This window comes from Perna viridis, chromosome 5 (assembly GCF_037379345.1).
Source record: "Perna viridis isolate PV_CMFRI_1.1 ecotype Kerala chromosome 5, ASM3737934v1, whole genome shotgun sequence".
In the NCBI taxonomy this organism is placed as follows: Eukaryota; Metazoa; Mollusca; class Bivalvia; order Mytilida; family Mytilidae; genus Perna; species Perna viridis.
The window spans coordinates 20,703,857-20,775,945 of NC_142449.1; the positions used below are offsets into that span (position 1 = coordinate 20,703,857).

Consider the following 72,089-nt stretch of genomic DNA (forward strand, 5'->3'; position numbering starts at 1 on the left):
AAAGTTGGGCTTTGTCTTTTGTGGGGTAAAGACTTCACAGTGTTAGGTGTTAACGACTCGGATAGATTTTGATGTGACATGTTATCCAGGATGCTTTTAGATATTAATTAGTATCCAGGATGTTTTAGATATTAATTTTCATCCGGATAATATGTCTTACATATACACAATACCACTAGAATCTTTTAATGTTGTGAATGTGTTTTTAATTGAATTTTGTCTTTTCCATGATTTGTAACCAAGAATAATGAATGGAACCAAGGTTATAGCGGTAACCAAAAGAATGTAATCCAGGAACAAAGACCAGACATGGAAAACAGACAAACACAACAAAGAACATTAAGTAATTATAATCATACATACAAAGTAACAAAAGAATTTCCACCAGTACATCGAACCACAGTTCTTCTGACAATATAGATATATTGTTTCAAAAAGCAGAGCAAATAAATTCATTTCTACCAATACGTTGATTCAGTTTGTTCACTTATCTAATAGATTTTAACACATTAGTCTTGAAAAAAAGAAGGAAAGTGCCCATGAATTACCTTAACCTTGTGCTTCACTAGGCTGCAGAGTATTTTGTATAAATCACAGTAATTTAAAATAAACTTAACATGGAAACAAATTAATATGTTTTCCCTTGCTGTAAAAACTTGACAAACTTTGTCTTGCTTTCAAGCAAATTGCTCATACTGAACCAGAAAGATTTTTCTGATGTTTAGAAATTCAGACAAAATTCAAATATACTTGTGACACTACATTTACCACATTTCTACCAAGACAAACCTGTATATTACATGTAAGATTTAAATATATTTAAACACTTCATACCTGGTCACAGTTTGTACACAAGCTACTGGTAGATCCTTAAAAACAAAAGGATATGTACAAATTGTAATAAAGTGAGAACTGTGTAAACAGAACCCTAAGTTATCCAAAACCTGTCTAAATCAGTTATTTTTTTTCAAAGTCCTTTTATATCAATTTAAATGTATTTTTAACCTTGGTAAACACCTTTTACAACCATACAAATGATCAAGTCCAAAAGGGGTTTGATATAGTGATAATTGAAGATGAATATCAGTTTATCCTACAATGTAGAAAAATATTTAGACATCAGAAGGAAAAATTTAAAGAATGTTATTGAAGAAACCCATTCATATAATTAAACTTTTGAAGATGAATATCAGTTGTTTATCCTACAAAGTAAAAAAAAATATTAAGATATCAGAAGGAAAAAAATAAAGAACTTTATTGAAGAAACCCATTCATGATATAATTAATTGAACTTTTTAACACGAATATCAGTTTATCCTACAATGTGGAAAAAACATGAATATCAGTTTATCCTACAATGTGGAAAAATTAAGATATCAGAAGGAAAAAATTCAAGAACCTTGTTGAGGAAACCCATCCATGTTTGAATTAATAATAAAGCATTTTGAACAATTAGGTAAAAAATCTATTGTAAGCTGAAAGGATTTGTAGGTCATAAAAGTTTATATATCAATTATTCTCTGCTTTAGGCCATTTGTCTTTCTCTACTTATGGTGTACATGTATGTGTAAAAGTACAATATGATATGCAATTACATGTAAAATGTATTTTGTTAAGTGTTTTACTTCTTCTTTTTAAATGAGTGAACAAATGAAATCCTGATTATCTATGCTATGAAAATGACAAATCACACACACACATGCATACTCTGTTCATGTTTTACCCTTTAAGAATCAGGAAGTTTATTGTTCTTATTAAGCATACAAAATTCTGCCCAAAAAAAGGAAAAAAAAACAATCCAAGCAATTGGGAATAATGTAAAATCTACATACAAAAGTTCCTGTAAAAACAAGACAATAAAACAGATCAAGACACCACAACATGTATAAGTACAAACATAATAAGACATATACAAAACCAGTAAAAACGTGAAGTTGCACCTCTTGTCATGTTAGGCATACCACAAAACGTGAAGTTGCACCCCTTGTCATGTTAGGCATACCCCACTCACACAGGAAACCACAAACCAAATTTGGAATTAATCATTTGGAGCAAGGATTTAAAATAAATCCTTCCATTACAAGCCAACATTATTGTGACGAAATTAGGATGTACAGACAGACAAGGTGATTCCAATGTACCACCCATGCCTTGAGTGGAGGTATATGTCCTTTAAGTTATCTTTAGCAGCTTGCATAGCATATAAACATGTAAAATTAACAATGTACTAAACAACCTAAAAGCTCTACTTGTTTAAAGTGTTGTATAAAAATCTATACTACTTCTGAACACACAGTTAAAAAAATTTAAAAAAAAAACAAATAAGGCATTTGAGAGAATCGGTAAGTGTAAAAAGAAAACATACAAAAATACACTAAAAGTGTGGCAAAAAAAGAGCACCAAACACTTACCAAATACACATCATAAACAAAAAATAAGGTAATAAACAATTAAAAAAAACTATACAAAACTTGCTTTAAACAAGTTCCATATATGAGCTGCCAAAAAACTTACAAGTCATTGTGGTCAGTTAGTTTTCTTATACATTAACCATTTCAAAATACTTACATCAGATATACAAAGAAGTTATACTAGAATAAAAACTCAACACTTTATTTAAGTCCCATAACATTACATACTGAGATGTAAATACATTAGAATATTTCAATAATATACAATATAATGTTCAAAAGTTTTAAAATGCAAGTGCCATTCTTTGAAGTATTATGTGAGACTGTCTAGATATATAATGTACCAAAATAAAACATACAATGTAACTTGTAACTTACATAAAAATAAGAGTATTTAAGAATACCTATGCAAATAAAACAACTTGTATGAAATTAATCTACATTGTAAACACAAGGAGAGCAACAAAAAAGATAGCAAGATATTAAAGTATAAAAAAGGCACATGTCCTTAAAAAATACCATCTTCTACATTTCATAGAAATAAAAATACCAGGTATGAACTTATCATCATCTGTTGAAGTTAAAACATACACTTAAAAAGAATCTGCCTACTGCTTTTGGAGTTATTGCACAATTAATATTAATGGTTAAAGTCCTTATTTTGGCAACAAAAATGGCTGTCAAACAAAAACAAAAAGGATACTTGAAAAAATCAAACATGCACTAAAATTTGCTCCATGAAACAATATATCAAAAGTTGACAAGAACTTTCTGTATGCTTTTCAAGTGATTGCACAGACAAAGGTCTAATTTTGTATTTTTGCAGCAAAAATGGCTGCCACTCTGATTCTGTAACAATTACAGCAATATATGTAAATTTCGAACTTCACATTCATTTTGTAAAATGAAAGAACATATCCATACTTCAAAAGTATTTCCTTTCAAGTTATTGCACAGACAATTTTTGGCAGTCAATACTGAACACTCCCCTAAATTATAAATGATTTTTTTCTTTCAGAAAATCAAGTTAAAACAGATGTAACAACAGTGCCTAAATAACAAAAAATGGCTGTCACCTGCAAATGACAAAAGTGATATTTGTAAAAAAGAAAATAACCTTCCTTTGTCACATAAAACAGCAATCAATTTATATTTGAAAAGAACCTGCAAACCACATCAGTACTACTCTTTAGTTGATGGCAAATTAACTTTTAACATAAATCCTTGACAGGATGCACATCCAAATATGGTAATGTAACACCTCATTAAGTTTCATAACAATCCTGCAAGTTGTTGAGGAGGAGTTGCTGACAACAAATGAGACCAAGTTTTGCTAAAAAAAATGCAAACGTTCAAACAGCCGTCATTTCTACAATTTTTGCCCAAATTTAGTCATAAGTTATTTGAATCTCACATTCCAATTGGTCCAGACAACAGCAATATAATAACATAGCAGTGCATAATCAACAGAACCAAATGGCAAATAGTTCCATCAGCCCCTCATACCTGGTTTTAATCTGATTAGTGAAACAATTCAATTAAAAGTGTTTACACCAAACAAAATATTTTCATAGATATAGTTTGAATTGTGGCTATAAAAATTTTAGATTGGACTTTGGCAACCAAATTGTCCAACCAAGATCTTCTGCCAACAACTCTAGTCTATTTAATGATATATCTCTTTTTATACATTATAACAGTATAGTTTGTAAGGAGCTGGAAGATACTTGATGACATTAAACAATTTAGTATTTTAAGGTAGACCATTATACCTTTTACTTGGAGTATTCTTTTCTGTTGTCTTGCAAAAAAATACAGAAGTATGTATTTCCAATGAGCAAACAGTGCTTGAAATAATGTAAAAATAATGTTCATTAAATTCTTCAAAAATTTTTTGCATAAACCTTTAAAAGGAAAAATTAAAAACATTTCTTTTATAAACTCTCTTTCAAGTGGGAGATAATTGACTGGAAAATATTCTAGAGAAATGGAATGGGAAGTTTTGTTTTTTCAATTTTATAAGAAAAATTTTCAGTGACCTCCACTTTCCTTTTTGAAATATGAATTAATGCAAGACAAGTTTTCTTTACATAATTTTTCAAGAAATTCTATAGACCAGTTTTATAATAGTAAGCAAACCTGAAAATTCCCTACAGAATCTATTTTAAAATGTGGCCTATTTTTAGGCTCCATTATCTATATATAAAGTTCAGTTTTTATCTTTAAATTTTACAGAACTCATATGTTTATTCAAGGTCATCTTTGTGAAAAATTAGGTAAATCTATCTACAAAAAGTATTATATAAGCATATCTACCCTAATGTTATATGGAAGACGACACAAGACATTGAACAGTCTGGTATTTTAATGATATATGGAAGACGCAAGGTGGCATTTAAATAGTCTAGTATGGCAATCACAACTAAAAATGGTGTGGGGAAGCTGTTAAAAAAAAATTCATCTCCACATCTGGGACTCTGAGAAAGCAAATCCCTGAAAATTTATTATCTCTCCTTACATTAATATATACTCTCTATAATTCATATTCCATCTTGCACTTCTATACAGTATACTAAACCTTAATCAATATACATTTATCAAATCATCCTTAAGAAAAAATGAACAGAAAGATGAACAAACTAACAAGTTAATTCCTATACATAATTTGTAAAGTGAATATTCCCTATGTGGTCTTTCAATAAATCCTATCAGTCCCATTTAACATCTCTATTGCAAACTTCACAAATATCACTGACTCTGAACAACTAATGACTATTTTCACTTACTCTGTATATAGTAAAACTTCCTAAACTGTACCCTGGATATACTGTAAACACTGTGTAAACCACACATCTTCAAAAGTCCCTATACATAAGTTTCAATAGGTTTTGAACCTGTTTAAAATGAACAACTGCTTAAACTTAACAAATAACTCAGTCAAATAAAGGATCTACAAGACAAGTTTTTTGTATGGCACGATAAAACATTTAACAAGTACTATCTTAAAAAAAAAAAAGATTGTCAACACAGTACAATTTGGCTCCTTTTCTAAGTTTCTACATTTCTTTCAAGAAAATAACATATGGCAGGCAATGTCAAATTTTCGATTGTTTTTTGGAATGCAATTTCAAATTTTCAATACAGTTTTTTCAAATGCCACTAAGTTAGCAGTATTTGGCCAAGCAGGAAACATAATTGCGGTCAAGTGATTTGCACTCCCATAGAAGAGCGTCCTGAAGGTCAAACGGTAACAAGTGAAACTATACCAACTGCATCGGAAAAGTAATTTAGGAATACTGATCAATGGCTCGGACTGTTGTTTCTTGTTGTATTTTAAATACTACCTCAACCTCTGTAATCTACAAAGTTCTTTAATTACACATCTTTAATTTATCTGTTCAGAAATTTTCTCTCTCTGATCTACTGTTAATTCCCTAAAACATGTCATAACCCTGTCGTCTTTTTCCATTTCTTTTAATAAAAAATGTTCGGTTACAGCTGCTATTTGAGGGCTGTATAATAACCTTGGCATCAGAGTACCTGATCCTTGATCTCCGATGTAAATTACAAAAACATCAGCTGAAAAAAAAAACAATATGCAAAAATTATGCACTAACTTACAACAGTGATGACGATGATAAAAAAAAAAACCATTTGTACAATCAATTATAGAAACTAAAATAGATATCACAGTACTCTATAATGAGTTGCAATGCCTTTAATGAAGGTCTACCTTATAAGACCCATTCATGTCTATAACTGCTTCACCTCCAAATATTTGTAAACACATACGTATCTTCAGTATGTACATGTACTTTACTACTTTGCAAGTTAAAGAACTACAGTGTGTGTTACAAATTTCCTATAAAAGTAATATGTTAATCATTACCATAGCATATACACTATGCACACTGTTGGAAAAAATGTGCAACACACTATAAAATATGCTTATCATCCTTAATTATGTAACTATAAGGACTATAATATTTCAACTGATAAAGTCAGTTTCACCAAGTTGATTTTGTTGTTAAAACTAAGGTTTATTTCATTTTAAAATACATATAGCACCAATAAATTTAAGCAAATAGCATCTTAAATTGCAATTGACTAAAAGGCTAATTAGCAGTCAAATGGGTAATGGGGATATATAAGAATGAATTTAGTTGTTACATTAGAATAAATACTGCACAAACACAAATAAATATATTGAAAGAACAGTAGATAACCTACATAGAAAACCTGAAAGTTTCTACAAAGTATTTAAGAAAGTTCAGAATAAATAGAAAATACTTCACTGACACAGATGAAGGTAGTGTTAAAAAGTAGAAAACCGGCATGTAACATTTTTATATGTCATAATTACCATATTTTAAGTCAATTATCTATAAAAAAAAAGCTTCATGGAGCACAGCATGGTGAACTCTGGTCACATGGGGCACGTTTGGACACAATACTAGTTTTTGACACACTTATAATTATAATTTAGGGTTCATTATTGACATAACAACTGGTTTGGACACAATTATAGTAAAAAATTTGAAATTCAATTCAAAATTTTCATAATCAGACCAAAAATATATTAGGGGCTCTAAATAGCCTGAATTGCTCACCTGGCTTGATAAGCAACATTCTATTTTTTGTAAAAGCAACCATGTTTTTTCTCAGAAAAAATTCCTAACATGCATACCTACGGAACAATCATGTCAACTTCCAGTTGTTTCTGAGAACATTTTTGAAAGAAGTAATATAAAACAAAGCGAAATAACATTGTAAAACGGGAAATAACTCCAACATAGCTTCATAGCTTTGCAAAAAAGATCTCATCATGCTGAATACAATAAAACCATGTCAGAATTTTGCTTAACCTAATGGATTTTGAGATGTTAGCAAAAAATTTCATTTGACTACTTTGTACTAAGTGTAGTTCTACCTGTCTAGTAGTGTCAGAGAAGATTTTTGAAAGAAATAACATTCAAAATAGCAAAAAAAACGTCGAAAAGGGGCAATAACTCCAAAATGGCTTAACAAATTAAAATGAAAATTTGACCACAGATAGATCTCATCATGCTGAACACTTTTACCTAAGTCAAGATTTGGTTAAACATAACGGTTTTGGAGATATATGGGAAAAACTACAATCTGACCCCTATGTTCTATTTTTAGTAATGGCAGCCATATTTTCCTACAGATAAAAAATACCCACATCTGCTCTATGCAGGACACCCAGAGAAACATTCATACCAAGTTTGTTTCCAATTGGTTAAGTGGTGTCAGAGGAGGAGATTTGTTAAAGAAATAACATTCAAAATAACAAAAAAACGTTGAAAAAGGGCAATAACTCCAACATCACTTAACAGATTAAAATGAAAATTTGACCACATATATATCTCATCATGCTTAACACTGTAACCCATGTCAGAATTTGGCCAAAGCTAACATTTTTTGCGAAAAAAAACTACTGTCTGACCCCTAAGTTCTATTTTTAGTAATGACGACCATGTTTTTCAACGGATCAGGATACCCCAAGGAACATTCATACTAAGTTTGGTTCCAATTGGTCAAGTAGTGTCAGTGGAGAAAAGTTTTGAAAAATTGTTAACGAGGACAACGACAACGATGATGGATGCCAAGTGATGACAGTAGCTCACATGGCCTATGGCCAGGTGAGTTAAAAATAAAACAAATGTAAAATAAAAGTAATTATTTGATGTTTAAATTTATTACATTATGAAAATATGTGTAAAAACTGACAAACAAAACAATGGAATCCATAAAATATATTGACTGCTCTGTGTCCAAAAATTGGCTAAAAAAATCCTACATGGCTAAACAGATTTACAAGAACATTTGAATACAGAAAGATTTCACCATGTTGAACACTTATATGCCATGTCAGAATATGGCTAAACCTAACAACTTTGGAGATACATGTTAATGCAAATAAAATGCTTAAAATGACAACAGAGTTGAAACCCTGAAAAGTTGGAACAAGTATGGACACACCATTCAAACTTCAAAGTTGCATTAAGTTCAAGCCATTTTGAATTGTCTCATTGTTGATGCATTGGTATTCTACTGCCAATGCAAATGCATATTAAATAAATTTTTAAAAATTGTTCATATCACCTTCTCATATTCCAAAAAGGATAACTCAATTATAATCTAATTTTTTGGTTGTTGGAAAAAAGGGGGGTAGTAAAAACACTTTCCCTTTTTTTCAAGCCACAAACCCAAAAATGAATTTTAAAACTTTCTTTGAGGTGCAAGATCCATTAACTTCTATCCAAGTGATTGCTTGGACATTTAGAAAATGCTTATCTTTGCCATTTTTTGGCCCCTAAATCCATAACAGTTTAAATCACAACTCCCAAAATCAATCTTAGCCATCCCTTTGTGGTATGGAACAATGTGATACAATATGAAAGAAATCCATTCACTTTCACACGTTTTACTGTCCCAGCATGAAATATCTATGGAAGACAACAACAAAGACAGCATAATACTATTACATGTATATGACAGCAAAATGTATTCTTGTTTGAAGTAATACTGTTAAAAAAAATTGACTTTTGTTTACTAAATCTAACAGCATAACACCCATATGCATATATCTTACCATTCATTTTTTGACAAGCTTTGACAGTCAGCAGTCTGAGATCGCCTGTCTCCTTCCCTGGTCTTTCCAAAATTATGTCATCACAATTATTATCAACGAAAACCAACATCACTTTACACCTTGGCATTTTCAGAACATCCTTTGGATAATTCACAACAAAAGTTTCCTTCTCATATCCTAGAACCCTTGACCTACCTGCTAGACAGGGATCAATGTAGCGTTCATGGACAGCAACATTATTAGGGTTGAAGCTAACAATGCAGTATTTGTTTTTTAATGACTGCCAATTTCCACTTTTAAGGTTGTGAAGAATTCTCATTGATTCCTAAAATTAAACAAGAGCCATATATAATGATTTGTATGATTTTGCATTGTACATAGAAAATCTATCCACCACTTATGAAAATATTTGTAGTATACAACGGATGAACATTACACAAATGATGACCATAAAGGAAAAAATGAAAATAATAGTTGTAGAATCAGTCTTTTATTCAATAGTTCGAACTTGACCATGAGAAGAAGACTGCACATGCTAAATATGCACTTTCAAACAATTTGAACTAAATGTTGCAACAAATAGTTCAAGCACATCACTGACCAGTGTGTAAAATTCAATAATTTAAACTGGAGGCCTCAACAAAAATATGTTTCATGAATGTACAAAAATGCACAACCAAATGACTTATAGAACTGTTATAAGCATTCATATAAATCTTCTACATGTACAAGTATGACTTAGAGAGCCATTAGATCTGTTTTAAGGGTTGTGTTTGGTTAATGCCTCACCTTCCAACAGAATTGACCGACTGTCCAAATAACCATAGACAGTTTCCTTGTAGCTTATAACTTATGTTACATTATATAAACATTTACAGAACTGTCACAATATGAAGTGTTTTAAGTCTAAGAAAAAAATATAATAAAGGTCTTCACAGGATGCAGCTTCTTACAACTACAGAGGTTGAACACTAAACATTTTGGACTAATATGTACACCATATTCAAACTTGGTATAGCTTATTTCCAATCGTGATGTTGGCCAACTTTAAAATTTGTAGTTAGACATGACAAAAGAAATAAGCAATTCCAAATAAAATGGTAGAAAATGCATATTTGTGACCCCTTTTTTTTGCCCTTATGTCGTACTATATGAGGGCTATAAACCATCAATCACCCTATTAGTACAATGTCATACAGATTCTTACACTTTCCATCATGTCATTATCCAGTTGATTTTTTTTGCTTCTTATGGCTCCTTTTTTTTTCATGATCAGGTAAACACTTCTATATACTTTGTTGGTATGGCAACTTATGATGCAAATTTTTTTGGCAAAAATATCCATTCTCTTATTCATAATTCTTAGTAACAAAAAAAAATAGTATGTCTATTTCCTCTACCTACCCCAATTTGTTTTGTCCAAACACAAATATTTTATGGCAATTTTGCATAGTTAGTCTACTAAAAAATGTTTCCCCAGTGGCCAGATAAAAAAAGGGGAGGGTTGTGATCACACCAAAGTACTTTAATCCCACTACATTTTTTGTGCATGTCCTAAGCCAGAAATTATTGGCCTCTGTTTGAATTGTTTCATTTTCACTTTCAGTTTATTTTTATCTTGCTGGAGAACATATGGGCAACTATTTTGCTGAGCCTGTGTATAATGTTGTTTTAGGGACAGCTGTACACTTTCAACATTAGAGGTTTGAATTCTATTCCTCCACACCCCAACTATTAAGATGGCACCATGTCAGAAAATAACACTAGAAAAGCAGAGGACGCTTACCCTACCGGTGCACCTGGTCCATGCTTCCACTTTTTAGTGGAGTCCAAGTTGCTCATTTGATTTTGTTACTTTGTATGTATGATTTTAGTTACTTTATGTTCTTTGTTGCGTATGTCTGTTTTCCATGTCTGGTCTTTGTCCCTGGATTACATTTTTCTGATTACCGCGATAACCTTGGTTCCCTTGATTACTCTTGCCAGACAACCTCTAACATTACTGGTGTAGTCAGGACCTGTGCCACATTCATATGTTTATCAGTACTTATCTACAATACATATGTAAAGTTTGAAGAAAAACAATACATATATCAATCTTCTACCTTTGTGCATCATCTATATATGATTCCTGATCTTCCTTTAACACATCATCAAAATCCATTCTGCAGTTAAGGAGAAAATGTCCTTTTTAGGTTTTAACATATTTAACCCTTAAGTGAAATTATCTCCCTTTGAAGAATCAGACAAGGTTTCAATATATATAACCCTTAAGTCAAATTATGTCCCTTTGAAGAATCAGACAATCATTATTTTTCTTCATGCATATCCATGAATGATGCTAAACCTTTGAAAAATTTATAAACTGATGAATAGATGTATAGACAGAAAGTGAGAATCCTTTATAAACCACAAACTGTTTGCAGGGTAAAGATATATCTATGTACTCACAAATTTCATAAGAGGTTCGTCTTTGATGTGTATAACGCTGACTAGGATATTCACTTTTTCCTCCAGTTCATATATAGTTTTCCTATTACTTCGAGCTGACATACAACATATGGAGAAGACCGTTGAAGAGATAAATACCAGAAGTGTAACAAGAACACCAAGGAAACTCATATATTTATCTGAAAAAAAAAAACAAACAAACAAACAAAAATCAACTAATAATTAGCCATACAGTGATCAAAAGATTCTTGTTAGTCTGAAAGCAGAGATTTTGTAAGTACCCTCACATCATACCGTTTCACCACCAAAGCAACAGTTTTATAGTTTACCGCTAGAACGCCAAAATGACATTTTTGTCGTTTCTACAACTTTTTACTAAAACCAAAATATGCTTGATGAAGGAATTGGATACCAGTAAACGGTCAAGAAATGCTTGTATTTATAGGTTTGGTGCTCACTATTGTAAAAAAGCCAACATGAATTATATTGGGACAGACTTGGTCCATGGACACATCAAGCTTTTCTCAAGCGATGTTACGGAATCATTTCCAAGCTGTCCTTCACTTTATACACTGTAATGATAATTCCAATGCTTTACCACATGACCAACCAGAATAATATCCACTTCACAAAATAAGTCCTGTTCTAAAGAGACTTGGAAGTGCGATGGTTACGCTGATCTCTGATGATCAACGCTGAAGTACGTTGGATGTCTAATGCAAATGCGTGCAAGTGCCTTGGTATGCCCAATTCAATGTCGCCACAAAATTTTACCTTCATAAGCCCAAACAATTTTATAGAGAAAACTAACAAACTGAAAGGAAAGTAATGAAAGTAGCTAGGATATTTTTGCCTGTATAAACTAACGTAGCATGCATCACTACTAATTTTGAGTGTTAACAGTACATGTATTTAATGCAGTATCAAAACTTAAAAGATACGTTACGGTAATATGAGAAACATAAACTGTAGCTATGGTTACAAAAAATAGCCATACTGAAAGTCGTATTTCATGCATCATGAAAACTATAATAGATATTATTAAAAGATTTACCAGGACAACTTTGTTACATGTATAGTTGTATTACAAATCTGAAAAAAAATGTTAATCCTTTATAAATTTGATATCATGGATTTTTACGTTTTGAAAAAGCAAGACATGCTTTCACAAAGAATCATGGAGTGTATTCTATAGTTGAAAGAAAGGCGAAATAGAAACTGCAATATACAAGTTAAGAGTGTAATAGAATGTTCTGGTGGACCAGACTGGCACATTTCTCTTCATATTACATTTAGTCCATTAATCCATCAAATCTAGACATATGTAGCATCAATCATTCTTTGATAACCTTAAGCAGCAGTGTATAGGATGATACACATGCAGAAAAAAAGAACCGTCTTATACTACATTACATTTGAATTTGCAAATTCTACTCACCGTACTATTGATCAGTTTTTTTATGTAGTACATGTAGTTCATATGCTAATACAGAAGTCTTAAAGCTATCCACAACCATTCTATAGCTAAGCTAGTCAAGAAATATTTTCATATTACAGAGTCCTCGTCCTTCTAAGAGAATGCAAGTTTTATTCAATTTTCAACTGGGTGTAGGAAAAAAATGGAGAAAAATTATTAATTTTGTTTTTATAATTTCCTCGATAGTTAGAAGTATGAACGGAACGAAAGCAGTTTTTTTCCTGATTGCATGTATACTAATATAATATCGGTAGAATTTCAAGATAATTGTATATATACGGTATCAACGTAAAAAATCTACATAAAATTCAAAATATTTCAGTGACATACAAAGAAAACCACACCTCCTTGTATGGTGGCCAATGCCTTTATGCGTTGCTATTAGCGGTCAACAATCGTGTCTAACCATCGCAGTTCAGCATGATCATAAATGCACTTCAGCATACTACCATTGCACTTATGCATGACAATCTGGGTTCTAAGTCTTACACATATTTTTAAATTATTTATAATGTCTTTTTTCATGAGCTTTGTAATTTATTTGCAATGTATGCTATAAATATTGCAAGGTACAAATCAATTAAATTTAGCATATTACACTGTATTTGCTATTTTTAGTAGTTAAAAAACAGCACTTTTAAATTCATTTTGCCACAGACTTATGAAAAAAAATTATCTCATCATTAAATTAAATTTCTGATTTTGCATATGAAAATGTGGAAAAGAAATACCAACTTACATATAAGTTATTACAATAAATTACATTGACATTAAACCTATGGATAAACTACCAGTAGTAAACCTTTCGAAATTTCTGACATATATTGACAATGAAATAAATTTTAAGGTCATTGTGGATTTATTTTACACCCTGGCAGTGTCTGTAAACTTAAAGAGTAATCAAGGGAACCAAGGTTATAGCGGTAATCAAAAGAATGTAATCCAGGGACATGTTGAACAGATCAGTTTTCATGGTGCTGATGGATACACCATAACGATCCATGATATCATGATGAAGCCCATAAAACTTCTGTAGTGATGACTTCAATATTGTAGCAACACAACCATGTTCCAGAATCCTATTTGTTAGAATTCTAGCATGATACAAAAAGTCTGCGTAGTTTCGGCAAGCTCTGGCATAACGTATGAGTTATGATATGTTATATGATATGAACACTTCATATGCAGGTGCTGAAGGGATGTTGCCACAGACAAAAGGAAAGTTGACAATTCTGAAGGACAAGTCTTCACGTTTGTTGTAAAGTTTGGTAAATAGTTTTCTTTTACCATGGATTTCTAAGTGTAGGTCAAGATATGAGGCTCACGTAACAGTATCTGTAGTATCCTTAATCTCAAGTTCTTTCGGGCAGATGCGATGAATCAAATCCCTAAAATTAGGATTGTGTAAAGATAATACTTCATTAAACATTCTATTTTTTTTTTCACAGCAGATTGCATCAAAATGTGTATGTTGATGAACAGATGGTAGGATTTAAGGGGAGGCATCAACTGAAACAAGAAAGCTCATAAATAGTGTAGAGAGTGATAGGTACTGGCATATTCTACTAAGGGCTACACACACCACATAAATGTTTACAAATGAAGAGGGAATGAACATAGGAGTCCAAACAGACAGGTACTACCTTCAATACATAAATCAAATTTAATAATACTTTTTAATTTTAAAAATCTTAGCACTTTTAATGATGGCAATTTTATTTACTGGCATCAAAGATTTAAAACACTTTTGGTCGTATTCTGATACCAGAATTAAAAGATGCTAAAATTTATCCAATACCAACAAAGAATGAGGCATGTCTGTTGTTTGGAATTTTGTTTTTCTTCTGTCCTAGTGGATGTAGTGACTACTTGTGTGTGACTCAATTTCAGGAATACCAGTTGCCATGGACTTAATGACCCCCACACTTACATAAGGAGCACCATGTAACAATTGAAAGTTTCTTCACGAACTTATTCATGACCTGAAGGACAATATGTTTTGCACAGGCACTGTAATAAAAAGTAGGAAAGGAATGCCAGGTTACCAAAAGGAGAAATGATTGTGAAGTCACAAGGTCCAGTAATGGCAATTTTATAGTCAGATCATGGACTTGTCACTGTTCTGATATCAACGGGTAGTGCAAGGTAATATTCTTATACAATGATTGGTAACTTTATGTCTTGTCAAATCTGCCTTATTGCAACTGTCAAGTTGAAGATCTGAAAGACATGTTCATTTGATAATATGCAAGGTTCCATTTCACTCAAGTGAGATTTTGTTACGAACAGATAGTCCAAATTTCATTTATTTCTATTTAATAGTTATTGTCTTTTACACATAAACACATTTTTAACAACCGTAAGGAACTGAGAGGTGGGACTGAAATAATTTAATAAGAAATTGAAATTTCAAATACTGTGTGTTATACTACTACTTTTCATTTCTAATTCTGATCATAGTATGAGGAATTCAATTATTCTACATGTTATCAAATGCTTTCGGTAAAAGACAGTTAAAGATTTTGCATCTTATATGTTTTACCAGATTTGTATACCTGATCATTGTATGATCATATTGTACGATAAATTCAGCTGGTTCACATGCGTATTTGAATTTCAGTATGGTTGACACTAAAAACAGCCAAGGGACAGATATATCCATACCAGCTGAAATTCAAAGATACAATTACACGATGGGTGGAGTCGATGTAGGGGATCAGATGATTCAGTAGTTTGAACCTCAGTTCAAGAGTTTAAAGATGTGGAGAAAAATGTTGTTCAAATTCTTTGCTACAGCTGCAGGTACGTTTATTTCTACTTCATTCTAAATCCAATTTGCTAAATGTGTTATGAATATATGATTGCCTATGGCTGTCTGTCTGTTATCATTAGTTATTTTTTTCTCTCAATGGTGCATAGATCAAATTCATGAATATTGGGAAAAGTTCTAATTATAATGCTGAGTTGATTGCTACTAACAGTATATGCATGCGTTTAGTTTGACGGAAAATAATGCATGCAGTCTCCATATATTTATTTAATTATTTAATTTAATTGTTTGATATTGTCAGGTGAAAAATTTTTGGAACAAAATGATGCCGAATATGTTTTTAACTGTTTTGGATGTTTCTTAGTGCCTCCTATATTATCTTTGCAACAGACCAGTAATCAATTTGTGTCTCACCGGTGAGCCTTACAATATATACATGTACTACAGGTTTAACCTGAATCAAACTGGTAAATTCTATGAAAGCTATAGCTTAATAATGTCACTTCTGTAGTTTCTACCTTATTGTGTTCTTTTTTTTATAATTTTAGTCAATGCCTAGATCTGCTACTGAGATTCATTTGTAATTCAGTCCAAGCTAGACCACTTAAGGTTTCATCAACAGCTTTGCCAGGAACTTATTGGTGATCACAGAGAAGGGTCTAAAAATCAACAACTGAGAACAGTACGTTTGGAACAGAGGAACATCAGCCACATTTTGGAGAGACATTTCCCAGAAAAAATACCTGACGGAAAACATAAGAAAAGCGTAGTAAGCTCCCCTGGATATGAGGGTTTCAGGAAATCCAGTATCCAGTGGTGGTGTCCTGAGTGTGAAGTCGGTCTTTATGTTGACAGGTGTTTCAGGAGATACCATAACCATGTGAATTATGAGGAACAATAGTTACATGTGTATATACATATGTACTAGGAATGTGAAACTATTTGAAGGGAATGTATTTTTTATAATTGAAATAAAATTAGATTTTTATTTGGATTTTATTTCAACAAATCTCAAAAAATTTTCAAAAAACAGAAACAAAGCCCTACCTACCAATCCTAATTTTGAAGTAAATGTTACCAGAAACACAGAATTTTTTTTAAGCCTTTGTTTGGGATTTTATAATCCAATTGTATGGCTTGTATTGTATCCTCTCAGAAAAGGCCACCGTGGCCTCAGAGAAACTTTCCGAATCATCAGAAGAACCAGAAACACAAGGTGATACCCACAATTTTTCAACACCACTCAGAATGGTGTCAGTAACACTGCCCCTTAGAAAGGAAACAGCAAAAGGAAGAGATATAATCATTCAGATCCCAGTAGCTTGGAAGATAATGATTCTGAAGTACAGAAACATGTAGACTACTCTTTGGCTCGTGCCACTCAGAATGGTTTGAGAAAGAAGTCTAAAACAGAAAGCCAAGAACTCACAAAATACTTACATGTATTAGAAATCATTACAAGGATTTGGGTAGTAACTACACCAATATGGACAGTGAGACTGATGAATCTCAAAAAAAAGGTCCATCTAACACTTTTTTATAGTAACGGTATATTCTAGAATGTTTAGTGACTCAGAGTATAGTCGGTTTAACCCTTACAAAGAAGAAAATAAGGATATTGAACTTTCCAAAAGCATGAAACAATATGCTGACGATAGCTTCAACAGGAAGTACAAGACTTGGTTCTGAAAAACACGCTAATACCCTTAGATGAAGCTTAATCCTTTTACAATCAAAATTGTAGATCCTATTATGTTCTAGATTTTGGAGAAACAAAGAAAACAGGTGGAAAGAGTTTTAATCAGCATTCAAAATAAAATCTTATCCTCAATGGGACCGACAGGAAAATTTCAGAATCTATAAGAACAAATTTGAGCACACATGAGCAAATTGACTCTTCAGACTTCCACCATATTTTGGATCTTGTGAAAAAATCCATATTTTGCATTGAGCAAGCAAATGGGGCAGTGATACTATCAATGTAGATTAGAGATAGTAAGGAAAATAAATGATTACTCCAAACAAACATTCTGAGTTGTTGTTGTTGCAATACATGTATTGTCCCCTACCAGCTGTTTATATCACTGACCCAAATACTACCCTGGATCATCAAGTATAAATGACAAACTGACAAAATGACCTTAATTTTGAATAGAAGAAGGGATATGGACAAAGGCAAGAAAGATGTTCAAATCCATTTAACAGATGCCGATTCTCAAAGTTTTATGCGTGGACAAAATTGGACAGATATAATTTCAAATTCCATACCGAACTTAATGAATAATTACCCGATTTTTTGTTATACATGTATTAACATATTGTCCCACTGAGATAATTTTAACAGGTTTTCTTAAGAAAAAAAGCATGTAAAACTGAAATTTTGGTATAGTGCAAAAAACTGAAAGTTGGTAACTTAGGAAAAAATCAGCAGAATGGAACAAAATGCATACTTTTATCTGTAACTCATTAAGGCAGACTCACATACCATAAATCAGCTCAATGTCTGCAAGTGTTTAGAAACAAGAGGCTCCCAGGAGCCTTAATCACTCACCTGGTTAAATTTTTGCCTTTTAAGGACAATAACTCTAACAAGGAGTTGTCAGACAAATTTGACTCCATTTGATTCATTGGACACATTTGTAAGCCTTATAATAAGGATCATTTCAGCAATTGAAAGCTATTGGCTAAACCTAACAGATTTGAAGATGTATGCAAAAATCTGCTGACCCCATTGTTCTATTTTTAGAAATGGCAGCCATGTTTTTTCAGCGATCAAAAATCTGTCATTTTGTAAAAATACCCTATAAAACAACAAGAGGCTCCCAGGAGCCTGAATCGCTCACCTGGTTAAATTTGTCCTTTTAAAGGCAATAATTCTAACAAGGAGTTGTCAGAAAATTTTGACTCCATTTGATTCATTGGACACATTTGTAAGCCTTATAATAAGGATCATTTCAGCAACTGAAAGCTATTGGCTAAACCTAACAGATTTGGATATGTATGCAAAAATTTGCTGTCTGACCCCATTGTTCTATTTTTGAAACGGCAGCCATTGTTTTTTAGCAACGGCTTAAAACCTTAATTGGACAGCAGATAGATCTCATCATGCTGAACACTTTTAACCCATGTCAGAATTTAGCTAAACCTAACCATTTAGGATATGAGAAAAACTACTGTCTGGCCCCTATGTTCTATTTTTAGTAACAGTGGCCGTGTTTTTCGACGGATAAAAAATCCCAATATCAGTTCTATGCAAGATACCATAAGGAACATTCGTACCAAGTTTGGTTCCAATTGGTCAAGTAGTGTCAGAGGAGAAGATATTTTAAAGAAATAATATAAAAAATAGCAAAAACCATTGAAAAAGGGCAATAACTCCAACATGGCTTAATAGATTAAAATGAAAATTTGACCACAGATAGATCTCATCATGCTGAACACTATTATCTCGTGTCAGAATTTGGCTAAACCTAACTGTTTTGTAGATATATGCAAAAAACTATTGTATGACCCCTATGTTCTACTTTTAGTAACGGGGGCCATGTTTTTCGACAGATCAAAAATCCCCACAGGAACATTCATACCAAGTTTGGTTCCAATTGGTCAAGTAGCAAAAAACGTTGAAAAAGGCCAATAACTCCAACATGGTTTAATACATGTAGATTAAAATAATACATGTAGATTAAAATAAAATTTGACTGCAGATGGATGTCATCATGTTGAACACTTTCACCCCATGTCAGAATTGGCTAAACCTTACCATTTTGGAGATATATGCGAAAAACTATTGTCTGACCCCTAAGTTCTATTTTCAGTAATGGTGGCCATGTTTTGCAACGGATCAAAAATCCCCACACCAGTTCTATGCAGGATACGCTAAGGAACATTCATACCAAGTTTGGTTCTAATTGGTCAAGTAGTTTCAGAGGAAAAGTGTTTTGAAAAATTGTTAACGACGACAGACGATGATGATGGACGCCAATTGATGGCAATAGCTCACATGGCCTACCGCCAGGTGAGCTAAAGAACAGCTCAATTTTTCCAAGCATTTAGAAAAAAATTTCAGTAAATTTTTCAAAGTTCAAGGGATAGAACTTGGACAAAAAGCAGCGAAGTGGAATGAAATGTAAACTTGATCTGTAACTCATTTAGGTTGACTCACATACCAAGAATCAGCTCAATATTCAAGTCTAAAGAAAAAAAGTGTGGAAAACTTACTTTTCAGTAAATTCAAGGGCCATAACTTGGGACAAAAAACAGAAACCTAAATTTCATCTGTGACTCATCAGGGTAGACAGCCACACCAAAAATCTGCTCAATATCTGCAACCATTTAGAAAAAAAAGGAAAGGGGGAAAACTAAAATTTTGGTAATATTTTCAAAGTTAAAGGGCCATAACTCGGAAAAAAATCAGCAGAGCGGAATGAAATGTTAACATGATTTGAAACTCGTAAGGGTAGACTCACATACAAAAATCAGCTCAATATGGGCAAGCATAATTTAGAAAAATTCGTTATTTTCTTCAAAGTTCAAGGGGCATAACTAGGACAAAAATCGGCGAAGTTGATCAAATGTAATCTTGATCTGTAATTCATCAAGGTTGACTCATACCAAAAATCAGCTCGATATCTGCAAATGTTTAGAAAAAAAAGTGTGGAAAACTTAATTTTTTTTTTGATTGACAGATGGATGTATAGACAGACTTACATGTATAAGCACAATCTCTACTTCAAGGAATTCAAAACTTGTTAGAAACAATGATAGATTTCTCTTTGGCAAAGAATTTAACAAGGAACTAAAACAACTTGGTAAAACTAGAAAGGAAGCTTCTGAGATGGCCAGTCTCGGGTCACAGCATCAAAAGACGAACTTTTGAAAATAGTACACATAATAACTCTGCAGGAAGAAATTCATAGTATAAAGACACCAGACGACTCATTCAAAATGGGCCTCCAGTCCAGAATCAGGGAACACAGGCATGATATGTGTACTAAAGGCCACTTCCTAGGAAGATCCCATGGCCATGGAAAGGGTAGACAGACACTTTGTCATAGGACAAAAGTCAAAAAATCAAGGTATGCCAAATCATGTTTTAAAAACATGCAATCCTGAAATAAGGTTAAATCACCTCAACTTACAAGATCTAGAAAGAATTTTAAATGACTTTATCCCAACAGGGCCTTATCCCCATAGCAGAGAGACTGAAACATTTTGCTGAGAACTGGAAAACCCTAAAATCAGACAAATGATTCTCAGCTACATAAAAGGGGTGGAAATAAAATTTCTAACTACCCCATCTCAATATCAAATTCCAGGAATGGGAATTTTAAAAGAAAAAAAAAGTTTCTTTCATGACCCAAGAGTTACAAGAGATGCTAAAGAAAAAAGTAATAAAACAAGTACATGCATGCCTTAACCAATTTATCAGCAGCCATTTTCTAGTCCCGAAAAAACCAAAGACCCATACTTAATCTAAAATATTTAAATCAGTCTTTTACCAACATTTCAAAATGGAAAATGGAAAAGGACTATTCGTGATAAAAGATCTTTGCAAACAGACGATTATATGGTCAAAATACACTTGACAGAACCTTACTCCATAGTGCCAATAAGCAAATAATACTGTCACCTTCTAAGGTTCTTTTGGAAAACTACATGTATATGAGTACAGGGCACTACCATTTGGATTATCAGAAAGTATGAGGATTTTATAACCAGTTCTGAAAAAGGATAGGCATTCGTCTAACAATTTACTTCGACAACATTCTCCTGATGGCAAAAAGTCTGGAATGATAGAGATTCACAAACATTCAGCCCTTTAGACTTTACCTGCTTCAAAAGTTGGGATTCCAAATAAATATTAACTGGAAAAAATCAATGTTAATCCCATCACAAACCATGAATTTCCAAGGGTTTCAAATGAATTCCAGGGAGATGTTATTTTATCTCCCTCCAGACAAAGTAATCCAAATAAAATCAAAAAGCAGGACAATTCTTAAATTAAAGAAAGTTTCAGTAAGGGAAATCACTAAACTTACAGGGAAACTCTCCTTCTTAATGCAAGCGATATTCCCAAGAGGTCTACAAAGCAGCTTCCTTCAAATGGATCAGATAAAGTGTATATGAAAGGGAAAATCATAAGATCAGGAGATTTACATGTCTAAAGGGGCAAGAGAAGAACTTATTTGGTGGGGAAACTAAAATAGATCAATATATAATGGACAATCATTTCCCCAATTCCAGATTTAGTAATTACCTTCAATGCAAGCAATTTGAGTTGGGAGACTTCCTTCCTATATCAAAGTACAGATCCAGGATCTTCAATATTCTAATGAAAGAAGTCTGGGATTGGTGTCACTCAAAGAGAATATCCCTCTCAGTAGAGCACCTCCCAGGAGTCTGGCAGTCGAGAAACATAAAAGATTCAAGCAATTGGAGTCTGAATCAGGACATTTTCAATCAGATTCATGCTTTGATGGGTCCTCTGAAAATTGGTCTATTTGCATCTCGCCTAAATTTCAAACTAAAACGGTTTGTGAGTTGGAAACAAGACCCTCTAAGCTTTGCAACAGATGCTTTTTTATACCTTGGAATCAGATACAGGGTTACACCTTTCCCCTCTTCACCCTGATAGGTCAGTGCCTTGCAAAAATAAAAAAAGGAGAATGCAACACCAACATGGCAAGCCCAACTGTGGTATCTAATGTTACTAGGAATGATAATTCAGGATGCAAGAAAGATCCTGACTTTTTCAAATCTTCTTCCGACAGTCTGACAGAGTGATTACATGTACTACATGTACAAATGTATAATAACAGACTTGTTGACTATGTTCTCACTTGGTGAGGGTGAATTTGGTGAATTTCCAAGGGTTTCAAATGAATTCCAGGGAGATGTTATTTTATCTCCCTCCAGACAAAGTAATCCAAATAAAATCAAAAAGCAGGACAATTCTTAAATTAAAGAAAGTTTCAGTAAGGGAAATCACTAAACTTACAGGGAAACTCTCCTTCTTAATGCAAGCGATATTCCCAAGAGGTCTACAAAGCAGCTTCCTTCAAATGGATCAGATAAAGTGTATATGAAAGGGAAAATCATAAGATCAGGAGATTTACATGTCTAAAGGGGCAAGAGAAGAACTTATTTGGTGGGGAAACTAAAATAGATCAATATATAATGGACAATCATTTCCCCAATTCCAGATTTAGTAATTACCTTCAATGCAAGCAATTTGAGTTGGGAGACTTCCTTCCTATATCAAAGTACAGATCCAGGATCTTCAATATTCTAATGAAAGAAGTCTGGGATTGGTGTCACTCAAAGAGAATATCCCTCTCAGTAGAGCACCTCCCAGGAGTCTGGCAGTCGAGAAACATAAAAGATTCAAGCAATTGGAGTCTGAATCAGGACATTTTCAATCAGATTCATGCTTTGATGGGTCCTCTGAAAATTGGTCTATTTGCATCTCGCCTAAATTTCAAACTAAAACGGTTTGTGAGTTGGAAACAAGACCCTCTAAGCTTTGCAACAGATGCTTTTTTATACCTTGGAATCAGATACAGGGTTACACCTTTCCCCTCTTCACCCTGATAGGTCAGTGCCTTGCAAAAATAAAAAAAGGAGAATGCAACACCAACATGGCAAGCCCAACTGTGGTATCTAATGTTACTAGGAATGATAATTCAGGATGCAAGAAAGATCCTGACTTTTTCAAATCTTCTTCCGACAGTCTGACAGAGTGATTACATGTACTACATGTACAAATGTATAATAACAGACTTGTTGACTATGTTCTCACTTGGTTGAGCTAAGTACCCATGCAGAACTGATAAAATTTAAGGGAAAGTAGATAAGGGGGTTCATGATGTCTTCTGTTTATACATGTACATGGTACATGTTCATTTATACATCATGGAAATAAACTACTTATACAGTTTTTAGTTTGGGTACATACAAACATACCCATGCATATGCACCCAATGAATTTTAAATTTTCTAATTTTGCACTAAACATGTATTTCTCTTTGATAAAAACTTAATTTTGGGGTCTATGTCAAAATGTTGACCAACTTGATAAATGATCATGTGTCTTTTAAGTTTAGTTATACATTTACCGGTATGTGTAGTTTATTAATTGCTTTGAAATAAAGGTTAAAGGTTGCACAGTTATCCTTATATTTAGTGCTACAAATGTATAAGATACAGGTTCTTGCTCTTGGATCTAAGCCAAATCAATTTAGCTTGATATAAAGTTGGGGGCTCCTAAAGGAGATAATCGTACCTAAGCCAGGGGATTTACATGTTTAAAAACCTGAAAGTACATGTGGGATGCTCTTCCTTGCATTCCTTAACAGCTCAAATAATTTAAATAAAATTTTCATAGGATGGTTTGGAGTCATTTATACATGTAGATGTGCATGAAAATATAGTTATTGTCAGGAATTTTAGGGGACATAATTAAACTTAAGCATTTAACTCCATTTGAAGTGGAGGTTTTCTCTATGTACCGGTAAGCTTGCTAACTGTGCAGTTTTTCAAGTTCAGCAGTTGTGTTTAATTCAGAATAAAATGAAACTACAGTTTCCACCTTAGTTTTAAACATGTTACATGTGTTATGTCACTTAATACATGTAGCTGGCTACATTTTAATAAGAGTTAAAAAAAACAATAAAATTTACTTACACAGTTACATGTACTCATATTCCAAGAAATCTAAATCATCAAGGAAAAAAATTTGGCAGGGCAAAAAGAAAGTTCTGAAAATGAAATTCAAACTTTATCTAGACTTCATAACACCCCAAAAAGAACTTTGATGATTTGATACATTGTATTTCCAATTAATTTTCGTAGTAACTTGAAAAACTGTGAGCAAAGCTAAGTTGATGATACCCCCACTTACAACCCCCCCCCCCCACCACAGAAACCATACAGGATACCCCAGTGATTTACAAAATATACACTTAAGCATTCAGAAAGGAAAACAAAAAAGAAGGTGCACAATGGCATCATGTGAAAAATCTGTGCATTTTTTTTTCATAAACATATAAATTGTTGGAAACACTCATGAAAGGGGAGATTGGGGCACCAACAGAAGTATTACTCGTTGAAATGCAAAAAGAAACAAAAACATTTATTCTTGAATATAAACAAATGATCTGAAACAACAAGTCAAAATGTATCAAACGTTCAATGCAATGATTAGCATGACTAGAAATATGTTGATAACTTTGATAAGACATTAAATGAGTTGAGAACAAACTCCTGTTTTATAACAATAAAACATTCAGGTGTCAGAGCTGTGAAAGACAATCAATCAGGTATCAGCAGTGAATTCATGAACATTATCATATTTTTGTAAAATGAAAAATTGGTTATGAGAAATATTTCTCGTTGGAACTCATACAGTAACAAAAAAATCTTAATGTTAGAATATCATGTTGATAACTATTTCAATGTCTTTGTGGCAGATATCCTAACACATGGAACAGAGCTAACATGAAGAACGTGAGGAGTACCTGGCATATGAAATCACTCCATAATTTTTATTCTTTGTAATGTAAGAATCAATTTTATACATGTATTTTACACCACAGTTTGTATACATCTTCAATATATATAAAACATCCTGTAAAGTTACAGAGCTCATTGTTGACAACTCCTATTTTGGAAGCATTTTGTTTATTTTAACCTTACAGATAGCTGAACTTGGTTATTTTATTGCAAGACAAGGGGGATGGGCGAAATGTACATTTGTAATTGAAGGGTCAGGGTAAATGAGGCTTGACTTGTATAAGGGAAATTGGGATACAGAATATTTGCCAATTCCATTTTAGGGACTTGAGATGCAAGGCCAAATAGTTACATATAATGAGATATGGGATATTAATAACCATAAAAAATTTAAGGGATACTGGATATCTTTGATTAAAGAGACATGGATTTTTTCAATATATCTTTGGGGATATCTAGATTTAAAACTACAGGGATATGGGTTATCTGGGAACCCCTATATAAGCCTAGTTAATGGCATGAAAAGCTTGTAAGGTGAAGAGTGGTGTTTTTTGTTGAAAGTAAAAGATGGAGTAAAATTGAAAGGGTCGGCAAGTGAGGAATCTGGAGACGGGAAGTGGTGGTATAAAGGGAAGGGAAACAGGGATTACATTCTCCACCCCTTGATAAATAATGACTAAGTGCACTTGTAAAAAAAATTTTGGCAGCACAAGAAAATCTGCCAGCCGATTCATCAAGTTTTTGAGGGAGTTTGTGCAATCGGCAGACTTTCTCAATCTCATTAGAAAACAAAAGCATCTTCTATGTTATTATCGTTTGCACCATTAGACGGTTCTGCTGCCTGGTGGTGAGGCCCTGATGATATCAAATTGAACATATTTGATTATTTTTAATCAAAATTATGAACAACCTTTATTTATTCATCAAAGTCTGGCTGGTAACTCCGTCTGAAGGTTTAACAGTGACAATGACCTTGTGTTCATCCATGGCTAGATGGTAAAGCACGCCATGTCAAGTGCATTGTTTCGAAAAAAAACTGTACAGTCTATTAAGTATGATCAGAACAACTTTTGAAGATTGTTCGTACTTGATTCTAACAGTTGACAACAGTAATTTTGTCACCAATCTTTCGAAGTAATACCAATACATTGCATAGATAAATCCTGCTGAGTTCCGAAATTAGCTAAAGTAATATCAAAAGCCGACACGGATTGGACGTGATTATATTATGGATATAAAACAAGAAGCTTGCAGGAGCCTCAGAATCGCTCACCTTGTTGAATTTTGCCTTTCAAAGGCAATAAATTTAACATGAAGTTGTCCAACAATTTTGACTCAAGAAGTCTTTGGTAGGGCTTATCATAAGGATCATTTCAACAATTGAAAGTTTCTTTTAATCTATCATAGTTTTCAAGATATTGAGTGAAAACTATTAAAAAAAAAAATACATCATTTTTCCCCTTTCAAGGGCAATAACTCTTACAAGTTGTCTGACAACTTTGATCCCTGAAGACTTTTGTAGCCTAAATAATAAGGATCATTTCAGCTATTGAAAGATTTTGCTAAACCTAACGATTTAGAAGATATATGCATAAAACTACTGTCTGACCCCTATGTTCTATTTTTAGTAACAGCGGCCGTGTTTTTCAATGGATCAAAAATCCCAACACCAGTCCTATGCAGGATACATCAATGAACATCCATTCCAAGTTTGTTTCCAATTGATCAAATAGTGTCAGAGAAAAAGTCAGAAGACTTTTGAAAGAAATAACATTAAAAACAGCAAAAATCCTTGAAAAGGGCAATAACTCCAACATGACTTAATGGAATAAAATGAATATTTGACCACAGATAGATCTCATAGTCATACTGCTGAACACTTTTACCCAATCAGAATTTATCAACACCTAATGATTTTGGAGATATATGTGCAAAACCATTGTCTGACCCCTATGCTCTATTTTTAGTAACAGCGGCCATGTTTTTAGACAAATCAAAAATCCCCACATCCGTTCTATGCAGGATACCCCAAGAAACATTAAAGACCAAGTTTGGTGTCACTTGATCAAGTAGTGTAAGAGGAGAAGATTTTTTAAAGAAATAACATAAAAATAGCAAAAATTGTTGAAAAAGGGCAATAACTCCAACAGATTAAAACCAAAATTTGACCACAAATAGATCTCTTCATGCTGAACACTTTTACCCCATCAGAATTTAGCTTAACGTAACAGTTTTTGAGATACATGGGAAAAACCATTGTCCGACCCCTATGCTCTATAGTAACAGCGGCCATGTTTTTCAACGGATCAAAAATCCCCACATCAGTTCTATGCAGGATACCCCAAGAAACATTAAATACCAACTTTGGTTTCACTTGGTCAAATAGTGTCAAAGGAGAAGATTTTTGAAAGAAATAACATGAAAAATTGCAAAAAAATTGCAAAAAAGCAGCCATAACTCCAACATGTTTTTTTTTTCGACAGATCAAAAGTCCCCACATCAGTTCTATGCAGGATACTTCAAGAAACATTAAATACCAAGTCTGGTTTCACGTTGTCAAGTAGTGTCAGAGGAGAAGATTTTTTAAAGAAATAACATGAAAAATAGCAAAAATTGTTGGAAAAGGGCAATAACTCAAACATGGCTTAAAGGATTAAAACCAAAATTTAACCTCAAATAGATCTTATCATGCTGAACACTTTAACCAAGTCAGAATTTGGCTAAACCTAACGGTTTTTGAGATATATGCAAAAAAAACATTGTCTGTCCCCTATGTTCTATTTCTAAATACAGCTTCCATGTTTTTCAACAAATCAAAAATCCCCACATCAATTCTATGCAGGATACACCAAGGAACATTCATATTATATTAAGTTTGGTTCTAATTGGTCAAGTAGTATCAGAGGAGAAGAGTTTTGTATAATTGTTAACGACGATGAAAATAACAACAGATGCCAAGTGATGGCAATAGCTCACCTGGCCTTTGACCTGGTCAGGGCAATAAGAAACAAACATATTTTTAACTTTGGCCTTGGAAAAAACTTACAATAAGCTGATTATAATTCTTGGGCAGACATTAGGCACTAAAAAAAAATGGTAGGATAATTCTTGATCTCTTATATTATTTTTTTTTAAATCCCAAGCTAACACATCTAAGAATCAAATACTTACAAACAGTTTCCATATCTGATATAGCATCAGTTTCTTTGTCTTCAAATAGAGTCTTTGTAACATCAGCTACATGTTCAATACAAGATGTAAGAGTTGACTGTAAGCCATCCAACTTTTCCTTCACTTCAAACACTGTTGTATTATGTTGACTAGTTGTAAGAGATAGTTCTTTAACCATATCTAATGCTGATGACTTCTCCGATTTAACACTTTCTAGCATACTTTTGGATTCTGAACTTGTATCATTAAACAAAGATGAAAACTGTGTTTTCAAACTAAGTGACAGATCTTTTAATTTTGTAAGATTACCAGAGAAATTATTTTTAATTTCTGTGGCAGAGGTATTCATATCATCTAATTTTTTTACCATTTCTTTATGTCTTCTTTCTAACTTGATTAACTCTCCTGAAACATTTGCCTGATTTTCTTCCAATCTTAGATAATAGTTCAAGTATTCCTCTTTATCACGGAGGGAGATTTTGTAAGCTTCCATTTTTTCTTCTTTCTTTAAAATTGTATCTACTGTAACCTTGAAATGTTCAGCTTCTTTTGCACTTTTTAATACTGATTCTTGCACTAAAATAGTATTCTCTTTTATTTGCAATAAAAAATCTTCCGCCTTTGTAAAATTTTGTGTCCACAGATTAAGTGTATTCTCAATGGCCACAATTTCATTTGTAATTATCTGTAGACTTGTTGAAATGTTATCAATTCTTTCATTAAGACCTTCAATTTCTTTGGAAATATGTTTAATGCTGACGTTGCCAATCAAAACTTTCAGTCTTTCATCAGTTTCCTTTTTATAATCCTGCAAACTTTCTTCTAAATGACTAAGTTTATCATCAAATTCTGATAAAACATAGTACATGTACCACAACCAGCAGAGAATAACCAAACTGAAAAAAATTAGTTGAAGAAACAGTAAATTATTTTTTACTCACCTTTTTAAATGTTTCTGAAAATCTTCCCTGGGTCAAAGACAAATGGGAGAAGTGAGCACAAACAAGAAAAAGATTTTTCCTCTAGATTAGGCTCAAAACGCTTGGTAGGGTTTAGTTTGTTACAGCTGAACCGTTAACAATTGGGGAGAGAATCATCTTAATAATCGATATGACACAGCTATAAAAATGAAATGTGTGACACAGAATGTAAGTAATTAAATAACTTCAAAATATAAAATTCGACATTAACCAATAATAATCTACACTATTATTACATTTTGTAGATGGTTAGATTCCCAGATGCAGATACAAACTACAATCCAGTTGAGTGCATAGAAAAGTCAATGTTATGCTGAAAGAAGAGTACCTGAAATTTCTTGGTCCTGATAACTTGAAAGAGTAATCAAGGGAACCAAAGTTACAGCGGTAATCAAAAGAATGTAATCCAGGGACAAAGACCAGACATGGAAAACAGAGATACACAACAAAGAACATAAAGTAACTAAAATCATACATACAAAGTAACAAAAGCAAATGAGCAACTCAGACTCCACTAAAAACTGGGAGCATGGACCAGGTGCACCGGTAGGGTAAGCGTCCTAACTATTCATGAACTGAATAATGACTGGTGAAAGTTAATGTAATGTAGGACCTAATCAATCTGTCCAGTGGAAGCCAAGATTTTTCAGACAAAAATTTTGACAAATGGACAAAGTGATTCCAATATTATATACCACCCTATCCTTGAGCGAGGTCATAATTTAAAATGTTATAGCATCAAGATTGATCATATTTTTGCATGACAACCATATACATGTAATATCAAAAAGGAAACAGTTTTGCAATTGCATGAAAACTTACCCCAAAAACCCTACTGAAACCATAAGAATTAAAAAATTCTTTTTTGTTAGATAGTCTTTCTTAAACTGCTGTATATTCACAGACTGGGTTGGATTTGTAACTCTAGGAGGGGATATTCTGGTGCTTTTGTCAGGTTCATCTTCTGCATCAGAAAGCTCAGGTCTGTTTGTTCTCAAGTGACGTGGAGGCATATTAAAATGCTTATATTCTTTACAGTATCATGTATGTTGTGTCTGTAAAAACGAATAAATAAAATAGTAAGCAAACTAAAAGCATAATTTTTAGGAGAAAAATTATTTGTGAACACTTCAGTTCAAATGAATATTTTCCAAATTTCTAGTATCAACTGGTGTTACAAGAAAGCAGGCGCGTAGCTGAGGACAAATTGAAGTGTAGGCAAAATTACAGCAGGTCCAGGGGGGAAAAGCATATCATAAATACAAAAACAATATTTCCAAATACTTTAAGGAAACACACTTTTGTTTAGAAGTAATATTCATTTGTTGGGGTTTTCTGACCATCTTAATGGCATTACTTCTTAAGATGATAGTACATACAATTTTTTCAAATTTTTGGTCACTTTCTGGTCATAATTTTGGTAAGAAACAACTTCATATTTGGTGAAAACATTCATTAATACATAGTTTATCATCAGGGTTTGACACTAAAATTTTAACCACCTCATCATAAAGATACTCACTTCACTTTTGTTTACTGCTCATTAAAAATGGTGCAAAAATGGAAGTTCCCTCACCAAGCAAGGGTCAATGTGGATGTACATTGTGCATGTATTTGAGGAACAATATTAAGAGATGGCTAATAATGGCAACTGATAGTCGACCCCCTTTTCAGGCTTTTGATAGTGTTCCCCTACAAAGAATGCAAAAAGCACCATTGATAGTCTACCCCCTTTTTATAGTGTCCCCCTCCCCCACACAGATAAAAAACCAGCACCACTGATAGTCGACCGCTTTTAATAAGAAATTGTGCATGCTTTCAACTTTGTGAAACTGAAAGTGCCTCGAGTTGGAATTAAAAGATATATAATATAACAAACGAAGAAGAACTGGGTCCCTAGTGTGAGGTTTGTATCTCCGATTTTACTGTTTCACCTAAATATGAAGGCTTCATACATTTTTTTTAGATTTGGCATCAACGTTCATAAATACCGCCATTCTGTACGGATGCAAGTCGTTCCGGCCCCAAACCTGTCCGGCCCAAAGTCGTTCCGGCCCAAAGTCGTTCCGGCCCCAGTTTTTTATTGTATATATATGTATCATTTGGAAACAAGACGATGTTGAATTATCATGAAAGAACTGAATACAACAACAGAAAAACTTACACCAAGGAAAACTTAAAGCCTTTGAATATGAACCCATACTTCCGCATAAATTTCAATATATTTTACCAGCATTGGAAACTCCATGATTAATAAACAAGGCAAGATTTTTCATATTTATTATAAGTTTAACAATACAGATAACAATTTAGCATGATATCACAATGTTATATATAGCACTGGTATTAAAGCAAGTTTTTTTCTGATATCTATTATAGATAAGCCCACGGTACCAATTTACAATAAGTAATTAGTAATTTATGCCAACTACATCATTTGAACAATATTTAACACAACATATTATACAATAGCTTTATAAGCTCACACAGACATTACACATAACAATATTTATGTTTGCAAAAAAAAAAATTAAAAAAAATTAAAAACATCATACAAAATATCAAATTGACAAATATTTTCAAATTGACGGCATTTCTTCTCGAACTAACAATGCCTTTTTTATATAAATTGCGAGATTTCTTAAAATGTTCACATCTTTTGACTTGAACAAAGTCACAAGTTTCTCTGTACACACATGGTTTTGACACCAAGAAGGTAAAAAACATTTTCGAATATCAGCTAGCATTGGACATATTAAAACAAAATGATATTCATCTTCTACCACTTGATAATTACATAATTGGCAAAGCCTATTTTCACGTGGTTTGTTTTCATGTCTACCTTTTCCTATGGCAAGTTTATGATTTGAACATAAAATAGAATATATATACCAATGTAGATTATAAGACAACTTTCGAATGTTTTCATTTACATATATTCCATCTTTAACTTTTGTATAAAACTCACATCTAGAGGAATTTTATAAATATTCTGACCAATTCTGCAAACATACACCTTTAAGCCTCTGTTTAAAAATCTCAAAAAATAATACTTCATTTTCTACACTTTGATTTTCCCATACTTCACCAAAAACCATACATAAATAATACAGTTTGTATTTTTGTACACCAGTTTTTACGCCCATGACTGTTTGCTTCATAAATCATTTTATAACACAATTGAGGCAATTGGTTGGATTCAAGTCGTTGTAAATGTAAAAAGTACTTTATAGGTCTGCACAGATAATTTGTGAAAAGTTCGTAACGACCACATTCACCCCTAGCTATATTTTTGTTCGTTTTCATACCAATTCCTAATAACCATTTACAGAATTTATTCTGTACTGCTTCAATGTCATTTACTTTGTCCAAACCCCATATTTCTGCACCATAGTATAATATTGGGGCAGCCACAGAATCAGACAGTTTAAATCCAATGTTCATATCTTTACAATTAAGCTTACATAAGCAATGTTTAATAATATTTAAAGCCTTCTCACATTGGTTAGTTAAAGTTCTACAGCAAACGGTCCTTTAAGACGATTTGAGAACACGATTCCGAGATATTTATAATAGCTTACAACTTTGAGAAGTTCATCTTTATAATACCACTTTTCATTTTTTGACAGAACACCTCCATTTTTAAATACAACTATATTAGACTTGTCCATGTTTATAGTCATGTTCCATTTATCACAATATGATGCTAGACAGTTCAAACGTCTCTGGAGATCAATACACGTATCGGCTATAAGCACAAGGTCGTCTGCAAAGAGTAACAACATTAAATCATGAAAGTCTTTATGAATAAATATTCCATTACCACCATTTGACTCCATCTCACTAGCGAGTTCGTTAATGTACATCGCAAACAGCCAAGGTCTCAAAACACAACCTTGCCTCACATCAGTATTACAACTGAAACTATTGCTTAAACCAATTGTACTTTTAACCCTTGCTTTAACAGTTCTATATATATTTTGTAAAAGTCTTATCATATGTCCATGTAAATTCTTATTTATCAATAAATAAAACAGTTTTGATCTATTAATACAATCGAACGCTTTGGAAAGGTCTATAAAAGCACAGTACAATACACCTCTCTTTTTTGATAAATATTTCATGATAATACTTGTAAGAATAATGTAGTCAATTGACTAGTATGGACATCATTCTCGCAACTCTTGAGATTGCTTATAATGAGTTGTCATATATGTAATTGTAGTAGCATATGGTATAAAACGTGTTATATTCAATATTTTTTTTCTCAGCTTGGGCATATGTTTTTATAAAAACTAATTGTAAAAACAAGTGAAATTTACCATCAAAGACATAATCCAATCAAAATGTATCATCAAAAACTATTACCGTCAATCAATTAAATTATCAAAAATAATTACCGCCAATCAATTAAATCATCAAAAATTATTACCGCCAATCAATTTTTGATACATTCTTTAATCATCAATTTATTAATTAAATCATTTATAATTAGCAGTGCATAAGTAACTAATTAATCACTACATCTGATTACTCTCTTAATCTTTATTAATGCTCTTAATTATGAAATAATGTGATAAAACATTACAAAAACAATGTCTATGGTTCTTGACGGAAACATTATGAATACACATTTGTTGACTAATCTTTATAAAAAATATGTGACTTCGGTAAAATCTCAAATAATTGATCTAAATTCATTGACTAATTGGTGAAATTAAATATTTTTATTTTGGGGACGGAAAGACTTTTAAAATGAGGCCGGATCGACTTGGGGCCGGAAAGACCGAGGCCGGAACGACTTAGGCCGGAACGACTGGAAAACTTCTGTACATATAAAAAACATGCAAAACGAAATCAAAAGTAATTAGGTACGACCATACAGTTCTAAGGATATTGATAACATCATCGACCAAACAAACAAAAATACACAAAAAGACAATACACTATACTACATTATACAATACACTTGTTTCTATTGTTTTTGTTTGGTTTCGGTTTATTTCTTTTTTTTCACAGACTGGGTTGGATTTGTAACTCTAGGAGGGGATATTCTGGTGCTTTTGTCAGGTTCATCTTCTGCATCAGAAAGCTCAGGTCTGTTTGTTCTCAAGCGACGTGGAGGCATATTAAAATGCTTATATTCTTTACAGTATCATGTATGTTGTGTCTGTAAAAACGAATAAATAAAATAGTAAGCAAACTAAAAGCATAATTTTTAGGAGAAAAATTATTTGTGAACACTTCAGTTCAAATGAATATTTTCCAAATTTCTAGTATCAACTGGTGTTACAAGAAAGCAGGCGCGTAGCTGAGGACAAATTGAAGTGTAGGCAAAATTACAGCAGGTCCAGGGGGGAAAAGCATATCATAAATACAAAAACAATATTTCCAAATACTTTAAGGAAACACACTTTTGTTTAGAAGTAATATTCATTTGTTGGGGTTTTCTGACCATCTTAATGGCATTACTTCTTAAGATGATAGTACATACAATTTTTTCAAATTTTTGGTCACTTTCTGGTCATAATTTTGGTAAGAAACAACTTCATATTTGGTGAAAACATTCATTAATACATAGTTTATCATCAGGGTTTGACACTAAAATTTGAACCACCTCATCATAAAGATACTCACTTCACTTTTGTTTACTGCTCATTAAAAATGGTGCAAAAATGGAAGTTCCCTCACCAAGCAAGGATCAATGTGGATGTACATTGTGCATGTATTTGAGGAACAATATTAAGAGATGGCTAATAATGGCAACTGATAGTCGACCCCCTTTTCAGGCTTTTGATAGTGTTCCCCTACAAAGAATGCAAAAAGCACCATTGATAGTCTACCCCCTTTTTATAGTGTCCCCCTCCCCCACACAGATAAAAAACCAGCACCACTGATAGTCGACCGCTTTTAATAAGAAATTGTGCATGCTTTCAACTTTGTGAAACTGAAAGTGCCTCGAGTTGGAATTAAAAGATATATAATATAACAAACGAAGAAGAACTGGGTCCCTAGTGTGAGGTTTGTATCTCCGATTTTACTGTTTCACCTAAATATGAAGGCTTCATACATTTTTTTTAGATTTGGCATCAACGTTCATAAATACCGCCATTCTGTACGGATGCAAGTCGTTCCGGCCCCAAACCTGTCCGGCCCAAAGTCGTTCCGGCCCAAAGTCGTTCCGGCCCCAGTTTTTTATTGTATATATATGTATCATTTGGAAACAAGACGATGTTGAATTATCATGAAAGAACTGAATACAACAACAGAAAAACTTACACCAAGGAAAACTTAAAGCCTTTGAATATGAACCCATACTTCCGCATAAATTTCAATATATTTTACCAGCATTGGAAACTCCATGATTAATAAACAAGGCAAGATTTTTCATATTTATTATAAGTTTAACAATACAGATAACAATTTAGCATGATATCACAATGTTATATATAGCACTGGTATTAAAGCAAGTTTTTTTCTGATATCTATTATAGATAAGCCCACGGTACCAATTTACAATAAGTAATTAGTAATTTATGCCAACTACATCATTTGAACAATATTTAACACAACATATTATACAATAGCTTTATAAGCTCACACAGACATTACACATAACAATATTTATGTTTGCAAAAAAAAAATTAAAAAAAATTAAAAACATCATACAAAATATCAAATTGACAAATATTTTCAAATTGACGGCATTTCTTCTCGAACTAACAATGCCTTTTTTATATAAATTGCGAGATTTCTTAAAATGTTCACATCTTTTGACTTGAACAAAGTCACAAGTTTCTCTGTACACACATGGTTTTGACACCAAGAAGGTAAAAAACATTTTCGAATATCAGCTAGCATTGGACATATTAAAACAAAATGATATTCATCTTCTACCACTTGATAATTACATAATTGGCAAAGCCTATTTTCACGTGGTTTGTTTTCATGTCTACCTTTTCCTATGGCAAGTTTATGATTTGAACATAAAATAGAATATATATACCAATGTAGATTATAAGACAACTTTCGAATGTTTTCATTTACATATATTCCATCTTTAACTTTTGTATAAAACTCACATCTAGAGGAATTTTATAAATATTCTGACCAATTCTGCAAACATACACCTTTAAGCCTCTGTTTAAAAATCTCAAAAAATAATACTTCATTTTCTACACTTTGATTTTCCCATACTTCACCAAAAACCATACATAAATAATACAGTTTGTATTTTTGTACACCAGTTTTTACGCCCATGACTGTTTGCTTCATAAATCATTTTATAACACAATTGAGGCAATTGGTTGGATTCAAGTCGTTGTAAATGTAAAAAGTACTTTATAGGTCTGCACAGATAATTTGTGAAAAGTTCGTAACGACCACATTCACCCCTAGCTATATTTTTGTTCGTTTTCATACCAATTCCTAATAACCATTTACAGAATTTATTCTGTACTGCTTCAATGTCATTTACTTTGTCCAAACCCCATATTTCTGCACCATAGTATAATATTGGGGCAGCCATAGAATCAGACAGTTTAAATCCAATGTTCATATCTTTACAATTAAGCTTACATAAGCAATGTTTAATAATATTTAAAGCCTTCTCACATTGGTTAGTTAAAGTTCTACAGCAAACGGTCCTTTAAGACGATTTGAGAACACGATTCCGAGATATTTATAATAGCTTACAACTTTGAGAAGTTCATCTTTATAATACCACTTTTCATTTTTTGACAGAACACCTCCATTTTTAAATACAACTATATTAGACTTGTCCATGTTTATAGTCATGTTCCATTTATCACAATATGATGCTAGACAGTTCAAACGTCTCTGGAGATCAATACACGTATCGGCTATAAGCACAAGGTCGTCTGCAAAGAGTAACAACATTAAATCATGAAAGTCTTTATGAATAAATATTCCATTACCACCATTTGACTCCATCTCACTAGCGAGTTCGTTAATGTACATCGCAAACAGCCAAGGTCTCAAAACACAACCTTGCCTCACATCAGTATTACAACTGAAACTATTGCTTAAACCAATTGTACTTTTAACCCTTGCTTTAACAGTTCTATATATATTTTGTAAAAGTCTTATCATATGTCCATGTAAATTCTTATTTATCAATAAATAAAACAGTTTTGATCTATTAATACAATCGAACGCTTTGGAAAGGTCTATAAAAGCACAGTACAATACACCTCTCTTTTTTGATAAATATTTCATGATAATACTTGTAAGAATAATGTAGTCAATTGACTAGTATGGACATCATTCTCGCAACTCTTGAGATTGCTTATAATGAGTTGTCATATATGTAATTGTAGTAGCATATGGTATAAAACGTGTTATATTCAATATTTTTTTTCTCAGCTTGGGCATATGTTTTTATAAAAACTAATTGTAAAAACAAGTGAAATTTACCATCAAAGACATAATCCAATCAAAATGTATCATCAAAAACTATTACCGTCAATCAATTAAATTATCAAAAATAATTACCGCCAATCAATTAAATCATCAAAAATTATTACCGCCAATCAATTTTTGATACATTCTTTAATCATCAATTTATTAATTAAATCATTTATAATTAGCAGTGCATAAGTAACTAATTAATCACTACATCTGATTACTCTCTTAATCTTTATTAATGCTCTTAATTATGAAATAATGTGATAAAACATTACAAAAACAATGTCTATGGTTCTTGACGGAAACATTATGAATACACATTTGTTGACTAATCTTTATAAAAAATATGTGACTTCGGTAAAATCTCAAATAATTGATCTAAATTCATTGACTAATTGGTGAAATTAAATATTTTTATTTTGGGGACTGAAAGACTTTTAAAATGAGGCCGGATCGACTTGGGGCCGGAAAGACCGAGGCCGGAACGACTTAGGCCGGAACGACTGGAAAACTTCTGTACATATAAAAAACATGCAAAACGAAATCAAAAGTAATTAGGTACGACCATACAGTTCTAAGGATATTGATAACATCATCGACCAAACAAACAAAAATACACAAAAAGACAATACACTATACTACATTATACAATACATTTGTTTCTATTGTTTTTGTTTGGTTTCGGTTTATTTCTTTTTTTTCACAGACTGGGTTGGATTTGTAACTCTAGGAGGGGATATTCTGGTGCTTTTGTCAGGTTCATCTTCTGCATCAGAAAGCTCAGGTCTGTTTGTTCTCAAGCGACGTGGAGGCATATTAAAATGCTTATATTCTTTACAGTATCATGTATGTTGTGTCTGTAAAAACGAATAAATAAAATAGTAAGCAAACTAAAAGCATAATTTTTAGGAGAAAAATTATTTGTGAACACTTCAGTTCAAATGAATATTTTCCAAATTTCTAGTATCAACTGGTGTTACAAGAAAGCAGGCGCGTAGCTGAGGACAAATTGAAGTGTAGGCAAAATTACAGCAGGTCCAGGGGGGAAAAGCATATCATAAATACAAAAACAATATTTCCAAATACTTTAAGGAAACACACTTTTGTATAGAAGTAATATTCATTTGTTGGGGTTTTCTGACCATCTTAATGGCATTACTTCTTAAGATGATAGTACATACAATTTTTTCAAATTTTTGGTCACTTTCTGGTCATAATTTTGGTAAGAAACAACTTCATATTTGGTGAAAACATTCATTAATACATAGTTTATCATCAGGGTTTGACACTAAAATTTGAACCACCTCATCATAAAGATACTCACTTCACTTTTGTTTACTGCTCATTAAAAATGGTGCAAAAATGGAAGTTCCCTCACCAAGCAAGGATCAATGTGGATGTACATTGTGCATGTATTTGAGGAACAATATTAAGAGATGGCTAATAATGGCAACTGATAGTCGACCCCCTTTTCAGGCTTTTGATAGTGTTCCCCTACAAAGAATGCAAAAAGCACCATTGATAGTCTACCCCCTTTTTATAGTGTCCCCCTCCCCCACACAGATAAAAAACCAGCACCACTGATAGTCGACCGCTTTTAATAAGAAATTGTGCATGCTTTCAACTTTGTGAAACTGAAAGTGCCTCGAGTTGGAATTAAAAGATATATAATATAACAAACGAAGAAGAACTGGGTCCCTAGTGTGAGGTTTGTATCTCCGATTTTACTGTTTCACCTAAATATGAAGGCTTCATACATTTTTTTTAGATTTGGCATCAACGTTCATAAATACCGCCATTCTGTACGGATGCAAGTCGTTCCGGCCCCAAACCTGTCCGGCCCAAAGTCGTTCCGGCCCAAAGTCGTTCCGGCCCCAGTTTTTTATTGTATATATATGTATCATTTGGAAACAAGACGATGTTGAATTATCATGAAAGAACTGAATACAACAACAGAAAAACTTACACCAAGGAAAACTTAAAGCCTTTGAATATGAACCCATACTTCCGCATAAATTTCAATATATTTTACCAGCATTGGAAACTCCATGATTAATAAACAAGGCAAGATTTTTCATATTTATTATAAGTTTAACAATACAGATAACAATTTAGCATGATATCACAATGTTATATATAGCACTGGTATTAAAGCAAGTTTTTTTCTGATATCTATTATAGATAAGCCCACGGTACCAATTTACAATAAGTAATTAGTAATTTATGCCAACTACATCATTTGAACAATATTTAACACAACATATTATACAATAGCTTTATAAGCTCACACAGACATTACACATAACAATATTTATGTTTGCAAAAAAAAAATTAAAAAAAATTAAAAACATCATACAAAATATCAAATTGACAAATATTTTCAAATTGACGGCATTTCTTCTCGAACTAACAATGCCTTTTTTATATAAATTGCGAGATTTCTTAAAATGTTCACATCTTTTGACTTGAACAAAGTCACAAGTTTCTCTGTACACACATGGTTTTGACACCAAGAAGGTAAAAAACATTTTCGAATATCAGCTAGCATTGGACATATTAAAACAAAATGATATTCATCTTCTACCACTTGATAATTACATAATTGGCAAAGCCTATTTTCACGTGGTTTGTTTTCATGTCTACCTTTTCCTATGGCAAGTTTATGATTTGAACATAAAATAGAATATATATACCAATGTAGATTATAAGACAACTTTCGAATGTTTTCATTTACATATATTCCATCTTTAACTTTTGTATAAAACTCACATCTAGAGGAATTTTATAAATATTCTGACCAATTCTGCAAACATACACCTTTAAGCCTCTGTTTAAAAATCTCAAAAAATAATACTTCATTTTCTACACTTTGATTTTCCCATACTTCACCAAAAACCATACATAAATAATACAGTTTGTATTTTTGTACACCAGTTTTTACGCCCATGACTGTTTGCTTCATAAATCATTTTATAACACAATTGAGGCAATTGGTTGGATTCAAGTCGTTGTAAATGTAAAAAGTACTTTATAGGTCTGCACAGATAATTTGTGAAAAGTTCGTAACGACCACATTCACCCCTAGCTATATTTTTGTTCGTTTTCATACCAATTCCTAATAACCATTTACAGAATTTATTCTGTACTGCTTCAATGTCATTTACTTTGTCCAAACCCCATATTTCTGCACCATAGTATAATATTGGGGCAGCCACAGAATCAGACAGTTTAAATCCAATGTTCATATCTTTACAATTAAGCTTACATAAGCAATGTTTAATAATATTTAAAGCCTTCTCACATTGGTTAGTTAAAGTTCTACAGCAAACGGTCCTTTAAGACGATTTGAGAACACGATTCCGAGATATTTATAATAGCTTACAACTTTGAGAAGTTCATCTTTATAATACCACTTTTCATTTTTTGACAGAACACCTCCATTTTTAAATACAACTATATTAGACTTGTCCATGTTTATAGTCATGTTCCATTTATCACAATATGATGCTAGACAGTTCAAACGTCTCTGGAGATCAATACACGTATCGGCTATAAGCACAAGGTCGTCTGCAAAGAGTAACAACATTAAATCATGAAAGTCTTTATGAATAAATATTCCATTACCACCATTTGACTCCATCTCACTAGCGAGTTCGTTAATGTACATCGCAAACAGCCAAGGTCTCAAAACACAACCTTGCCTCACATCAGTATTACAACTGAAACTATTGCTTAAACCAATTGTACTTTTAACCCTTGCTTTAACAGTTCTATATATATTTTGTAAAAGTCTTATCATATGTCCATGTAAATTCTTATTTATCAATAAATAAAACAGTTTTGATCTATTAATACAATCGAACGCTTTGGAAAGGTCTATAAAAGCACAGTACAATACACCTCTCTTTTTTGATAAATATTTCATGATAATACTTGTAAGAATAATGTAGTCAATTGACTAGTATGGACATCATTCTCGCAACTCTTGAGATTGCTTATAATGAGTTGTCATATATGTAATTGTAGTAGCATATGGTATAAAACGTGTTATATTCAATATTTTTTTTCTCAGCTTGGGCATATGTTTTTATAAAAACTAATTGTAAAAACAAGTGAAATTTACCATCAAAGACATAATCCAATCAAAATGTATCATCAAAAACTATTACCGTCAATCAATTAAATTATCAAAAATAATTACCGCCAATCAATTAAATCATCAAAAATTATTACCGCCAATCAATTTTTGATACATTCTTTAATCATCAATTTATTAATTAAATCATTTATAATTAGCAGTGCATAAGTAACTAATTAATCACTACATCTGATTACTCTCTTAATCTTTATTAATGCTCTTAATTATGAAATAATGTGATAAAACATTACAAAAACAATGTCTATGGTTCTTGACGGAAACATTATGAATACACATTTGTTGACTAATCTTTATAAAAAATATGTGACTTCGGTAAAATCTCAAATAATTGATCTAAATTCATTGACTAATTGGTGAAATTAAATATTTTTATTTTGGGGACTGAAAGACTTTTAAAATGAGGCCGGATCGACTTGGGGCCGGAAAGACCGAGGCCGGAACGACTTAGGCCGGAACGACTGGAAAACTTCTGTACATATAAAAAACATGCAAAACGAAATCAAAAGTAATTAGGTACGACCATACAGTTCTAAGGATATTGATAACATCATCGACCAAACAAACAAAAATACACAAAAAGACAATACACTATACTACATTATACAATACATTTGTTTCTATTGTTTTTGTTTGGTTTCGGTTTATTTCTTTTTTTTCACAGACTGGGTTGGATTTGTAACTCTAGGAGGGGATATTCTGGTGCTTTTGTCAGGTTCATCTTCTGCATCAGAAAGCTCAGGTCTGTTTGTTCTCAAGCGACGTGGAGGCATATTAAAATGCTTATATTCTTTACAGTATCATGTATGTTGTGTCTGTAAAAACGAATAAATAAAATAGTAAGCAAACTAAAAGCATAATTTTTAGGAGAAAAATTATTTGTGAACACTTCAGTTCAAATGAATATTTTCCAAATTTCTAGTATCAACTGGTGTTACAAGAAAGCAGGCGCGTAGCTGAGGACAAATTGAAGTGTAGGCAAAATTACAGCAGGTCCAGGGGGGAAAAGCATATCATAAATACAAAAACAATATTTCCAAATACTTTAAGGAAACACACTTTTGTATAGAAGTAATATTCATTTGTTGGGGTTTTCTGACCATCTTAATGGCATTACTTCTTAAGATGATAGTACATACAATTTTTTCAAATTTTTGGTCACTTTCTGGTCATAATTTTGGTAAGAAACAACTTCATATTTGGTGAAAACATTCATTAATACATAGTTTATCATCAGGGTTTGACACTAAAATTTGAACCACCTCATCATAAAGATACTCACTTCACTTTTGTTTACTGCTCATTAAAAATGGTGCAAAAATGGAAGTTCCCTCACCAAGCAAGGATCAATGTGGATGTACATTGTGCATGTATTTGAGGAACAATATTAAGAGATGGCTAATAATGGCAACTGATAGTCGACCCCCTTTTCAGGCTTTTGATAGTGTTCCCCTACAAAGAATGCAAAAAGCACCATTGATAGTCTACCCCCTTTTTATAGTGTCCCCCTCCCCCACACAGATAAAAAACCAGCACCACTGATAGTCGACCGCTTTTAATAAGAAATTGTGCATGCTTTCAACTTTGTGAAACTGAAAGTGCCTCGAGTTGGAATTAAAAGATATATAATATAACAAACGAAGAAGAACTGGGTCCCTAGTGTGAGGTTTGTATCTCCGATTTTACTGTTTCACCTAAATATGAAGGCTTCATACATTTTTTTTAGATTTGGCATCAACGTTCATAAATACCGCCATTCTGTACGGATGCAAGTCGTTCCGGCCCCAAACCTGTCCGGCCCAAAGTCGTTCCGGCCCAAAGTCGTTCCGGCCCCAGTTTTTTATTGTATATATATGTATCATTTGGAAACAAGACGATGTTGAATTATCATGAAAGAACTGAATACAACAACAGAAAAACTTACACCAAGGAAAACTTAAAGCCTTTGAATATGAACCCATACTTCCGCATAAATTTCAATATATTTTACCAGCATTGGAAACTCCATGATTAATAAACAAGGCAAGATTTTTCATATTTATTATAAGTTTAACAATACAGATAACAATTTAGCATGATATCACAATGTTATATATAGCACTGGTATTAAAGCAAGTTTTTTTCTGATATCTATTATAGATAAGCCCACGGTACCAATTTACAATAAGTAATTAGTAATTTATGCCAACTACATCATTTGAACAATATTTAACACAACATATTATACAATAGCTTTATAAGCTCACACAGACATTACACATAACAATATTTATGTTTGCAAAAAAAAAATTAAAAAAAATTAAAAACATCATACAAAATATCAAATTGACAAATATTTTCAAATTGACGGCATTTCTTCTCGAACTAACAATGCCTTTTTTATATAAATTGCGAGATTTCTTAAAATGTTCACATCTTTTGACTTGAACAAAGTCACAAGTTTCTCTGTACACACATGGTTTTGACACCAAGAAGGTAAAAAACATTTTCGAATATCAGCTAGCATTGGACATATTAAAACAAAATGATATTCATCTTCTACCACTTGATAATTACATAATTGGCAAAGCCTATTTTCACGTGGTTTGTTTTCATGTCTACCTTTTCCTATGGCAAGTTTATGATTTGAACATAAAATAGAATATATATACCAATGTAGATTATAAGACAACTTTCGAATGTTTTCATTTACATATATTCCATCTTTAACTTTTGTATAAAACTCACATCTAGAGGAATTTTATAAATATTCTGACCAATTCTGCAAACATACACCTTTAAGCCTCTGTTTAAAAATCTCAAAAAATAATACTTCATTTTCTACACTTTGATTTTCCCATACTTCACCAAAAACCATACATAAATAATACAGTTTGTATTTTTGTACACCAGTTTTTACGCCCATGACTGTTTGCTTCATAAATCATTTTATAACACAATTGAGGCAATTGGTTGGATTCAAGTCGTTGTAAATGTAAAAAGTACTTTATAGGTCTGCACAGATAATTTGTGAAAAGTTCGTAACGACCACATTCACCCCTAGCTATATTTTTGTTCGTTTTCATACCAATTCCTAATAACCATTTACAGAATTTATTCTGTACTGCTTCAATGTCATTTACTTTGTCCAAACCCCATATTTCTGCACCATAGTATAATATTGGGGCAGCCATAGAATCAGACAGTTTAAATCCAATGTTCATATCTTTACAATTAAGCTTACATAAGCAATGTTTAATAATATTTAAAGCCTTCTCACATTGGTTAGTTAAAGTTCTACAGCAAACGGTCCTTTAAGACGATTTGAGAACACGATTCCGAGATATTTATAATAGCTTACAACTTTGAGAAGTTCATCTTTATAATACCACTTTTCATTTTTTGACAGAACACCTCCATTTTTAAATACAACTATATTAGACTTGTCCATGTTTATAGTCATGTTCCATTTATCACAATATGATGCTAGACAGTTCAAACGTCTCTGGAGATCAATACACGTATCGGCTATAAGCACAAGGTCGTCTGCAAAGAGTAACAACATTAAATCATGAAAGTCTTTATGAATAAATATTCCATTACCACCATTTGACTCCATCTCACTAGCGAGTTCGTTAATGTACATCGCAAACAGCCAAGGTCTCAAAACACAACCTTGCCTCACATCAGTATTACAACTGAAACTATTGCTTAAACCAATTGTACTTTTAACCCTTGCTTTAACAGTTCTATATATATTTTGTAAAAGTCTTATCATATGTCCATGTAAATTCTTATTTATCAATAAATAAAACAGTTTTGATCTATTAATACAATCGAACGCTTTGGAAAGGTCTATAAAAGCACAGTACAATACACCTCTCTTTTTTGATAAATATTTCATGATAATACTTGTAAGAATAATGTAGTCAATTGACTAGTATGGACATCATTCTCGCAACTCTTGAGATTGCTTATAATGAGTTGTCATATATGTAATTGTAGTAGCATATGGTATAAAACGTGTTATATTCAATATTTTTTTTCTCAGCTTGGGCATATGTTTTTATAAAAACTAATTGTAAAAACAAGTGAAATTTACCATCAAAGACATAATCCAATCAAAATGTATCATCAAAAACTATTACCGTCAATCAATTAAATTATCAAAAATAATTACCGCCAATCAATTAAATCATCAAAAATTATTACCGCCAATCAATTTTTGATACATTCTTTAATCATCAATTTATTAATTAAATCATTTATAATTAGCAGTGCATAAGTAACTAATTAATCACTACATCTGATTACTCTCTTAATCTTTATTAATGCTCTTAATTATGAAATAATGTGATAAAACATTACAAAAACAATGCCTATGGTTCTTGACGGAAACATTATGAATACACATTTGTTGACTAATCTTTATAAAAAATATGTGACTTCGGTAAAATCTCAAATAATTGATCTAAATTCATTGACTAATTGGTGAAATTAAATATTTTTATTTTGGGGACGGAAAGACTTTTAAAATGAGGCCGGATCGACTTGGGGCCGGAAAGACCGAGGCCGGAACGACTTAGGCCGGAACGACTGGAAAACTTCTGTACATATAAAAAACATGCAAAACGAAATCAAAAGTAATTAGGTACGACCATACAGTTCTAAGGATATTGATAACATCATCGACCAAACAAACAAAAATACACAAAAAGACAATACACTATACTACATTATACAATACACTTGTTTCTATTGTTTTTGTTTGGTTTCGGTTTATTTCTTTTTTTTTCAAGTAATTCCGTTCCGTTTTACTTTTTTATGTAACCTTATCCTGGTTCCCGGGACTACGTTCCAGGTATTAGCTACTTTTTAATAAATGTGTTCTTATTATGTATTACTTGAATTTCTTTTCGTATCTGAAATTCCGTTAATAGTTCAACCTAATATGGAAATTAAGTTCTTTACCTAATCGAGTAGTCCTTTCCGCTTTGATGATTTTGCTTGTAGTATTTAAACAAATGGTGAAAGTTTTTTCATTAATGCGACGTTCGTTACGAGATATAGTGTTATAAATGGGTTATTGGTATATACATAAGATGTCTGATGTAGAAAAGTTCTCGACATGAATCTGATCAAGCAGAAAGGCGCTCTATAAATTCTCCCCGAGATACTAGAGGTACAGATTTCAACGCAGTAGACGCTGTCAATTGGTTTAACAAGATTGATTTTGTCCTGAAAACTCAGCGAGTCGAAATTGTTTCTGAACTACAGGACAAGTTTAAAACTTAATTCGTATTTCAAAAGCGAAGGTAACAAAATTCAATTTGTTTTTAATGAAGAGCGATTGCACAATTTAGAAACTATTGAAAATAAACTTAATTTTGGTGACTTGCAAGGCGTGCAATCTATTGTTGATTCAGAAAAGAAGGCCATTAAATATAGAAATAAACTTTTGAAATTAAAAAGAATGGTCTCGTTCTGGTGTAGACTTTTAAAGAATGAGACAAAACTTAGTAGCATTCTTTACAAGTTGATGCTAGCTTTAAACATTAACGAAGGCATGAACTTTAGATGGATTGCCCACATCAAATCCTTATTTGACAATACTGGCCTTGGATACATATTTGCAAATCAACTACACATTGAATGGAATACTCTAAAGCCTGTTTTGTATAACCGCTTTAGGGATCAGTTTATTCAGAGTTGGTTTTCGAATATAGTGAATTCATCTAAAGGGGATTTTTATGAAACTTTTAAAACAGCTTTTGGCATCGAGAATTACCTCTTACGGCTGCCGGAGTCAAAAAGAAAATATTACGAAATTAAGAACATGTAATCTAAAACTACCAATCGAAACGGGTAGACGGAATAAGACCCCTCGACATGAGAGGATATGTCCTCTGTGTAGGAATGGTATAGGAGATGAGTACCACTATCTATTTATCTGTGATAATGAATCTATTGTTCAGCTTAGGCAAACATACATACCAAGGTATTATTATGTGAATCCCAGTGTTTATAAGATGAAAGGAATGTTAACTTTTTGTCATGTAAAATTGTTATCTTATATTGCAACTTTTGTAAGCCAACTTAACAAATATTTTCTATGATTATTGTATTACTTTCTGTCAACTTATTCTTCCTGTCATTGTGTATTTATATATTTATTATTGACCTCATGTTACCTTAATTGTGTCTGAGTGTATCAATAAAATCAAAAAATCAAAGAAATTAACAGATAAACATCGCTGGGATGCAGTTAAAGAGTATACTGGTTCTGATATCGCTGATAATGATGAAGATGCCGCTAAAATCCGTGCAGCAGTTTCACGAGCAGCCGCCAAAAAGCGACAAACTCAGGGCTATACCCCCTATTCGAAATCTGCACATAACTATTCACAGCGTAATCCTGGAGTATTCGATGGAATGTCTAGCAAACAGCTTTTTCTTGGCGCTCAAGCAGGAGGCTTCTACCCTCGTCAACCAGCCGGTACCGCACAAAGGCCAACCTTCAACAATTTCTACGGGTACAGGTCAGTCGTCCCTTCAGCCTTCAACGGATTCTGTCATACATGCGGATTCCCGGGTCACATTGCAAAATTCTGCCCAAACACAGATCGGTACCAACAGAGACAACCACCTAGTGCTACAGCAACCCGCCCAGACAGCAAGCAGTGAAGTCCCAGGTGATACGACGTCAGATACTGAACAAGTTGAGTATTTATTTTACAATTTAAAAGAACATCGTTTAAAACGGGTATAGGTTAGAATTTTTTACTATTCCAAGTACAGTTATTTTAAAGAATAATAAGTCTGCATTAGACCATGCACTATTTGCAGAAAAGGCTTGTTTATGAAATGTCAAATTCTCCACATTGTGTTAATCTATTGTCGGTATCTATGTCATATGGTAGAAAACCAAAACTAATCTCGTATTTGCGTCAAGTTAATATGCTTGTTTAGAAAGGAGAAAAGTAAAATTTGAGGGTACAGCGGAAGGTTTAGCGTTCGCTCAGAAAGGTAATTACATGATAAAATTTGACCTAACTAGCGGATATCACAATGTAAATATACATCCAGAATTTTATACTTTTTTAGGATTCTCTTGGAAATTTGGTTCCAGAACCAGATATGTTGTATTTAGCGTCCTACCTTTTGGCCTTTCTAGTTCTGGGTTTGTTTTTACTAAGGTGTTAAGACCATTAGTTAAACATTGGAAGTCGAGCGGAACCAAGGCTACTGTTTACCTTGACGACGATTGGACCTGTGACAATTTTAATATAGCTAAGATTATGAAAAAAGATCTTTTTAACGCAGGTTTTCTAGTTAACGAGGAGAAAAGCCAATGGGGACATTCTCAAATTATTGATTGGCTAGGCTTTACGTGGAATCTTAGAGACGGTTTTATAGATATTCCGAAACACAAGTTAGAAAACCTGCGTGAAAAGGTTGTTAGCTTACGGTCTAGACAGTTAGTTACAGCTAGAGAGCTTGCATCCATTGTAGGGTTCATTACTTCTTTGCGATTCGCGTACGGCCCGGTTTGTCAGTTTTTTACAAGGCAGATGTCCATGTTAATCGCACAGAAATTTCACTGGGATCTTCATTTTGAGCTTACCGAATTTGCGCGAACAGAGTTAGAGTTTTGGTTTAGTAGTATTTTTCCCTCCCCCACGTGTAATTTCACCATAGCTGCGCGAACCAGAGCGTATTATCTATACGGACGCAAGCGATCACGCTGGTGCAAGAGTATTGCTTGATTCTGTGAATCAAACTTTCCGCTGTATGTGGGACGAATTTACAAAACTACAAAGTTTCACATATAGAGAATTAAAAGCTGTAGATTAGTTTTGTTATCTTTTGGAGAACAGCTCCGTAATAAGTTCGTAAAACTTTATTCTGACAATCAGAATGTTGTAAGAATTAACCCACATAGGAAGCATGAAACCCGAATTGCAATCTTTAGCTTGTTCTATTTATAAAACATGTTTGATATTTAACTTTGATTTATCTTTAGCTTAGGTACCACGTGAGTTGAACCAAGAAGCTGATTTTTTCAGTAAACTGTTTGACATTGACGACTGGGGTGTGAATCATCATATATTTTCCTATTTTAACAAAAGTTTGGGCCCTTTTACTTGCGATGCTTTCGCAGATTGTTCTAAATTAAAAGTAAACAAATTCTATTCAGCTCTCTGGGTACCCGGTACATCGGGCGTAGATGCTTTCGCTTTTGACTGGTCTTCTGATTTAATTTGGGCTGTCCCACCAGTTCATCTAATCAACAGAGCTATAAGTCATTTTTTACAGTGTAGAGCTAAAGGGACGCTATTAGTTCCTAAATGGAGATCGGCAGCTTTTTGGCTATCCCTAGTGAATTTAGAAGGTCAATTTTTACCTTTTATTAATAATTTTATTGAGTATAAGAACCCTAAGAATTTTTTCGTAGCCGGTTCAGATAAAGATAGCATTTTCGCTTCATACAAGTTTCAAAGTCATGTGTTCGTGTTGAATATTGATGCCAGATTGTAAAAGAGGACTGTACTTAAAAAGGAGGACTGTACTCCTGCATAAACATTATATATAATAGAGGACTGTTCTCTATATAGTAGTTTTGAATGTATTGTACATATGTTTATACTTGTGTGTTAATTATTTTGATTTTCGTTAATTTTGTTTGTGTTGTAATTTCTGAATAGTATCATTTATTATTCTGATAAGAGACAAAAAAAATGGCGGAATGTAAACAACGTCCGGTCATATATGTGAAATTATTATGATTCCATTGCATTTAAGATACTATTTCTGTTCTAAAGTGATCTTGGAAGACTCAGTGACATATCTGGTGTATATATAATGCGTAAAAATAAGTCAAAGAGAGGAGAAAGGAATAATAGTTCAGATCAAACAGGTTTGACCCCACCGGAGAAAATGGCCTCCACAGGAACACACTAAACACGAACACTTCTCAATAGCCCAAGCAAATGAATCGATATATGGTACTTTGAGCCCACAACATGTATTACAAGATGTTTCATATATACAACAAACGTTACCGCCGCCGCAACCTCAGCCAACTTTTCCAACTCCACTACAACCCTCTTCATCTCAACCAATGTACCCACTTCAAACCACACCAGTCCATGCATCCCCTAGCCAAACTGATACAAAACAGATACCTCCTGCATCCCAGAGATTGTCGCCTTCCCAGCCTATCGACCTGAATATGACACTTCAGAGTATTATTACCAATATGAACACTATGAATGGTAAATTAGAAAGTCTTAACAATACAAACAACTTTATTCAACAGAAATTACAAAAACTCGACATTCTAGAAGAAATTAATAAAAAACTGATTACCGTAGAGGAAAATATTACACAAATGAAAATAGAAATTAATGACATTAAAAACATTCAGGAACAACAGGCCAAAACAATTCAGAACGAAGAGCGACATCATCATGAAATTGAAGATAGAATGCGATACTTAGAGGGTCAAAACAGGAAACTAGAAGTCGAAAAAAATGAAATACATGAACAATTCCTACAATTCCAAACACACTCGATGAAATATAATTTGATATTCACTGGGTTGAATGAGGCAGAGGATGAATCCAGAGAACAAACTGAACATATTGTGAAAACATTTATTGATAAAGAGCTAGAAATTGAAAATGCAAAAGATATACAGTTTCAGAATGTGCACAGACTGAAACCACGTAATGATGGTAAACCCCGTAGTATCACTGCGCGATTCATAACCTATTCTGATCATTAGCGAGTTCTACGCGAAGCTTCCTTAAAACTGAAACTTAACCCACAACACTGTGTCTACCAACAGTATCCTCAAGAGATAAGTGAAAGACGATGAGCCCTTGTCCCAAAACTTAAAGAATTTCATTGACGTGGTCAAAATGCAAAAATTGTGTATGATCAACTGATTGTAGGTCTCAGTATCGTATTAATTTTCCCATAGACTTCTATAGTGAAGTGCATATTTTTAGGATTTTTTTAAAAATATGTAAATTGATTCAATAAAACTTTCACTTATGTAGCATTTGTAAGGACATGTGAAAAAATAATTTCCCGCAAAGAAAATAGGGTGAGTCCACGAAGATCGGACAGAAAAGTAGTCTCGAACTATAAATAGCCATTTTCCCTACTTTCACTTTCGTTTTGCACTCACCAAACCAACCTTTTCAGTGGAACATTTTTATGATATTATGTTAGAATTTCTGTTAAAAAAGTTCTTCATCTTCCAGTGTGATGTTTGCTGTATTTTATAAGTCATTGTTCATATCTTTTGACAAAATATTAGTTTGTAGAGAGGCAAAAAGAAAATGCACTATATTTTTATAGCATCCATGTTTTCACGTACACCTGCTCAGGGATATGCAATACGATACTGGTACCTGTAAACCAACAGCGCTATATACCCGAACCCCATGGTGACCCCCACATTCCTGAACAGACATAGGTCAACAGCTCGGACACACATGAACGGCTATCAAGAAATGATTTAAAAATAACATTTATAAATGTATGTAGACTTAAATCAAAATTATTAAACATTGATTTTTGTGATATGATTAAATTATACGATATCGTATGTATATTAGAATCCAAACTAGACAAATATGATGTTCTTATGGCTCCAGATGGTTATGATTATGTCATGAAAAATAGAAAATTGGTAAAAGAAAATCTGGGGGTATAGTAATTATTTACAAAATGCCGTTGTCAGAGTAAATTACATTTTTAAAATCAGAATCCGAATTCGTTCAGTGGTTTGAGATTCATTCAAAATTTACAAGTCTACCAGAAAAGGTTCTTATGGGTTCGGTTTATATTCCTCCAGAAAACTCAAAATATACATCTGAAAATGCGTTTGATGAAATCGAATCAGAACTTACATCATTGTCATCAAAAAACGCAAATTATGTTTCCCTGTTTGGCGACTTTAATGGTCGCACTGACACTATGCCTGATTATGTCATAACTGATGTTGATTTGCTCGACAATTTAGGTTTTTTGAACGAATTAGATGATGACACACTGAAGAAAATGTACTCCTATCAGGTTTTACTTCATAATAAAATACCGTTGGATAGAAGCTCCCAAGATAAAGGAAGAGCCAACAACTATGGTAAAAACATTATTGACGTGTAAAAGGTGTTCCCTATATATAGCCAATGGCAGAATTGGATTAGACAAGCTAATTGAAAAAAAACTACGTGTAAAGATATGTCTTATTGGTTATTTATTGTTATCCTCTGATTTGTTTAATTATTGTAAATACCTTCTCTGTTTTGGAATATGATCCGATGTTCTCTGATGTCCATAACAGAGTTCATTTTTCTTTTTCATTTCAACATGGTGAGCAAATAAATCCAAATAATAATAAGGCTAATGATAAATCCTTCGTTAATAAATCAGTTTCAGCAAGAGATTTCAGCACACCTTAGGGCAATTAACACTAGACTCGATGACCTAATTGTAACAGATAATGTCACGTGTGAACAGGTAAACAATATTACGAATGATCTTGTTTATGCCTTAACAAATTCAGCGTCTGAGGTCATGGGTACTTTTAACAAGAGGGAAAGAAAGGGTAAAAATACGGATAGCAAACCGTGGTTCGACCCCGATCGTAAGAAAAAACGCGATACTTTTCATAAATTTAAAAAGGAATATAATTCAAATAGATCAATCGAGAATAAAAACTTACTAAACTGTGCGTCTTGTGAGTATAAAAAACAAATGACCTGTAGTTATAAAAATTACCAAGAAAAAAGTATTCAAGAGTTACGTAAACACTCCAAAGCTGACTCAAAGAAATATTGGAAAATTTTGAATAGACTCAATAAATTGTCTAAAGACGAGCCCGACATACCTATAGAAACTTTTTTATGAATATTTTAAAAATCTTAATGCAGGTAATATAAATGATGAACCTAATAATCATGAGATCGATGATATTGATCTTCAACTCTTTGTCACAAATAACCCTCGTATTGATGACATTATTAATCATAATTATTCAGTAACTGAAGATGAGGTAAAAAGGGCAGTTTCCAAATTAAAAATGATAAAGCACCGGGGGCAGATGGTGTTATCAATGAATACATAAAAAGTATACCACCAGAGTATATACCTTTATTTTGTAAACTCTTTAATGTGGTCTTTGACTCTTCAATTATACCCGAAAACTAGCTAATCGGAATTATAAAACCAATTTATAAAAATAAAGGCGACGAATTCAACCCAGATAATTTTAGGGCAATCACACTTATAAGTTCCTTAGGTAAATTATTTACTTCAATTTTGAACGATAGACTGAACGACTTCTCATGCGAATTTCACTTGATCTCTAAAAATCAGGCGGGATTTAGGAAAGGACATTCAACAACTGGTAATATATTCGTGCTTCATTCTCTGATATCCTTATATTTGTCCTCTGGGGGAAAATATACAGTACATTTATTGACTTTAGAAAGGCGTTCGACACTGTCTGAAGGACAGGACTATGGCAGAAACTCGAGAGTAGTAATATTAAGGGAAAATGTTTCAAAATTATCTACAATGTGTATAATAACATAAAATCCTGCGTCCAATATAAAAATGAAAAATCTAATTTTTCCCTTGTTTAGTAGGAGTTCGACAAGGTGAGAATTAGTCTCCCGTTCTCTTTTCTATATTCCTAAATGATTTAGAAATCTTTTTCAAAGATTTAAATAGTGAGCCTCTACAAATGATACGACAAAGAGGTCAAGACATACTACAAACATATCTGGAAATTTTTGTCTTACTATATGCAGATGATACTGTAATCTTGGCAGAATCTAAAGAAAATCTACAGAAGGCGTTGAATATCTTTGAAATGTACTGTGAAACGTGAAAACTTTCGGTAAATACTAGTAAAACTAAAGTAATGATATTTGGTAAGAGGAAATCTAAAATAGATTATGTTTTTAAGTTAAATGATACTATCCTAGAAATTGTTGATCACTACAACTACCTGGGATTGCTTATAAAATATAATGGTTCTTTTAATGATGCTAAAGATAAACTCATTGAACAAGCACAAAAAGCTCTGTTTGTCTTATATAAAAAAAATTAGAAACTTGAATTTACTTATTGATATTCAAATTGAACTTTCTGATAGTCTTGTCGAACCAATTTTATTATATGGATCCGAGATATGGGGTTATGAAAATACTGTTAAGATAGAACGTGTACATATTCAGTTTTGCAAACGCATTTTAGGACTTAGGAAAAGTACGCCTAATTTTATGGTATATGGTGAACTTGGGCGATTTCCGTTAGATATAAATATTAAATTAAGAATGGTTTCTTTTTATAGCAGAATGATGAAAAATGAAATAAACTGAGTAGCATTATGTTTAAACTGTTGCTAAATTTACATCAAAACGGTACGTGCTATTCGAAATGGATAGCTTACGTAAAATCAATTTTTGACGGATGTGGCCTAAGTTACGTTTTCATGAATCAGCAGTATATAGATATTTCATTATATAAGCCAATTATTAAACAAACGTTGAGGGATCAATTTATTCAAAAATGGTTTCAAAATTTAGCGGAATCGTCCAGAGGTTCTTTTTATAGTATATTCAAAACAAATTTCTGCATAGAAAATTATTTACTAAAGCTTTCGGGACAAGCAAAGCATTTGATTACAAAATTCCGATGTTGTAATATCAATATCCCAATAGAAAAAGGAAGATGGCATAATATTCCGAAAGAAGAACGGTTATGTGTGTTATGTACTGAAAATACAGTGGGGGTGAATTTCATTATTTATTCTTATGCAAAAATGCTAAAGTTGTTAAATTTAGAAATAAATTTATTCCATCATATTATATAAAAAATCCATCAACTAATAAAGTGAAGTATATGTTTAGCTACTGCCATAAACAACTTTTGAGTAACATTGCTGTGTTCATTAAAATCCTCTGCTCGCTCATTTGAAATACATGCTTTTCTCATTTACTGATTTGGTTTCATATATTGATACTTTCTTGTCTTCTCTAGTATCACTCTATTCCAAAAACGGGTATATTATCTTTATTTGATCTGTTTTTCTTTATTTAATATATTCGTGTATATATCTGTATGCTTTGTTATCTTATTTCATGTAAATGTTTATGCCTGTCTGTTTTGTCATTTTTGTATCATGTATATATTACGTCCTCATGTAACACATAACATGTGTCCGAGTGTCAGAATCAGATATCTATTACAGGTACCACTCATCGGAGCCACTGGGATGATTTACGGGCCTTTCAGAACCATGGAGAATTTTCGGACATTGTGAAATATTTACCTGATATTGTGAAGAACTCTAAATCAGAATCAACTAACAAAAAATATTATTGTTATTTTTCTAAAGGGGTTGGTTCACTAAGTACCAAATTTGGCCCAAGCTCAGTTTTTGACAAAAGCTTTACAGATGGATAGGAATTGATGAATTATACATATAAAATATTTAAATGTCTGAATATCAATTCTGCGTTTCCATGGCAACTGATTGAATCTTTCATAGGAAAATCACAATTTTTTCATTAAAATGCCATATTTTGCCATTTTATTCATCTTTGGTACTGACTTTCCTTATAACTTTTGTGAGACTTTGTAGTAGAATTGTATATAATGCAAAATGAACAAAAATCACAACAAAAACTAATGTTTATTTTATGTTTCCATGGAAACCAATCAATTTTAAACAACAATATCACCATTTCTTACTTCTAAACCAGCGCAATGATGACATCTATTTTAATATGTTGTCTTTAAAGTACTTCATTATTAATTCCTTTAGAGAAACTTTAAAGTAGTGAAATTTTTCTAAAATTTATTAAAATAATTTGCAAACTTGCCAATATCATTTATGAGTAGGGTTAATGTAAGACGTTATGAAGTGTCAAACAATCAAATTAACTTCAGTGCAAATGAACTACCAATTCTTTATTATAATTTCTTTTAAAAAAACAACATTTGTTTCATTAAAAATATTTTTTTATCTGCAATACAAATGACTACCGTTTTTTTTCCATTCAGCTGGTGATTATATACAACAGGTTTAACTCGTAATACCTGAGGAATAATTCAGATAAAATAATATTTTACAAATGAACTCAAAGTGATGTTAACAACAATAATTTAAAACAATAACAATTTCAAATCTTTTGTAAGTAAGAAGAAGGCTTACTTAAGTATATAAATTATAAACAATAGATTACAACAATTCACTTTTTCACTCCTCTATCACACTAGCTACCTTCAGTCTTAGATTCTGAGGAATCAATAGCTGGTGGCAAATCACTTGCATCAGACAAATAAACACTCCAATCACGCACACCAAATGTTTGTGTTGTTTCTCTTGCACCACTCAAATACCATACAACAGCAGCTACATGCGCACACACACCAACTACACGACATCCACCACGACATGTGCAGTACCATGACTGCACATCAATTACAGAAAACCTTATCCACACTAAATATTTTTTGGCAGAAAAATGTCTACTTTGAATTTTGATTCAGATCAAGTTTTGTCCTTTATGAATAAATATGGAAGACTCCCAATCAATGTATTCCTGAATGTAGGAAGGAGAGAGTTTAAGCTGGTATACCCCAAGGGTTAAACTTCGAAGTGGTTCTTCATTCAGTTAAGGAAATTGGATGTCACTCTCCTCAATTGCAACCCAACTGGCCGACCTTCTTTCCAAATGATTTGTCTTCACATATTCCTTTAAGGTATTGACCTACAACATAAGATTGTCATAAATAATCTGAATACCGGTAAACGAAATTGTGGCAGGTGTATTGTGACCATTGCTGGTCATACTGTTATTTGACAGTCAGAAATGCTTGTGACATAAATGAGGCGCCAATTTTCAACATACAAAATGAATACTTGTATTATGTGTCCACTTCTCGGTTTAAAATATAATGTAACTTGATATAAAATCAGTAAATCCACCAACATTTATCAAAATACTACCTCAGAAGCTCTTTGGAGCATGTCTTGAGCTATTTCTTCATCCTGCTCTGTATTCAATGGACTGCTCAGTGGTGGAAAATACTTATTGGAAATTGCACAAAAAATTTTGACATAGTCTCCAATAAATGGAACCTGGCTGGTTGGAATAACATGATCAAGGTATTTGAAGTTCTCAATTCTGGCATTGGCTTATTCAACTACCCATTTGATCTGAAATATAGAATGACAGAATAATGCTTACAAATTTGTTTTAATGAGATATGTTATTTAATATATAAGATATCTTGTAACTTTAAAAGTTAATCATATAAACTATATAAGAAATTACGTAAACAAATTTCATAAGATACCTTATAAATTATATAAGATAACTCATACATGTATATTTTATAAGATATATAATAAAATGTATAATATATGTTAACTCCTTATTAAGATATCTCATAAAGTTTATAAGATATTGTATATATTCTATAACATATCTTATAAAGAATGGGAGGTGTTTGGTAAATAATATATCTACAATTTGAATAAATATATATAAGGCATGCCATGTTAAATTTCAAAGAAAAAATAATGCTGATCTATATTTGTTGATGTACACTTACTCCATTGAAAAATACCTTCAAAATCTTTTTTTAAATGTCAAACACCCCAGAGTATCATGCTGCAGTAAAAAATGGCTTAAAGTTTTATTTTCCATTTAGCGCTGTCACAATTGATACTTTTGACAAATTTACAGGGCTTGTCATCATAATGAAAATAAGAATGTGTCAACTGCACTTTGCATTTAAATGAAAAATTGTAAGCTACATGGACCATTAATTTTCCAAAAGGGGTTATTTAGAAAAAAAATTGGGCCCGGATTATTGAAACAAATCATTTGGCCCACATGAAAATCAAATGACACCCTCCAACCCACACCCAAAAGAAAATAAGGGGTATGTGCCCTATAGTTACCAAATACAGTTTTTCTTTTTCTTAAACTGCCATATTCTTCATGTAAATGCAAATTAAAACTTTTTGAAGTTGTCATACCACCAACCCCCCCCCCCCCATCAAAAAAAAAATATGTAGCCAAACTGCTGTACATTTTACTTTGCCCAAGGATTAAAATTTTAGATACCCAAGGAAAAAGCAGTTTGAATTATAAATCATTTATGAATATATATAATTCAATTATCAATTTTTATAATTCAATTATAAATATTTATAAATCATTTATTAATATTTATAATTGAATTGTAAATATTTCTGAATATGGCAATTATAAATATTTATAAATGAATTATAAATATTAATGAATGAATTATAAATATTTATAAATCAATAATAGATATTTATAATTCAATCCAAAAAGGACAAAAATGCCTATTTATAAATATTTATAAATAATCATAGATAATCATAAATAATTATAAATATTTATAAATAATTATAAATATTTATAATTCAATTATAAATATTTATAAATATAAGACAATTATAAATGTTTATAATTATTTATAAATATTTATAATTCATTTATAATTATTTATAATTGAATTATAAATATTTATAAATAACACCATCATTATAAATATTTATAAATGAATTATAAATATTAATAAATTGAATTACAAATATTTATAATTATTTATAAATATTTATAAATAGGCATTTTTGTCCACTTTGGCTTGCCATAGATTTGAGTGTGTAGATATAAGATATGTAGAAATGTATCCATAAGTATTTACATTAGCTTGTGCTTGTTTTACATTTGCATAAGGAGAAGTTTGTACGGAAATGTTAAAATATCGAAGTCAACCCCGGAAGATAATTCGAGATCCGACAGTAAAATATGTTTTTTCTCATTCTTGAATTTTGCAGCCACTGCTAACAACTTGCAGTCATATATCTTAACGTACATTTATTTTTTAATTGTATATGAATTAAAACATACTAAATGCATAGTAAATTTGACCAGTTTCGACGTTTGACTTAACAATTGATCTGGTCGTCTGCTGCCGCTTCCGAACATATTTCACCTATTCGGTTTATTACTTTATAGAAGGAATAAGAGTAACTGAGGTTTATGGACAGATGGCATACTTACATTTCTAATAAAGATTACATATTATATTTCTGTACATGATCTGTAAGCGGTTTTGATGAAATCATAAACATCAACATTGTAAAGTTCGTAATCTGGCACGATGATGTCGCTTCGTTTTCCATGGCACAATAAACAACGAAAACGCGGTCCGAACGGAATGTTTCGATTTGCGTAAACAAAACACGCTTCTCAAAAGTTAAACAACATAAAAATTTTAATAGAGCGCATTTCTCGAACTCTTAGATATTGGAGGTGGACATAGATATATAAGCGACGATTTATCATAAAAATTCAAAGATGTTCGACAGCTGCGCTGATACTACATTTTTCGTTTGAAGTAAGGAAATCGGGAAAAAAACTCATCAAACGATCATACCATCCATAAGACTTAGCTATTTTTTCACTGAAGTGACAGAGAACTTTTACTACAATATCATTTTGTTGAAAGACGACATTCAAAGTTTATTATAAGCAACAAATATTACTGTTAGGGGAATTTAGAATTTTCAAGAAATAGTTGGGCCGAATATCTTGAAAAGTGAACCAACCCCTTTAAACAATAGTGCATTTCTCATAGTTTTTCTGATTTACCGGCTTCAGTATCTTCGGTTGCACTGTTTCTAGGCGGTCTTGTCCAACAAAAAGTATCATAGTCAGTTTTAGAGGCTTATTTCTACAGTACAAGTTGGTACCATTCCCTAGCACAAGTCCAAAACCCTTGTTCTGGTGAATTTCTCAATCTGATTCTCGAGGGTGGAAAACGTATTCTTTCAAAACCATTGAATAAAAAAGAACCTATCACTAACGAAATTTTGTTCAAATTGGTACATTTTTATGCTTCAGACGAGGAAAACCTTTTAAAATTACGTACATGCGTTTTGTGCCTTTTAGGTTTCTCTGGTTTCTTAAGGTTTAGTGATTTGTCAGGCATCCGTTTGTCGCATATCACTTGGCATAGTTCACACATTCAAGTAAAAATTCCTACAAGTAAGACCGATATTTTCAGACGAGGCAATTCCGTTATTATAGCTAAAACCGGGAACGATTTATGCCCCGTACACTGGCTAAGAATATATATTCACTAGCAGGATTAGATCTACATTCAGAGGATTATTTATTTACTGCTGTAAATTATTTCAAAAGTAAACACAAATATTTAGCTACCAATAAGGGTAAACCTCTTTCTTATACCAGAGCCAGGGAAGTCCTTTTGAATGCCCGTAAAGAAATAGGTTTAGACAGTTCTAAATATGCTTTGCATAGCCTTAGGAGTGGGGGCGTATCAGCAGCAGCCAACAATAAAGTCCCAGGCAGACTATTAAAAGTCCATGGTAGATGGGCTTCAGACAAGTCCAAAGACGGTTATATTCAGGATAGTATTCAGCAACAAATTTTAGTCTCCATGAATCTTGGTCTTTAATTTTATATCAACCCCACTACTTTGATATGCGATCTTGTAACGAACGCACAACCCTACAGTGTCTTGTTGTTTTACATTCATAGTAGCCAAGAAAAAATTTATTTTCGGACGAATGCAACGAGGGAGAAAATAATTGAATTTCTTTTCGTATATGAAATTCCGTTAATAGTTCAACCTAATATGCAAATTAAGTTCTTTACCTAATCGAGTAGTCCTTTCCGCTTTGATGATTTTGCTTGTAGTATTTAAGGCTAAAAACCACTAATTCCACTTCCCATAGGCTTCTATGCTAATTTCACAATATTCAATGGCTTCTCTGGACTTTACCTTAATTTTAACCTGCAGATGACTATATATAAGCATGATTCTACATATGTCAGCTCACAATCCTCAGAATGGCATGTGGGGTTAGCAGACTTGCAGTGCAGTACTGGTCACCGGAAGTGAAGGGTCTATAAATAGCATGGGAAATCCCAGTGTTTTCACAAGATAGGAGTATATTTAAAAATCATTATGGAGATTAGGCTTCACATCACATGAAGCAAAATGCACCTATAAAATGTACAGAAATGTTTTTCCTTTCAGAAACTGTTTCAATTTTTTAAACAAGATGAGAACTTTTTTCACAGCACTATGAGGAACAGGGGTAATTTCTGCGTAGGACTATTTTTGCGTACGTTCCAAATGCTCATTGGTTGAATTGGTGGTCTGTAACCTTAAACAAATCGTGAAGTTTTTTCATTAATGCGACGTTCGTTACGAGATAAGGTGTTATAGGTGTATACATCCCCACCCTTCAGCTCAATACCCTATACCCCGAGTCGGTCCAACCAATCATAGTTTGCTTGTATTGTTGTACATAGGATAGCACATTTAATCAGCGTTCAGTGCAGTCCAAATTTACATGAGCCCTTTATTCGCAATGAACGACGGTTTTTGTGTTATCTTTGTGTGCATTGTAATAAGAAAACTCGGCAGATTTTTAGGTCCAGGCAGTCTTCGTTTCGTTCTTCTTTATTCAAGTTCTTAATTTTAATCTTACAAGTGCATCAATCATTGTAAATTGTTAAATAAATAGCGATCTTGTAACGAACGCACAACCCTACACTGTCATGTTTTTTTTCACATTCACAGTAGCCAAGAAAAGATTTATTTTCGGACGAATGCAATGAGGGAGAAAATAAATGTATAATAACGGTACCCGACTCAACCTTCCAAACCAAGATTTCTTTGGACTGACAGAAAACTTAAATGCAGTTAATAAATTTATATTCACATGTACTTTAAATATTGTAATTTGTATTGTTAAATTGCATATACATGTATGTTTTAGAGTGAAAATCCAGTTGTTTCGATATTTGTACTAATAACATTCTAATTCTGATTCATATGCATATATCCAGATCATGGCAGACGACAGAAATGCTAAAATATACCATATCGAGATTTGCATAGCTTAATCTACGTGGCTTCATCACTTATTCATTATCGTGCCTTCTAATTGTTATGTCTTGTCGCAGGCTTTAGAAAAAAGTTTGAGTTTAAGTTTAATAACTTTATTTTTCCGTCAATGGGATGCGGTTTAATTTGTTAAATATCGGATGACGGAGCGTCTTTTTGTATAAGTCCGCCAACTGACGTTCGGTATAGAAATACCTCCGATTTCGGAGAGCGTTGTAAACAAGTTCAAGGTAACGTCAAGTCCGTACCGGTCGTTATATTTGTATATGTGTAGGCTAGAAACCACTAATTCCACCTCCCTTAGGCTTCTATGCTAATTTCACAATATTCAATGGATTCTCTGGACTTTACCTTAACTTTAACCTGCAGAGGACTATATATCAGCATGATTCTACATATGTCAGCTCACAATCCTCAGAATGGCATGTGGGGTTAGCAGACTTGCAATGCAGTACTGGTCACCGGAAGTGAAGTGTTTATAAATAGCATGGGAAATCCCAGTGTTTTCACAAGATAGGGGTATATTTAGAAATCATTATGGAGATTAGGCTTCACATCACAAGAAGCAAAATGCACCTATAAAATGTACAGAAATGTTTTTCCTTTCAGAAACTGTTTAAATTTTTAAAATCAGATGAGAACTTTTTTTCACAGCACTATGAGGAACAGGGGTAATTTCTGCGTAGGACTATTTTTGCGCACGTTCCAAATGCTCATTGGTTGAATTGGTGGTCTGTTACCTGTAACATACTGAATATTGCGGTCGGGAACCAGTCTAACGTAACCTAGGCTAAGCGACAAGCCTTGAGAGATGTATTCTGGTTACTGAATATTGCGGTCGGGAACCAGTCTATGAGAGATGATACATGTAAAAAGCAACAAGAAATGGTAAGTAGCACCAATTCTTTTTTATATTAAATGCGTATTATGAATAGATGGCGAAATGTCGAAAAAATGGTTTAAGATGTTAAAAATTTCTTAATTTTTATAGTAGACGTAAATTTAAATAAGTTCTCAGTAAAATACAACTTCAGTTAAAATTGGAAAATGTGTGAAATCTAGGTAAAATATTCAAGTAAGAAAGACATGGGATTTTTTTTTAAATTTCTTTGTGACTACGAAAATATGACAAGTTTGCTTGATTTTTTTTTAAAATTCAATTATAATTAAAAATAAAACTAAAGTTAAACACGGGAAATTTTGAGAAACAAGTTTATGAGGTGCAATAGGAATTATATATAAATTTTATAAAAAAAAATAAATTCGATTATATGCCAAAACGTCTTTCGGGATATGGCATCAGAAAAAGAGGCAAAATGCAATCAGGATATAACCCTTAAATGGATTTTTTTTCTAAACGATAGAAAAAAAAATAGCAACAAGAACTTATTATAAATAAATTGTAGACTTCATCCCAGCCAGTGTGCCCATTTCGCCCACAGGCCCTTGGGACCAGGATATTTTTGGGGGGTTTGTTTGGTTTTTTTTAATCACAAAAAGTGTTATGAAATCATTTTGTTTCCATATTTGAGTTATTATGTGTGTTCTCAGACGTGTCCGCTTGCCATTTAATGATGTTTATTCTATGCCTAGTTTTTCGTCTATCTCCTTTCTTCAGAGAATTTATTTTATTTCACCTAACATGTATTGGGTAAACTAGAAATTTCATTATCAATTTAAAAGCTAGCGGAAATTTAGGAGCGGACCTAGAAGTTTGTAAGGTGGGTTCCAGACAATTATTATTAATTTTACACAACTTTTACGATAAATGGGGAGTTCTGACCCTGGACCCGCCAATGGGATTTCAAATGGGCTCAAATATAGAAGAAAATTCTGCAATTCTGAAAATTCACATTTTTCCGATTTTATAGTAATTGTCACCCAAAAGAAAAATCTAAACGCCTGCATTGATCAGATATGTTGGGTACATCGTTATCTTAATTATGAATGCCTAAAATAGGAGTTATACAATGTCAGTATGCTGTGAATCAGAATTATGTTTGATACTGAGACCAGTTTCCTTGGTGTAGGGGTAATATTTTTAACATCTTATGAAAATCCGTTTTTGAAAATTAGTTTTTCGTTGTTTATTTATGTAGAAAATTAAATAATATATCGAATGATACCGAATTGGAGACGTTTTAGTTGAGTAATAACTTCTAGAGTCGTAGTTAAGTGCATTTTGACCGAAAAATCGAAAATCCCATTTTTTGTATTTTTTGATAAATTCTGACTACGACATTCGCCAAAATTCATAAAAAAAACTCCAAAAGTATAACTGGTGATAATACTAAACAGAAAATACCAAATAAGCCATTTTTTACTGAAGCGTTAAACTCTTTGTGTTTTGACATTGAAAAATATGTTAATTTAAAGGAAATTCGGCGGGGTAGGGGTACATATTTTTTTTCCATTTTACCAAAAAACCCTAAGTTATCGCACTTTTCTTGGTACCATTATAAAGTTGCGACATTCAGCTATACTATGATACCTAAATGTGTCTAGTTTGTTCACACATGCAATCACAGGAAGGCTTAGATGTTCAAACAACTGAGTCATAAAAATCTTTGCTTTTTGACCCAGTGGGGTACAAATATACTATAAGACTTATACTGAAAAAGAATCCGAGAATATTCTTTGGCAACAAACTGATTCGGCAATGGGAGGTATAAAGGTACGTAAAAATCACCATGAAGTTGATAAGCGGGAAGGGGGGTGCGCAGTGAACCCTCCCAGCCCATGAACTACCTATTTTTTTTTGTAATTTCAATAGAATATAAATAACCATAAATTAAATATTACTCGTACCAAGAATGCTTGAAGAGAAACAATTTAATTTAAAAGGAGTAATCACGGGAACCAAGATTCTAGCGGAAATCAAAGAATTTAATCCGGGACAAAGACCAGACATGGAAAACAAAAACACACAACAGAAAACATAAAATAACCGAAATAATACGTACAAAGTAACAAATAAAGTAAATGTAAGCAACTCGGACTCTGCTAAAAACTGGGAGCATGGACCAGGTTCACTGGTATTGGAAGCTTCGTCTGCATTTCTACAAACACCCGTCGAGTCGCTCATAAAAATATAAAAATAATTTAGTTAAAATTGAAAAAAGTATGAAATCTAGGTAATTTTTTTTAAAAGTCAAGTCCGGGACGAAAGAGGGAAGGAATATTAAGGCACGTTGAACAAATCAGCTTTCATGGCGCAGATGAATAAATACACCATAACGATCCACGAGCTCATGATGACGGCCATAAAACTTCTGTAGTGATGACTTAAATCTTGTATTAAATTATCCTGTACCAGCAGCCTTATTGTAAGAGTCTAGCGCGATACACAAAGTCTGCAAGCTCTTGCATAACGTATGAGTCGTGATATGAAAACTGCCGAAAGGATGTGCCACAGATGAAAGGACAGTTGACAATACGGAACGAAAATGTAATCGCGTTTGTCGTATAGCTTGCATGGTCAAAAGTTTTCCTTTACTATCAATCTCTGAGTGTAGGTCAAGATATGAGGCTGACTTCACAGTTTCTGTAGTATCCTTTATCTCTAGTTCTTTGGGATAGATGCCATGTGTCAAGTCCCCGAAACTAGAATTGTTTAACGATAATACGTCATCTACAGTACCAATAATTTACCAACGTTTAACTAACACATTTCTATTTTGTACTGAAACTGTACTGTTGTAATGACTATTGAAACAGTACTGTATTTTACAGTAATGTTACAGTACTGTTACTTACAGTACTGTTTCATCACTGTCATCTACAGTACTGTGTCATTACTGAATTTTACAGTACTGTTCCATTACTGAATTTTACAGTACTGTTCCATTACTGAATTTTACAGTACTGTTTTATTACTGAAGTTTACAGTACTGTTCTATTACTGAATTTCACAGTATTGTTTCATTACTGAATTTTACAGTACTGTTCCATTGCTGAATTTTACAGTACATTTTCAGTACTGTGTGTGTAACAGTATCGTTTCAGTAAGTTACAATTTAGTAATATAAGTAATATAATTCACTAAGTTGTAGATCTACCAATGAAATGTGTATATATCTGACATATCAAACACTGACATTACTGGCAATACCTCACATGGCCTATGGCAAGGTGTGCTAAAATTTTAACACTAATGTATACTCTGACATCGTGATCATCTGCAAAATCCCATATATTGCAGGTTGATTTTGACCCTGCAAACACATATTTTTTTTGCAAATATCCTCTTAAAGACAAGATAATAAATGGTTAATCATTTTAGATTTCATCCCTCTACCACTTGAAATTGAAGCTATGGACTTAAACCAAGAACTTAACCAAGGTTTTACGTACACATGGACAAGGGGAAAACTATATGTCTGACCCACTATCGTGAGCGGGCCATTACTAACGAACAATTGCTACATCCCTCTCCAACTCTGTTAAAATTGGGAACTAGAAATCTGACAAAGTCTGGAAGGGCCCTGTTTGTAACCAATCTACGTTTTTTTTTCAATAATTCAACAAATTTACACAGAATTTTGATATGCGAACCCTCAAATGGTACTGAATCACTGTGTAAAATTTCATATCTCAACTCCATGTACATTGATATAGTATTTGTCTCGTCTGCAAATGAGGAGTGAGACATACATGTACAACAATTTAGGTATCACTTTACCGGCGACGTTAACTTTTAGGTTAAAATTTTATGAGCACCTCCATATCTCAGAAATTATAAGTTCTAGGTTGATACGTATGCATATGCCCCAGTAGTAGCCCAGCACAGCTGCATCCCCATCGTTTGACCTTGACCTTGATTTTCCAGTTGAATGACAATCTTCAATGCATATAATAGCAAGGTTAAAGTTTTATGAGCACCTTCATATCTCAGGAACTAAAAATCATAGGTTAATGAAACATGGTATGCATACACCTTTACAGATTTAAGTTGGGTTTTGTGATGGCGCAGGCAGGCGAGACGTACTTTAGTGTTAACTCTTGTTTGAGTTTTAAGTGTTCACAAGAAACTGTGGACGGACAGGTAGACGGACAGACACAGTGAAAACTATAGGGCACCACATTTTCAATGCTGGGCCCTAATAATAAAATAATCTGAACCATGTAGCTAAACTAAAAATGACTGACAGAATTATATGTAAAGAAGTGGCTTCGGTTTTTTTACTCTCCCTTTCAGTCGTTTTCTGTTTGACATACTCTCCATTTCCATTTTTTTCTAAGTGTTGGTTGCGATTGCAAGCAGGTCACAGAAACCCCCTGCCGTCTATCATTTAGGGATTTGTTTTTTTTTAATTTCTATTTTTTCAATGTGTTTTTTATGCGGAAAGATGAAATGACAATGGAATAGTATTGAAGCAATAAAATGTAATTGTAAAGAACCAACAAATCAAACACAATAACACAAACATGAGGCTCAAAAGTAGCTTACATTCTTAACTATCTAACTAGATAAAGCGCCTATCAGACACGGATGTCCCGCCTGTTACTGCAATCAATTTATAGGCATTAAAAATGATCTTATTCATGATAAGTGGTGATATGAACCGTAACCAACTTGACCAAAGTCGTTCACGCATAAAATGTAGGTCATAGTGACCTAATTCATACTGGGCCATGATTTACTACCCAAGACACATCTACTGACCAAATATCATTGATGTACCACATGTAGTATCTGAGATATGGACCTTAACCAAAATGTTACAGACAGACTGACGGACAAGGGTAAATCTATATGTCCCTACCACATACGTGGACGAGACATAAAAATGAACTATTGTTATTAAATGTTGTACGGTACATGTAATTTGTCAGTTGTGACCTTTAACATATGTAAGGTTTCAAATTTTCAATTCTGGTTTTGTTTGGTCAAAGCCTCGACAAGCTGGACCACCAGCTGTATTTTTTTCTCTTCGGTCTCCATTTTGGCCTTATGTTGTTCCTTTATCATTCCTATTAAATTTTGCTGGTCATGTCTTACAGTTTGTAGGTGACTGAAAATATCTTCGTTGGTAGTTGTTTTCTTTTTCTTTTTCAGATGTGTAGACTCCTCTACATCAACCTCACTAAAAGATTCATCATTGCTGGTCATGCTAGTAGAGGGTTTAACATGTACCGATACACCGGATTTCACACTAGGAACAAACTCTTCGGAAGAGCTTGTTCCTAGGGTAAAAACATGTGTCACCTTTGGCCTATATCCATAGCAGCCTTCTAACTCTTGGACAAATGCACACTCTTTCTTGCGGTCCCTTCCACTTTTCCTGTTATGATCCACAACGTCACGATAGTTGTTTGTTAGGTTCTTCCACTTCTGCTCGCATTGAGCACCACTAAAATTGTGACCTTTGTTTGAGATCTGCTCTGAAATTTTTAACCAAATATCGTTTTTCTTAATTGACGGTTTTGCAAACATATGCTCATATTGTTTATGTAACTCTATGAGTTGTGATGTGGCTTCTTTCGACCACTTTGAATTTGGTGTGCTGCATGATACTGGTGATGAAGCATCAGATAATACAGATTCCACATAGGATAGGCTAGACATTTTCTGTACAGATCCATTTTTGCCTAAAATAAAAATGTTCATGGTTATTTTAGCCAAAATCTTCAGAGATTTCCATTTACTAGTGGTTGCTCATGTTTATTTTTGTTGTTTGTGGTTTTTCATGTTCGTTTTCTTGTTTCTGTTTCATGGGATGATTTTTTTCGTACCCTTTCTTTGCTATCATAAATGCTATTTGTCAAAATCTGTGACTTACGAATTCATGAAAGTTTTTATTATTGCATCAAGTGTTTAATCACATTTATTGGCCAAGGTACATGTTGTTGGCTTTATATGACTATAGATTAGATTGTGAATAGACAATCTTACTCTATTCGTTTACATGTACTGATTACTGTGAATTCATTTATTTTCATGGATATTAATTTTCTTTAATTTATGAAAAAGTGTTTGTGGATTGTTAAATTGTTGATGCTGGATTTGGCTTCCTTTTTCGAACATTTTACTGGATTTTAGTCTCTTTTTTTTTTAACTCTCCCAATATCTTTGATTTTGTGCCTACCAATTTTTCCGATTTTAAGGGGACGACCATTTGATTTTGAGGTGGAGGGCTTTGCAGTTTTAGTCGGGTCAGAATATTTATTTTTGAAATTCTTCAGGTCAGAAAAATCCACTTCATGACAAGATTATTCATTTTTATACCTCATACGACAGAACCTTGGGCAAGATCATTCATTTTATTTATTTTCTGGGTGGCTCATGTCAGAATATTTATTTTCATGGTTTTCAAGGCCAGAATATTTATTTAAAAAGACTGCCTGGCCCCCCTCTCAGAATCAAATGGTTGTCCCCTAATGCTTCTGAATAGATGTTACTAATGAAAATATGCATGTATGTATCCAGCATTTCAAAATTTACAGTTGTTTTTTGACATTTCGGTCATATTTGTTTTTCTGAAGTGTACGGCATACAAAGCAATGTTAAATTTCCTTTTCATGGGGTACTAAATTTCATGGGTGGAGTCATGGTGGACCTATCCTGATCCCCCACGAAAAATAATGAAACCTCAGTAAATGCTTCTACTAAAGATTTTTGCTCTGATTTTTTTTATCTTACCAGATTCACTAGGGATATCTGCACAGACGTATTCCTCGAATGCTGGACACCAGTCCAAAAGCGTGTTTAAACCCAGGGATTTATTACTTCAACTGCCTCCTTTCGGTCAGGTGTAAGATTACTCATAATTTTCTGATACACAGTGGTTGTGTTCTTTTTCGTTATTACTGGTATATCTGCCGCTCCTACTTTCTTGGTAAATGTTTGGGCGTTATTGATATTTGATGTAAGGTATGACTTCAGGATATCTGCATTGGTATACTGATGATACTTTACAGGTATAAGTGTACTGAGAGGGCCGATGGGTTCTCCCTCAATATACAGCGTTTCTAAAATATAAAAATGAAATTTAATTAAAGGGTGTGTATGTACATGCAAGCCACAGATGTCCATTCGTTACCGCAACATTTTGTAAGTTAACCCATTACTAAAGGAACACCATTGCCCTACATGAAATAAATCAAATAATTGATTTGGACTTGGTTGCATATCGAAGCATACGATTGATACATGATAGTTGCTGAGAAATCCACTGTGTACTAACGGACAACGACAACGGTTGTTTCGTATTACTTCCGGTTTTCGGGAACTTTAAGAAAATGATCAAAATTTTTTGCTAGCGACATAATAACTTGTGTATCAAAATCACCCAAAATATTGCTGAAATTGATTAAATTAAGATTTTGATTTCCCCTTTGATGGTCCTAATTTTCATTTTTTATAGACATTTTGAGAAATACATATTTGACTTTGTTATTTTTAAAATGTGACGTCACAATGTGTGTAACGTCATAAACTCCTTGACGTAAACCATGAAAGGAGTTCAGGAAAGAAAATAGAAATATTTTTTTGTGAAACAGAAACCTGCTGAGATTGCTTTACTAACAGTTACCGAAAAATCAATAGACATTATATTGCTATGATGAGGAAAACATACTAGCATTAAAACATCGGGAACAGAAAAATAACTCGCTTTTTTTAGCATATCATAAGATATACTCTGATATTTATATGCCAAAAAATACGGGTTGTACACACGGTCCAAGAATTTAAAGCTGTTTGCAGGAGTGATGTGTACGTAATTCAGCCACTTTTGTTATAAACAGAAGTACATCGTTTGGTGTTTTACTAATGACAATTGACATGATTACACGAGTACCCACTTTGCATATAGGGGGTCAATAGACATGCCTTCTTACTATCGTCCTATTTCAATTTGTTCTTTGTATAGTTTCCAAAATTTTTTAGGGACATGTTTGTTCGTATCTCTATGCATACATAAGTATTTAAATGATTAAAAAACGAATACAGGGAGATCAGTCTGATTTAAGACTAGTCCATTCACATTGAACATACATGTTCCTGGTAATTGATGAATGGTTGAAATATATGAATAACATTTCAGCAAGGTTTTTGATCTCGTAAATCATTTTACACTTGTTGGATAAGCTGAAATTAAATGGTATAGAGAGTATCCTTTGGCCCGA

At 32.7% G+C, this 72,089-nt stretch overlaps 2 protein-coding genes and 1 pseudogene across 4 annotated transcripts; all 3 read right to left on the reverse strand.

Moving 5' to 3' along the window:
- Nucleotides 1–335: 335 nt before the first annotated feature.
- LOC148616455 (uncharacterized) lies at nucleotides 336–35,520 on the reverse strand. 2 transcript variants are annotated; one of them, XM_088583509.1, is made up of 7 exons: nucleotides 35,457–35,520; nucleotides 34,354–34,556; nucleotides 30,209–30,441; nucleotides 28,407–29,302; nucleotides 11,479–11,657; nucleotides 9,028–9,352; nucleotides 336–5,990 (listed from the first exon to the last, which is right to left on the reverse strand). In XM_088583509.1, exons 3-7 carry the CDS (start codon nucleotides 30,397–30,399, stop codon nucleotides 5,797–5,799), a joined length of 1,785 nt encoding a protein of 594 aa, XP_088439635.1. In that variant the 5' UTR covers nucleotides 30,400–30,441; nucleotides 34,354–34,556; nucleotides 35,457–35,520; the 3' UTR covers nucleotides 336–5,796. The 2 variants fall into 2 exon arrangements, with proteins under 2 accessions (XP_088439635.1, XP_088439634.1); XM_088583508.1 differs by having other exon boundaries at nucleotides 31,342–34,556.
- Nucleotides 35,521–56,645: 21,125 nt separating this feature from the next.
- On the reverse strand, nucleotides 56,646–61,010 carry LOC148616456 (uncharacterized; annotated as a pseudogene). The gene is made up of 3 exons (XR_015922496.1): nucleotides 60,951–61,010; nucleotides 57,985–58,194; nucleotides 56,646–57,745 (listed from the first exon to the last, which is right to left on the reverse strand). The product of XR_015922496.1 is annotated as an uncharacterized LOC148616456 (transcript).
- A 7,315-nt stretch (nucleotides 61,011–68,325) lies between these two features.
- LOC148616457 (uncharacterized) lies at nucleotides 68,326–70,925 on the reverse strand. The gene is made up of 2 exons (XM_088581599.1): nucleotides 70,603–70,925; nucleotides 68,326–69,551 (listed from the first exon to the last, which is right to left on the reverse strand). The coding sequence occupies exon 2, from the start codon at nucleotides 69,526–69,528 to the stop codon at nucleotides 68,830–68,832; it is 699 nt and encodes a 232-aa protein (XP_088437725.1). The 5' UTR covers nucleotides 69,529–69,551; nucleotides 70,603–70,925; the 3' UTR covers nucleotides 68,326–68,829.
- Nucleotides 70,926–72,089: the final 1,164 nt, after the last annotated feature.

Coding starts and splice junctions, on each gene's coding strand:
- LOC148616457 (XM_088581599.1), bottom strand. CDS start 69,528: ATGTCTAGCCTATCCTATGTGGAATCTGTATTATCTGATGCTTCATCA.
- LOC148616455 (XM_088583509.1), bottom strand. CDS start 30,399: ATGCCTCCACGTCACTTGAGAACAAACAGACCTGAGCTTTCTGATGCA. Junction 11,658..28,406: donor ATCAGATATGGAAACTGTTT/GTAAGTATTTGA, acceptor TTTTTTTTTCAG/ATAAATATATGAGTTTCCTT. Junction 5,991..9,027: donor AGCTTGTCAAAAAATGAATG/GTAAGATATATG, acceptor TTTTTTTTTCAG/CTGATGTTTTTGTAATTTAC.